The sequence below is a fragment of the Panthera leo genome, chromosome B1, assembly GCF_018350215.1.
Source record: "Panthera leo isolate Ple1 chromosome B1, P.leo_Ple1_pat1.1, whole genome shotgun sequence".
Classification (NCBI taxonomy): domain Eukaryota; kingdom Metazoa; phylum Chordata; class Mammalia; order Carnivora; family Felidae; genus Panthera; species Panthera leo.
Genome location: NC_056682.1, coordinates 117,498,716 through 117,570,804, shown reverse-complemented (window position 1 = coordinate 117,570,804; position 72,089 = coordinate 117,498,716). Strand labels below are relative to the sequence as shown.

Genomic DNA, 72,089 nt, shown 5'->3' with positions numbered 1-72,089 from the left:
ATTTCCCTGATGATTAATGATATGGAGCATCTTTTCTTGTGTCTGTTGGCTATCTGCATGTCTTCTTTGAAAAAATGTCTTTCAGGTTCTCTGCCCATTTTTTAATTGGATTTTTTATTTTTTTCAGTGTGAAGTTGTATAAGTTCTTTTTAAAAAAAATTACAGTTACAGTGAGTTTAAAAGAGGTATCTCATTGCGGTTTTGATTTGAATTTCTGAAATGACTAATAATGTTGAGCATCTCTTTAATTTGCTTGTTGGATGTTCCTATATTTCTTAAAGAAATATCCATATCTTTTGGCCATTTTTTTTTTAATTTTTTTTTCAACGTTTTTTATTTATTTTTGCGACAGAGAGAGACAGAGCATGAACAGGGGAGGGGCAGAGAGAGAGGGAGACACAGAATCTGAAACAGGCTCCAGGCTCCGAGCCATCAGCCCAGAGCCTGACGCGGGGCTCGAACTCACGGACCGCGAGATCGTGACCTGGCTGAAATCGGACGCTTAACCGACTGCGCCACCCAGGCACCCCTCTTTTGGCCATTTTTAATTAGGCTATTTGCCTCTTTATTATTGAGTTTTAGGGGTTCTTCATCTATTGTGGATATAGGTCTCTTAGCACAATAGGATTTGCAAATTTTTTCTCTTTCAAATTATTTGATGTAATTGAAGCATAAAAGTTTGAAATTTTGATTGATGCTAACATCGCTTTTCCCTGTTTTTGATTGTGATTTTGATGTCATGGCTAAAAAATTATTTTATAATCCAAAGTCACAAAGATTTGCTGTATGTTTTTTCCTAAGAATTTTATAGTTTTAGCACTTACATTTAGATTTTTGACCCACTTTGAGTTAATCTTCATGTATCATGTAAATTAAGGGTACAGACTCATTTTTGTGCATGGCAGTATCCAGTTATCCCACCACTATTTGTTTAAAAGCTACTGTTTTCCCCCCATTGAATTGCCTTGGCATCTTTGTCAGGATTGATCAGAAATGTAAGGGTTAGTTTCTAGAGCCACAATTCTATTTGTTTGAGCTATAGGTCTATCTCTACCTCAGTACCACACTTTCTGATTGCTGTACCTTTGTAGTAAATTTTGGAATTAGGAAATGTGAAACCTACAACCTTTTTCTTTGGTTTCAAGATTGTTCTGGCTATTCTTGTTCTCTTCTACTTACACAGGGATTTTAGAATCAGCTGATGTACTCCTTTCAACACAACATATATATGCTAACTCAGATAAATTCAAGTTCAATGTCATGCCTTTTTCAAAATATTTTTGTTCCATTTATTTCAACCTCCATGTTTCCATTGGCCTCTTCTCATTTTCCTAACTTCTATATTTAACTATGCATGGTTATCTCCATTCTGAAAAAATCATTTCTTGACATTGCCTCACCCTTCATGGTCCAAATTCGTAAAAAAGCAGTCTCTGTTTTTACTTTCAACTCTCTCTTAAAGCTACACAGAAAAAAGTTACCAATGACATTCTATTGCCAAACAAAGCAGCACACCTTCAATCCTTACCTAGGCATTTCACACCAAAAACTATCGTTATGTTTTTTCTTTTTTTTAATGTTTATTTATTTTTGACAGAGAGACTGTGAGCAGGGGAGGGGCAGAGAGAGAGGGAGACACAGAATCTGAAGCAGGCTCCAGGCTCTGAGCTGTCAGCACAGAGTCTAATGTGGGGCTTGAACTCACGAACTGCAAGATCATGACCCGAGCCGAAGTCGGACACTTAACCAACTGAGCCACCCAGGTGCCCCTTTCCTTATGGTTTCACCCTTTCCTCATTTGTTTTAGAATGCCACTACAGTCTCCCCTTGTCTTTTGCACTCATCTCTTGCTTCTATTCCTCACATGTTGGCTTTACCCAGGTTTCTTGTCTCAGCTTTTTCCATTTCTCATTTTGCAGACCCTCACCAACCTCTAAACTAAACTCTAATGACAGCCTTCCTCTTGTAGGTTTTATTTGTTTTCAGATGAACATTCAGTATGTATCTCAAAAAAACACAAAGTGAAACTCCATATCATTCTCCTCAAAATTGTTTCTCATTCTTTTTCCATATATCAATAAAAAAACTATCTAATTTTAAAAAGCAAAAGGGTTTGAAGTCATTTTCAACTTTCCCTTTCTCTTTTCTCACAGGTGAATGGTCAGCTTGTCACTTTTATCTCTAAAATGTGTCTTTCATTCGTCCTCTTCTCTTCATTTTTGGGCTCAATTCAATTCCTCCTTATTTTTCCTTTGGATTCCAGTAATACCTCTCCCTCTATCTTTCATAATTCCAAAATTTTCTGTGAAATATAGAATTTATCACATCACTCCTATTCTTTTTAAATTTTTTTTAATGTTTATTCTTGAGAGAGAGGGTGTGTGAGAGTGGGGGAGGGGCACACACACACACACACACACACACACACACACACACAGAATCTGAAACAGGTCCCAGGCTCTGAGTTGTCAGCACAGAGCCTGACGTGGGGTTTGAAGCCATAAACCGGGAGATCATGACCTGAGCTGAAGTGGGGTGCTTGATGTGATCCACAACATCACTCCTATCCTTAAAAATCCATGGGGTGCCTGGGTGGCTCAGTCAGTTAAGTGTCCAACTTTGGTTCAGGTTATGATTCCATGGTTTGTGGGTTTGAGCTGTGTTTCAGGCTCTGTGTTGACAGCTCAGAGCCTGGAGCCTGCTGCAGATTCTGTGTCTCCCTTGATTCCTGACCCCCCCCTTCAAAAATAAATAAATATTTTTTTAAATAAATAACTTTTTAAAAATCCTTCAGTGACTCCCCATTACCTGTAGAGTAATTTAGTTTGCTTAGTTTGGTATTAATGGTGCTGTGAAACTCAGTCCCAGATTATTTTTTCAATCTTAAATCCAATGATACAATTGCTCTTTTCAACAATCTCTATAATCTGTTGCCTGGCTTCCCAAATATGCCGCCAAATATACACCCTGCTGATTTAGCTATAAATGACTTATTCACTCTAAACCTCGCATTCCTGATACATATGTATTTTCAGGAAAAAACTTCCATTCTCTCATCTTCACACAACTCACTCTCATAGACTTAGGAAACTCTTACTTATCCTTCCAGGTCAGGCCAGATGTAATGTCCTCACTGTAAGTCTCTTTAATCAAGTTTGCTCTTCTCAAAGCAGATTTAATCACTATAAAATTTGCCACCATATATTTATTTTACTGTTTTCTTTACTAAAGTTTTCACTCTTTGAAGGTGAACACTAAATCTCATTCATCAGAGCATCTCTAGAAGTTTAACATATACATTGCTACATTGTTGATGATCAGCGCATTAATTAATTTTATTATTAATAAAATTAATAATATAATTAATTAATAATTAATTATATTATTAATATAAATTTTATAAAATTTAAATGGACTGATTGAATTGTACTGCTTCCTGACTATTAGAAGTATTAGCGGCATGTTTGAATTGCATGGGCCAACCCCACAAAGTTGCCAATAATTAAGTAAATGAGACATGCCAACATGAAATTTGGAGAAACACATATGTGGTAGGAATTGTAACAAAAAGAAAAAAGAGAGAGGAACTGACTTCTGTTTCTGAGAAAAGTAGTAGCTCAGAGGCACTGGAAATAGAAACAACTAAAATGTTGGTATAGGGGCACCTGGGTGGGTCAGTAGGTTAAGTGTCTGACTTCTGGTTTTGGCTCAGGTCATGATCTCACGAACCATGAGCGCTGCATCCAGCTCTGTGCTGACAGTACAGAACTGGCTTGGGATTCTCTTTTTTCCTCTCTTTCTCTGTCTCTCTCTCCAAATAAACATCTTTAAAAAATTATAACTATATCCTTGACAAAAAAACTTCTCAAAATCAAAAACTAAATTAAAACTGCTACCTACATAGTTTTTTAAAAACCCTGAAAGCATTGTTACCATGGGGTAGATAATTACTATTGTTTAATCTTAGTTTCCATTTCTTTTCCTGCTTCATGGGACAGAAGGCATGTAAGACAAAGACTAGGACTTACCACAGGTAAGAAATCTAATAGGACATTTCTACCATACTTTGAATGTGGAGTGTACCAGAAATAAACCCACACCATGGCGTGAGATAGCAAAAAATTCTCTGCCATAATTTTGTTGCTTGGTTCAGAAAAAATATCTCCCTCGAGTATTCACAGCCAAACAATGCTCCTCATGCTGATTTGTAGCTGAATCCACACTGCCTTGGTGACCCAAGAAACTTAAATCTAACAATCTGTTTAAAGTACTTAGTAGTGCCTCCAGGCACCTGGAATGAGCTTGGGCAAATTCTGTTTGAGTGAATCACCTTCCATCCAGACTTCAAAGGATTCCTACAGATAAAGTTCCAACAGGAATTTGGATTCACAGTCAAAATTTTATGAAACAATCCCACAAATAATCACTAGAGTTTAACAAAAACAACAGATGATGGAAAGACTTTGTACCCAGAATATAAAAGCATATGTTTAACATGTTTGAATAAATAACATAGTAAAACTAAAAAAGTGTAAAGCAGATTGCAAAGAGCCTAATAGAACTTCTGGAAATAAGAAATGTGAAACAAATAAAAAATTTCAATGGACAGGTTACATTGTCAATTTAGTAAATAGTAAATATCATGGGAATTTAACGGGAAATTTAATAATTGGAAGTTAATGGCAAATTTAATAACTGGAAGACAGAGCTGAAGAAATGATCTGTAACACAACATGGAAACAGAGTTGGAAAATATGAAATACATAGAGAATACCATGAGTTTTTAGTAGGCATTTAATTAGAGTACCATATTTTTTTTTTAATTAGAGAGAATGAGGAAGGGACATTATTAATGAGATGGTATCTTAGGTCAGTTTTCCCAGAAGCAGCCTCTGAAATAAGGATTTATGAACAGGTAACTTAATAAGGCAATATTCTCTGGAGAGACCAGCAAGAGAATGAGGGGAGCAGGAGAGGAAGGAAACAAAGCTAAGCAAAAGTGTGGTCTCAGGCAAACACCTGCAGAACATAATAGCTTCAGCCTGATCCTACAAGGGAACTCTGGAGCAAATTATACTTCACAGTTGTCCAAGGCAAGAAAGCTAAGCTGTCATACTTCATCTGTCAGCCCTTGGTCAAGGGCTATACAAAGAGAACCAAATTTCCAGAGACCTCTACATTCCTACTTATGTGGAAAAGGACCTCAGTACACAAAGTACAGTTCCCACATTTAGGCAGAATTCAAATTTTCCAGATTTTAGTCAAAATAGATTTTGTACTGCTAAGTCCTCTTGGTTCTCATTTTCCCTTCAATTTTAGCCTGGTCTTATCAACTCTTTTATGAATATAAAAATGTTTTTAATACTTTGTCTGTATTTTAGTTGCCTGTGATTAGAGGCTTGCTTCTAATAACCGAATCTGACATTGTTTGTAATTGTAAGCCTCATCTTTTTTCTCAACTTTCACTAGTTTTTTGAGGTGTTTCTTTTGTATTTTTATATATTGTTGGATGATGTTTTTCTGATCCATTCTAAAGGTCTCTATTTTGATAGTGAGTTTAACATATTTGTATTTATTTCAATTGCTGCTAACACTCATTAGTATCTTCACATGTGATTTTTTCTTATATATTTTCTATACTTTAATTCTCCTTTCAAACCTTCCATTGAACATACCAAGTTTCTTCTTATATGAAAGTTAACATTGTATTTTATTTTTTCTGTTGGGCACCAGTAAAATGATATATATCTACATTAGTTTCCTCTTTTCTACTCCTTTCTTTTATGTATCAATATCCATAGTGTGTAAACCCTTCCATCGTTCACTCTCCTCTCTCCTACCACCACGTTTGTATTTTCTACATTTGCAATGCTGAGATTTATGGATCTTTTATAGATTTTAAGTTTACTTTAGCACAAAAGTTATTTCCACAACTCCACATTCCATATACTTCTTAGATTTTCCTAGGTTTATCTGACAACTTTCTAGAGGATTTCTGAAAGAGTATTTTCTAAATTTTTTTTAACATTTATTTATTTTTGGGACAGAGAGAGACAGAGCATGAACGGGGGAGGGGCAGAGAGAGAGGGAGACACAGAATCGAAAGCAGGCTCCAGGCTCTGAGCCATCAGCCCAGAGCCTGACACGGGGCTCGAACTCACAGACCGCGAGATCATGACCCAAGCTGAAGTCGGACGCTTACCCGACTGAGCCACCCAGGTGCCCCTGAAAGAGTATTTTCAAAACAGCCTGTTTACTTGGTGAAGTTCTGAGTTCTTGTTTGCCTAAAAATACATAAGTATATTTTCCTTGCATTTAAATTACTGTTAGCTGAATATAGTATTATAGATTTAAAGTTCTTTCATTCTGACTCTTTGCAACAATGCTATTCCACTTATATGTAAAATACAAGGTCATATGTATTTTGCATAGAAGATTAACTTTGTGAAGTATGTTACTGACCCATATCCTGTTCTTTTTAAAAATAACCTTCTATTAGAAAGCTTTAAGAAAAGTCTTTGATGTTTTAACTCTAGTACGTTTATATTTTTTTTAATTACCTATATGGCTATATCTATATGGCTTGAAGTATGAAAAATGTCAGTGTTTATCTCTCTTTAATTTTTAGAAATTCTAGGTCATTATTTCTTCAAGTGTTTCCTCATTTCCATTTTGTTTTCCTATCAGTTTTCTGGAAAACCCTTAATTTGTAGGTCAACACTTTCACATTCATCATCCATGTCTCTAAACTTTTGTTTCACTGAACTCTCTTTATCCCTTCTGGATAACTTTTCTGAATTCCTCAACTGAATTCTTAAAGTCACTACTTTGTTACCCTGTTGTACTAATTTTCATATTTTAATCCATAAGAGTTCTTTATTTCATTTCTTTAAAACTTACTATTCTGCTGATCTTTCCAATATTCCTCTTTATCTCTTTGAGAATATTGATTATGCTTGCCTTATATTTATTTCAAGTTTTTGTTTTTATTTATTTATTTAAGTACAATCTACCCCCCAACATGGGGCCCGAACTCACAACCCCAAGGTTAAGTGTCTCATGCTGTACTTACTGAGCCAGCCATGTGCCCTTATTTATATTTACTTTAAGTTTCTGGTCCACTAAATTCTCCTTTATTTGGCATAGGTTAGAGAGATTCACCTCAAGTTTGTGAGTTTTTAAAATATTTATTTATATTTGAGAAAGAGAGTGCAAGCAGGGAAGCGGCAGAGGTAGGAGGAAGGTACAGAAGATCCGAAGTGGGCTCTGCACTAACAACAGCAGTGAGCCCGACGCGGGGCTCAAACTCACAAGCTGTGAGATCATGACCTGAGCAAAAGCTGGATGCCCAACTGACTGAGCCACCCAGGGGCCCTATGAGATTTTTTAACTTACACCCTGGGTTGAACCACTCTCTATGTATCCCTACTCACAATAAGCAACTCTACCCTTTGTGGACACTCCTTTCCTCCTCTCTAGTCCTGGAAGGGATGGTGGGCAGGAGGGAATTCTCAGGAGCCAGCTACAATGTCAGAATCTGTGGTTACCCACCTTCCACCCCAGCTTGGCAAGAGTGCCATTCTGCTATTTTCCCACCATCTGTAGCTGGCGCTAGACTGGTGCTAATGATTGTTTCTCCTTACTATAGGCAATAATCCATGTAGGACAATATGAGGAAAATCAGGAATTACATCTGAAATGTTGCTGTCCTAACTTCTGCTGCCCTGTACACAGCTCTTTTCATGTGTAGGTTGTTCTTCTTTCTCTCCATGAATGAAGACCAATCAACTTACATCTTCCTAAGAATTCTGTCTTTTCAGTGTAGTTTCTCAGAATCAACCATAGCATCCATCATCTCTGTCACATCCACAGAACTATACCCAGAGGAAGAAGCCAGCATTGCCTATTAATTTGTCAAAAACTGGGGGAGGTTTTCCAATTATTTTATTTTATCCTATAACAAAGGCCAACTTGACTGCTGCATCTCCCTCTTCAACACTCCATTTTTGGCCATCTGTTACAAACTAATTCAGTTCCACAGGACTCTGTGTAACTAGCATGATGCATTGGACAAAAGTGTAGGCCATTATCCTAAACTTCTAAGAGAATGTTCTCTTTTGCTGGGGAAGTCATTTACTTACATAAATCTCTGAGGAGTAACACAGTTGTCAAAGTTGTAAATTGAAAAGTCTTGAATTTCATATGTTAAACCCCCTCCATATTACACATTTGAAGCAATAATAAGGGCTCAACCAAAGCATCCTGTGAATAAATAGGAGCAGATAAGGAAGAAAGAACATCATGAGTTTTCCAGCTTCTTGACGCAAGCGCTGTTAAGTACTCCAGTTTGGCAGTATTTTCTCTGAGAGTGAAGGACAACCCTAACACTGACCTTGAACTGCTTTCTAGCTCTCTAGAGTACATTATAAAATGATGTATAAAAATGGACAATAGTGTTTCTCTCTGAGTTTTAATTGTAGATAAAGTATTCCTATATAAGAAAACTCTCAAATCAGAGATATATTCATATGTTTACAAATACTTATTTTAAAATCAACCCTGAAACTTATTATCTTGATAGTTCCAATGTCATGGCAGAGTTGTCTGTTGACATTAACTGTCGTTAACATGAAGAACGGTTATAAATTACCTCTCCCATTCAGAAGTCTACATGTCTAAAAAGAGATTTTTTTTCTTTACACATGCAACATTACTTTTTTAGCTCTTCAATACTTTGAAGCCATCTATTTGTCCACTGAAGAAGAAATTCTTCAAGGATTAATTGAATAAACAGTTTGGTAAAAACTGGGGCATTGCCACCAAAGACAGATCATAATAAGTGGTTGCAACAAACAGAAAAGCTCTTAAGAAAAAGCTTTCAGCAGACTCTAAGAGTTAGAATCTCCTACAGGTTTTGCAAATAACAGCCATGGTTGCAAATCAAGGGCCTGACTTTAGGTACACAAAGTTCAGTCCAGGTGGTAACTGGAACAAAGTGTTGGCCCTAAATGAAATTGCAAAGTAAGTGAAATTCATCAGTGCACACACAGTATCTTTCTCTTTCACCTCTTCCTCTGAATGCTCCCACAGGCTTGAAGCTTTCCCCTTCACTGACAACTCAAATTCATTTAATCATGTATTCATTCAATGAACAATTCGTAAGACTTAAGTGCCAGATGCTAGAATTATTAAGACACACAAGGCATAAAGTATACACTTAATAATTCATAGTTTAATGGGGAGAAAGATGCAAAATAAATGCAATCCGATGTGATGAATACAATAATTAGAATTAGATACTATGTATAAACTTGACTCACAGAAGAAAGTTATCAACTTCACTTAGAAAGCTCAGGGAAGGTTTTGAATTAGAAGACACTTGAATTGGGTCTTAAACCACCAGGTATGAGGGATAATGTTAGGGGTAAGTGTTCCATGAGAATTAACTGAGTGTGCAAATGCAGAAAAAGTGACAACAAATTGCTACACATTGAAGTGAAATTGCTAGAATAAAAGATAATATTCTAGGTTGGAGGAATAAATCCCTAAAATGTGAATTTCTATAACTTGAGAAATTAGTAATATTATTTGATGTTACAGAGAAACCTTCCAAGAAACCCAGAAAATGAATTATTCTGCTAACTCTTAAACATTTACTAGTCCTAGTCCTTATTAGGCTTTACAGTTTGATTTCCTTTCTCCCTCCCTCCCTCCCTGTTGATCTATTTTTTCTGTTTCACATCATATTCACACACACACACAATCACACCTGCATAGTAAGCATCACCTAAAATGGACCATAGTACTATAGAATATGGCATTCTTTGAGGCTTAAGGAGTGCTTAGGATTCTCTCTTTCTCTATCTATCTATCTCTCCCTCTCCCTCTCTCCCTCTACCCCTCTTCTCTGCGCACATGCTCTCTCTCAAATAAAATATTAAAAAAAAAAAGAGCTTATCACTCCTAAACCAGCCTTACAAGTAATGTTAAACCACTACTTTAAGTGGGGGTGGGGGAAGCCATAATTAGATGTAAAATTATGAAAAAAAATGTAAAATATGATAGCATATAACATAAAATGTGGAGGAGGGAGTAAAAATAAAAGTCTTTTTAGAATGTGTTTGAACTTAAATGACCATCAGCTTAATATGGACTGCTATATGCTTAGGATGATATATATGAACCTCATGGTAACTACAAACCCAACATCTGTAATAGGTAAAAAAAATAAATAAATAAATAAATAAATAAATAAATAAATAGAAATAAAGTCAAATACAACACTACAGAAACTCACCAATCATGAAGAAAGAGAGCAAGAGAAAAGAAAGGAACAGAGAAGAACTACATCAGAAACAAATTAACAAAATGACAATAAGTATATACTTATTGTCAATTTAAATATAAATGGCCTAAATACTCTAATCAAAAGATGTAGGGTAGTAGAATGGATGAAAAAAAATAAAAAGACCCATATATATATATATATATGATAAATATTTATTATTTATTTATTTATATGTATATATATAAATAAATATTTATAAGATAAATCTCTTGTAGGAAGTGTGTATATATATATATACACACTTCCTACAAGAGATTTATCTCAGACCTAAAGACACATGGAGTGAAAGTGAAGGGATGGAAATAGATTTACCATGCAAATGGAAGAAAAAATGCTGGGGTAGTAATACTTATATCAGACAAAATAGACTTTAAAACAAAGACTGTAGCAAGAGACAAAGAAATACATTACATTATGATAAAAGGATCGATCCAACAAGAGGATGCACCCAACACTGGAGCACCTAAATATATAAAAGCCAATACTAACAAACATAAAGAGAATAATTGATAGTAATACAATAATAGTAGGAGATTTTAACATCCTGCCTATGTCAATAAATAGATCATCCAGGCAGAAAATCAATAAAGAAATAGCATCTTTGAATGATACATTAAAGTAGATATATATAACAGGTATATACTGGACATTTCATCCAAAAGCAAAAGAATACACATTTTTTTCCAAATGTACATGAGACAGCCTCCAGAATAGATCACATGGTAGGCCACAAAACAAGTCTCAATAAATTAAAAAGAAAAAAAAACCTGAAATCATACCATCCGTCTTTTCTGACCACAATGATATAAAAGTAGAAATCAATCACAAGAAAAAAAAACTGGAAAAAACATAACTGGAGGGTAAACAACATGACACTAAACAACTAATCAATCTACAACACACACACACACACACACACACACACACATATACACACAAAGAAGAAATAATACATGGGGATAAATGAAAATTCAACAGTCCTAGATCTTTGGAAGGCAGTGAAAGCTGTTCTGAGAAAGAAAAATACACAGAGATACAGGCTTACTTCAAGAAATAAGAAAAAGCTCAAATAAACCATCTAACTTTAGAGCTAAAGGAACTAGAAAAAGAAGAACAAAGTCCAAAGTGAGTAGAAGGAAGGAAATAATAAAGATCAGAGCATAAATAAATGATAAAAATCAATGAAATCAGGAGCTGGTTCTTTGAAAAGATAAACAAAGTGGTTAACCCTTAGCCATACTTATCAAGAAAAAAAATAGAGAAAGGACACGAATAAATAAAATTAGAAATGAAAGAGAAGTACCGACACCACAAAAATACAAAGGATTATAAGAGATTAGTATGAGAATTGTATAACAACAAATTGGACAACCTAGAAGAAATGGAAACATGCAATCTTCCAAAACTGACTCAGGAAGAAATAGAAACTCTGAACAGACCAATTACTACCAATAAAATTGAATTGGTAATCAAAAAACTACTAAGAAAATAAAAGTGCAGGACCTGAATTCACAGGTAAATTCTACCAAAGAGTTAAGGAAGAGTTAATATGTATTCTCTTCAAACAATTCCAAAAAAATAAAAGAGGAAGAGAAGTTTCCAGATACATTCTATGAGGCAAGCATTAGCCTGATACCAAAACCAAAGACACTACAAAACAAGAAAACTATAGGCCAAGATCCCTGATGAACAAAGATGCAAAAATTCCCAACAACAGATTAGCAAATCAAATCCAACAATACGTTAAAAGGATCATTCACCAAGATCAAGTGAGATTTAATCCTGGGATGCAAGGATGGTTCAATATTTGCAAATCAATCAATATAATACACCATGACAAAATGAAAGATGGTATTCATAGGATCATCTCTACAGAGACAGAAAAAGCACCTGGTAAAATTCAACATCCATTCATGATAAAAACTCTCAGTGAAGTGGGTATAGAGGGAACATATCTCAACATAAGGCCATATATGACAAACCCACCCCTAATATCATACTAAATGGCAAAACACTGAGAATTTTTCCTTTATGATCAGGGATAAGACAAGAATATCCACTCTTACCACTTTTATTCAACCTCATACTGGAAGTTCTAGGCACAGCATTCAGACAAGAAAAATAAATAAGAGGAATTATAGTAAGAAAGAAGTTATACTGTCACTATGATGACATGATATTATACATATAAAACCCTAAAGATACCACCAAAAACTAATAGATGAATTCAGTAAAGTTGCAGGACACAAAATTAATACCCAGAAATTACTAGTGCTTCTATACACTAATAACAAAGTAGTAGAAAGAGAAATTAATATATTTACAAATGGACCAAAAATAATAAAATACCTAGAAATCCGTGTAACCAAGAAGGTTAAAAGACCTGTGCTCTGAAAACTATGAACATTGACAAAAGAAACTGAAGATGACACAAATAGAAAGATAGTAAATGTTCATGGATTGGAAGAATTAAGATTATTAAACTGTCCATACTACCCAAAGCAATCTAGAGATTCAGTACAATCTCTATAAAATACCAATAGCATTTTTCACAGAACTAGTACAAATAATCTGAAATTTGGTACTACAAGAGAACACAAATAGCCAAAGAAATCTTAAGAAAGAAGAACTAAGCTGGATATATCAATTCCAGATTCCAAGACATACTATAACAGTGTAGTAATCCAAACCGTACTACACAAAAATAGACACATAGGTCAATAGAACAGAATAAAGAGCCCAGAAATAAACACATGCTTATCTGGTCAATTAATATATGACAAAGGAGGCAAGAATATACAATGGTAAAAAGACCATTTCTTAAATAAATTGTGCTGGGAAACCTGAGCAATTACATGCAAAGGAATGAAACTGGACCATTCTCTCATACCATATACAAAAATAAGCTTGAAATAGATTAAAGACCCTAATGTGAAACATGAAATCATAAAAATTCTAGAAAAGAGCGTAGACAGAAATGTCTCTGACATTGGCCATAGCAACATTTTTCTAGTTATGTCTCCTAAGGCAAGGGAAACAAAAGCAGAAATAAATACTGAGATTACATCAAAATAAAAAGCATTTGCACAGCAAAGGAAACCATCAACAAAACTAAAAGGCAAACTACTGAATGGGAGAAGATGTTTGCAAATGATATATCTGATAAAGGGTTAATATCCAAAGTATGTAAAGGACTTATCCAACTCAACACCAAAAGAAAAAAGAAATCACTTAAAAATGGGCAGAGGACCTGAATAATCAATTTTCCCAAGAAGACATTCAGAAAGCCAACAGACACATGAAAATATTCTCAACATCACAAATAATCAGGGAAATGCAAATCAAAACCACAATGAGACATTACCTTATACCTATTGGAATGGTGAAAATCAGAAAGACCAGAAAATGACAAGTGTTGGCAAGGATGTAGGGGGAAAAGGAACCCCTGAGTGCCATCAGTGAGAATGTAAACTGGTGCAGCCACTGTGAAAAACAGTGTGGAGTTTCCTCAAAAAATTAAAACTAAAAATACCATGTTATCAGATAATTCCACCTCTGGGTATTTACCCAAAGAAAGCTAAAACCCCATGTTTAGTTCAACTTTATTTTTTATAGCCAAGATATGGAAGCAACTCAAATGTCCATTGATAGATGAATGGATAAAGATGTTATATATATACAAACACACATACACACTCACATAGTAAAATATTACACAGCCATAAACAAGAATGAGGCTTTTGTCATTTGCAACAACACAGATGGACCAAGGATATTATGCTGAAATAAGTCAGACCAAGAAAGACAAATACCATGTTATTTCACTCAGACGTGGAATCGAATAAACAAAAAGCAGCATCATATCTATAAATACACAGAAGAAACTGATGGTTGCCAGAAGGAAGTAGGGTGGGCAGATGGGCGAAATAGATGAAGGGGAATGGGATACAGGCTTCCAGTTGTGGAATGAATAAGTCATGGGAATAAAAGACACAGCTACACTAGGAAATGTAGTCAATGATATTGTAATAGCAATGTATGGTGATGGGACATAGCTACACTGGTGGTGATTACAACATAATGTATACAGAAGCAGAATCACTGTGTTGTACACTCAAAAATAATGTAACATTACTCAAATAATGTAACTATACTCAAATAAATAAATTCCCAATTTGGGTCTGTTTCTGCAGCTGTGATGTTTTTCAGATGCTTCTTTGATATCATTTACAAGGAGATGAAGTTTTTCATGTGAATAATGACCCTCAAGGCTCTTCGGTATCATAAAGACCTGGTGTCTGGAATAGCAACCAAAATAATCTGTCCTTTCTCTGAATTGCCCTTCCGCTTTGCTACAACAGGCATGTTGAGTGTAGAGGCTGCATCCTCAATATTTAGCTCTAAGTCTGACAGAGTAAATATTAAATGAAATTGCTGAATAAACAAATGAATGAATCTGCAGCCCTTTAAAGTATTATACTTATTTATATTCATGCCATTTCTGAGACTAGATTATGTGTTCTAATTACATTTATCATTTCCTCTTATTACAGACATGTGACATGCTTAAAACAGAAGTTATGAAAAGACAGAAAACCACAAAGAAATAATTGCCCATAATACCATCACCCAAAGATAATTATTATAAATGTTTGATGTATATACTTCCAGTATATCTTTAAATCATATTTTTTTAAAAAATTATATGTTTTGCATATTAATTTCAGCTAGCTTGTTTTTCACTTAAAAACATATGGTGTATATTTCCCACATTAGCAAATATCAATCTGCAAAATCATTTAATGGTTAATTAGCATTCCATCATATGGCTGTCCATACTTATTTATACACATTATATAAATATAGTGGGCATGTGTATGTTACTGCCTATTATCTTCCTACAGGCAAAATAAACAATGCCTTGTACTTGGTATTCAGTTAGTGCAGATCAATTGTAAAAATGATTACATTAATTATTTTCAACGTAAGAGTGGAGAAGCTAGTAAACTTTATTGTTATCACAAACTTTGTAAATTTTATACTGATAAGCTCTTTCACTAAAAGTTCAATTCAAAATGACTCCATTAGAACTATATCTGATAGTATTGTTCAGAATTGTGGAACTTAGATTGAAATGCAAATTTCATAACGTTTTTTCCTCATAGGGTCTTAATAAGGTTGAGGGTTAATAAATTTTAGATCTTACGATGATGCACCATTCCCTAATGTAGAATACTTAGCAGTGTCCATAACAACCATGATTTTTTAAAGATATTTTAATTGCAACGTTCTTTGGAATTGTTGATGGCTTATTGTGACAAAATGAAGACACCTTAAGGAAGACTATTTATTGATAAATGCGTTCTAACTAACACGACGCAGAATTAGATTTACATTCTGTTTTTTGACAAGGCAAAGGTTATATCTGAAAGAAAAAAGATGCAAGATGCTGTTTCTATGCTGTCCATTTGAAAAAAAGGATCATGTCAAACATATAAAGTAAAAATAAGCTTACTTTCAGGCCCCAAACAATTGAATCTAGGACACTAAAGGAATTTGAATACATATATTGCTAAATTAGCCAGAAAACAAAACATTATAAAAAATCAAAATCATTTCAAATTAGCAAAATTTTAATACACTTACTTTGTTTCTTAATATGGCATAATGTGACATAACTGAATGTGGCCGAAGCTACTTCTGTATTCAAAACAAGAATATTACTTTTCCTTGCTTGAGAGAACATGTGTGGGTCATCTAGTTAACATTAATTAAAGTTCTATTTTTTAATATATTCTGAGTATTGAGTAAATATAACTGATAGTCAAGTCGCAACAGCACCGGGAACAGAGATACAGCTTAAGGAAAAGACGCTAAGCAGTCTAATAGAAACCTTAAGAAAAAAAATCATAAAGGCAGAATAAAAAGCAGAAACAAGAAAAAACTTTACCCTGTCTAGGAGTATGAATGAAATATGAGTAAAGAGAAGAGGGGGAAAAAATCTACCTTGAAGAATAAATAAGTCATGATATTAAAATCAATGAAGCCAGGAAATTAAAGAAATACTGTTTATTGTTAATTTTCTTTCCTTTTTAAAAATGTTTACTTACTTATTTTGTGTGTGTGTGTGTGTGAGAGAGAGAGAGAGAGAACATGAGCAGGTGAGGGACAGAGACGGAGAGAGGGAGAGAGAATCCCAAGTAGGCTTAGGGCTGTCAGCACAGAGCTCGACCTGGGTGTCCATCTCATGAACTGTGAGATCATGGTCTGAGCCTAAGAGTCAGATGCTTAACCACATAACCAACTGAGATCCCCCAGGCACCCCTTTTTTAGTTTTCTTATGTAAAATTAACAAATCTGTAAAAAGGTGACAGACATCACCTATAATGTGAAAGGTGACAGTACAAAATAATATCATGTGAAAATCTGACTGTCCTACTAAGTCCTTTATTATGACATGTATCTCTACCCTTGTTAAAACACCCTTTCTCCTAGACAGTGCCAATGTCATCAGCAGTCACCTTTCATCAATTTGCCAGAGATCTAAAATTCAATTGTGAAGAATCTATGAAAAAATTTATTTTTGGAAAACTAGTGTCAAAATGTGCTGTAAATGTAATCACTTGATGCAAACTTCATTAACATCTTTTCATGATTCATAAGAATTGCTTAAAACTATCTGAGTAAAAGATTTTTTACTCTACATGAAAATTTATATTCAGTTTCTATGAAGGGCACTTTTTGACAATTTTATTATTATTGGTGTAGCCATGAGCTAGAAACTTATATTTCACATTTTAGCCCATTGTAGCAAAGACTGACTGGATGTTATTAATCCCGCTTCCTGCTCCTGGCACACAGAAAGACTTCATTTCCCAGACTCCCTGGCAATCATGGGAGGGCTCTGTTCCTAGGTTCTGTTGCAACAACATGGGTAGAAGAAATCTATACCTCTTCTAGGACCAATCAAGAGTCCCTCTCACTCTTTGCTCCCTGCAAACTAAGGTAAAAAAACCTTTTTTTTTTTTTTTTAATAAAAAAATTTTTTAATGTGTATCTATTTTTGAGACAGAGAGAGACAGAGCTTGAGCAGGATAGGGGCAGAGAGAGAGGGAGACACAGAATCTGAAACAGGCTCCAGGCTCTGTCAGCACAGAGCCCAACACGGGGGTGGAACCCATGAACCGCAGGATCGTGACCTGAGATGAAGTCGGATGGTTAACCAACTGAGCCACCCAGGCACCCCAGGTAAAGAAACCTTTAGATAAGTTTTAAGAAAGCCTAGAAAACAGCAGTGCCTTAGATGACAAGAGCCATGATCCTTTAATAACCATACAAAAGCCCACACATCAAATATCCAAACTGTATTATGATATAGAAAGAAAAACTTAATTTTGCTAAGTTACTGAGAGGTGGGGGTTGTTTTTAAGACAGTGAGCAGGGGCGCCTGGGTGGCTCAGTCGGTTGGGTGGCCGACTTCGGCTCAGGTCATGATCTCGCGGTCTGTGAGTTCCAGCCCCGCGTGGGGCTCTGTGCTGACAGCTCAGAGCCTGGAGCCTGTCTCGGATTCTGTGTCTCCCTCTCTCTCTGACCTTCCCCCATTCATGCTCTGTCTCTCTCCGTCTCAAAAATGAATAAATGTTAAAAAAAAAAATTAAAAAAAAAAAAAAGACAGTGAGCATTAATCACTCTCCCAGATACCAAACTTGCTCTGCAAAGGTTTTCTGTTGACATTATTGATTGTATATTTAAGTGGTAGGTTTGGTAGTTTGAGGAACATTTTGTGCTATTGTTCCTTTCTGGAGTTTGGTAAGTTTTATTATTGAGACCAAAAGAAATAACCAAAAAAAAAAAAAAATAGATGGGTTGCTCACAATACATTATTAACTGAACTACCTTCTAATCAACCGAGGACTGTCAACTTTGCATACTTGTTCCTCCTGGATATCACTGCTCTGAACTGTATCAGACTTAACTGTTCTCAAATATGTTGCTTCGTTCAGTTCACAACTAAGTGATGATGATTCTCCCTGATTTTTCATCAAAGCTGATAGGTTTACAAAATAGAGAAAACTACTTCACTTCTTTCTTTTTTTTTTTTTTTGGATGGTCAAATACTGCAAAAAAGAAGTATAGATGTTTTTGAATTGAAATGAACTTTAAAGACTCTACAACCATCACACTTTTCAGACAAGTGGACTATGCTTTAAGAAAGGTTAAGGGATTTGTATAAGGACCCAGAGCTGGTTGGCAGCAGAGCTGAAAATCTCTACTATAATCTCCTGAATCACATCAATCACATTCTTACCTGCAACTGTTTCTTAACAGCAATGTCAATCATGGGACTTCCAATACCCACAATCCATTCTAAGGGAGACTGGCCAGCCCACAGACAAACCTTGTTCAACCTGACTCACTGGAACTACCACTCCTTCCTATGTGTCTCAGGTGAGTGGTCTAAGAGTAGTCCCAACACAAGAACAGCCAATCCATATACTGACCTATAATCCAGGTTGAGATTTGGTATAGAAAGATAAACTGGGTCATGCCCTTTGGAAACTGAAAAGGAAAACACAGAGAGCCTCAACCAGTCAGCAAAAGGTTCTGATATTAAAAATACGTATTTAGAGAGACTAATGTAAGTCAGAGCCATATACGATCACCACAAGGCCAAGTTATAAGGGGCAATGTATACAGAGATAATGGGAATTCCACCAGAGGGAGATGCTAGAACCAGGGACTTGCCAGAGCTCCCTTTGATCTGACCTACCTTGAACCATTCCAGAGCCAGCCAGTAAATTCTCTGTATCTTACAGTGATCTAGATGAGAAACTGTTTCTACAACTGAAAAAAAAAAATGTATATGAAAGAGAAACACTTAAATGTATTCTTCAACTTCATGTTTGTGAGAAAATACATTATTCTATGTGGAAATAAGTCACAAAATATCAACATAAGCGTTTAAAATTGTATATATATTTTTATTAATTTTTTGATGTTTATTTTTGAGAGAGAGAAAGAGTATGAGTTAGGGAGGGGCAGAGAGAGGGGGAGACACAGAATCCAAAGCAAACTCCAGGCTCTGAGCTGTTAGCACAGAGCCCGAACATGGGGCTCAAACTCACAGACCATGAGATCATGACCTGAGCCAAAGTCAGGCACCCCTAAAATTTTATATTTAATGTGTATCATAAATGCAAGCAGAATTGAAGGGCATACAAATCGAGACTAAATATTTACTATAATTATATCATAAAATGATAAAAAAAACTTTATAAAAAGAATATACATTTTGATGAGAAAAACACTAATGCTCCAATGGGATAATATGGAAAGATAATGGACTAAAAGTTCAAAAGAGAAGATGTAGAAATAACTGACTAGCATATGACAATATGTTTAACTTCACTAATAAGGAAATAAGAAATGTCAATTATGAAACATTTTAAAATATTAAATTAGCAAATATTTATCAAATGGTAATAATATGCTGATAGTGCTTTAGTGAGTAATGTAATATAACACACTACCAATGTATTTGTAAATTGATAGAATCATTCTGGAGGGCAGTTAGGCAGTACACATCTAAAGACTTCAAAATGTTTATTCACACTGACCCAATAATCCTTATTATATAATATATGTAAATAAATGGTCAGAAATATAAGCATATATTTATGTTAAAATTACATTGGCAATTATCATACTTTATTGTAATTATTTTTATAAACTATCTTCCTCATTTATTTGTTTTGGTACCTCCAAAGCCCAGCAAAGGCATTTGATAAAATGCATAAAGGCATTTTGATAAAAATGTGAATGAACAAATTAATAAAGGAAAAATGATATTCACTATAGTATTATTTGAAACAACAAAGGATTAGAAAAAAAAGGATCTAATGAATAGTCAAATAAATTATAATATATAAAAATAATTGGATTTACTGTATAAACACTAACATTGTGAGGTTCTATTTTTAAAAAAAATATTTATTTACTTATTTTGAGAGAGAGCACATGTGCGCAAGTGGGGGAGGAGCAGAGAAAGAGGGAGAGAAAGAGAATACCAAGCAGGCTCCACACTGGCAGCACAGAGCCCTACACAGGGCTTGATCTCATGAACTGTGAGATCATGACCTGATCCAAAACCAAGAGTCAGATACTTAACCAATGGAGCCACCCAGGCACCCCAAAATTATAAGGTTCTTAATAATGTAAGAAATTGTTTAAAAGTGTAGTAAAAAATAGAACATAGCACTGTATATATCATGTGTTCTCAACTATGCTAAAATATGCATGTATACATGAAGATGAAAAGAAATGCACTAATACATACATATTGGTCAAATTTGGTCAGATATTATATGTGGTCAAATTTGAGAGGTTTCTGACTTTTGCTTTCTTTATGCTTGTCAATATTTTCCACTTTTTAATGCTACTCTGTATTACTTTCTTAATTATAACATAGCATTAAAATGTATAAATTAAATGTATTCATTTATTCATTCATTTATTTATTTTTGTAGTTTCAAGTTTTTTATTTAAATTCCAGTTAGTTAATATATAGTGTAATATTAGTTTCAGGTGTCAAATTTAGTGATTCATCACTTACATACAACACCCAGAGCTCATCACAACAAGTATACTCCTTAATACCCAACACCTATTTAACGCATTCACACACCCATCTCCCCTCTAGCAACACTCAGTTTGTTCTCTATAGTTAATAGTCTCTTTTATTGTTTGCTCTCTCTCCCTCCCCTTCATGTTCATTTGTTTTGTTTCGTAAATTCCACATAGGAGTGAAATCATATGGTATTTGTCTGTCTCTGACTTATTTTATTTAGCATAATAATCTCTAGCTCCATCCACATCATTGCAAATAGCAAGATTTCATTCTTTTTTATGGCTGGGTAATATTCCAGTGTGTGTGTGTGTGTGTGTGTGTGTGTGTGTGTGTGTGTGTGTGTGTATGCATATGCACAACTTTTTTATCCATTCATTAGTCAATGAACTTTTGGCTATTGTTGATAAAATCAGGTGTATGTATCCTTTTGTATCAGTATTTTTGTATCTTTTGGATAAATATCTAGTAGTGCAATTGCTGAATCGTAGGGTAGTTCTATTTTTAACTTTTGAGGAATCTCCATACTATTTTCCAGAGAGGCTGCACCAGTTTGCATTCCCACCATCAGTGCAAGAGGGTTCCACTTCCTCACATGATCACCAATATCTTTTGTTTCCTGTGTTAATTTTAGCCATTCTTACTGGTATGAGGTAGTTTGTCACTGTAGTTTTGATTTTATTTCCCTGATAACAAGCAATGTTGAGCATCTTTTCATGTGTCTGTTAGCCATCTGAATGTCTTCTTTGGAAAAATGTCTATTCATTTCTTCTACCTATTTTTTAACTGGGTTATTTGTCTTTTGGGTGTTGAGTTTGCTAAGTTCTTTATATATTTTGGATACTAATCCTTTATCCAATATGTTATTTACAAATATCTTCTCCCATTCCAAAGGTTGCCTTTTAGTTTTGTTGATTGCTTCCTTCATTGTACAGAAGCTTTAAATTCTAACGAAGCCCCAATAGTTCATTTTTGCTTTTGTTTCCCTCATCTCAGGAGACGTATCTAGTAAGAAGTTGCCACAACCGTTGTCAAAGAGGTTACTGCCTGTGTTCTCCTCTATGATTTTGATGGTTTCCTGTTTCACATTTAAGCCTTTCATCAATTTTGAATTATTTTTGTGTATAGTGTAAGGATGTGGTCCAGTTTCATTCTTCTGCATGTTTCTGTCCAGTTTTCCCAACACCAGCCTTTTTTCCATTGGATATTCTTTCCTGCTGTGTCAAAGATTAGTTGACCATATAGTTATGGATCTATTTCTAAGTTTTCTATTCTGTTACACTGATCTATGTGTCTATTTATGTACCAGTACCATACTGTCTTGATCACTACAGCTTTGTAACATAACTTGAAGTCCAAAATTGTAATCCCTCCAGCTTTGCTTTTCTTTTTCAGTATTTCTTTGGCTATTTAGGGTCTTTTATAGTTCCATACAAATTTTAATATTGGTTTGTTCTGGCTCTGTGAAAAATGCTGGTGGTATTTTGATAGGCATTGCATTAAATGTATAGATTGCTTTGGATAGTATCGACATTTTAACAGCATTTGTTCTTCCAATCTACAAGCATAGAATGTTTTTCCATTTCTTTCTGTCATCTTCAATTTCTTTCATAAGTATTTTACAGTTTTCAGGGTACAAGTCTTTTACCTTTTTGGTTAGGTTTATTCCAAAGTGTCTTATGGTTTTTCATGCAGTTGTGAATGGGATCGAGTCCTTGATTTCTCTTTCTCACCATCGGTGAATAGAAGTACACAGATTTCTGTAGGTTGATTTTGTAACTAGAATCCAACAGCACATTAAAAGAATCATTCAGCATGATCAAGTGGGATTTATTCCTGGGTTGCAGGGTGGTTCAGTATTCAAAAATCAATTAATATTGATACACCACATTTATTTAATAAAAGAAAGAATAAGAACCACATGATCCTTTCAATAGATGTAGAAAAAGCAATTGATGAAGTATAGCATCCATTCTTGATAAAAACCCTCAACAAAGTAGTGATAGAGGGAACATACCTCAACATCATAAAGGCCCTTTACAAAAACAAAACAAAACAAAACAAATCAACAACAACAACAACAAAACACAGCTAATATCATCCTCAATGGGGAAAAACTGAGAGCTTCTCCTCTAGTCAGGAACAAGATAGGGATGTCCACTCTCACATAATCCTAGCCTCAGAAATCAGACAACAAAAAGAAATAAAAGGCAGCGAGATCACCAAGGAACAAGTCAAACTTTCACTATTTGCAGATGACATGATAATCTACATAGAAAACCCAAAAGACTCTAACCAAAAAATTGCTAGAGTTCATATAATAATTCAGTAAAGGCACAGCATTAAAATTTATAAGAAGACTGCCTGTAGGGCTGTGCCAGGTCTATTCAACCAATTTAACAGAATGATCAGAATTGGATTCTGAATATCTGATAAGGGATAATTGATGATGATGGTCATTAAAATCTTTTTTTTTTTTTTTTTACATGCTCAAAATGACAGGCAAAAAAAATCCAGGGACTTTCAGCATAGAGGAAAAAATGACATTATCAGGTGATACTTGAAAATAGCTTTTTGAGTAGTGTTAAAGGGTTGAATGATAAAGGGTAAGAATGGTGGTATTATCATCATCATTATCATCATCATCATCATCATCATTACTATTTAGAGAAAGAGAACATGAGTGAGTGAGAGAGGCAGAGGAAGAGAGAGAAAGAATCCCAAACAGGACTCACACTCACCACGGAGCCCCATGTGGGGCTCAATCCCACAACCCTGGGAACATGACCCAAGCTGAAATCAAGAGCCAGATGCTCAACCAACTGAGCCACCCAGGCATCCCATGATGGCTTTCTTATTTAATGAGATATAATATATAAAGCACATGAACAAGTGTCTAGTACATAACATGCATTCAATATATATCAATTATCTTTTCTTATTTTGCTCTTGCTAATCAATTCAGTTCCAGTCTAACCCAGAACTCTCACTGGTTTCATTGACCCCTTCCCAATGTCTCCCACCCTTCCACCCTCAGACACTGAGTCCTGTAGCAAGATATATAGAAGGCAGTGACAGATCTATTCAAACAATTTGACAGAATGTTCAGAATTGCACTCTCTATGAATATTTGATGATTCTAATTGATAATGATAATCACTAAAAGGGCCCCCCCTTTTTTTGGTATGTGTATTAATATGCTCAAAACAACAGACAGAAATACTCCAGAAACTTTCATCACAAAGTGATACACAAATACCCTTCCAGAACCACGCACCAGAAATCCTAGAAGAGGATTGGTTAGCATCATGGAGCTCAGATTTGGATCCTGGACATTATCCTTCAATGCAGTACCTCTGTGGGCACCAGTGTGTCCCTTACCATTATGTGCGCATCCTTTTGTAAATCAGCTGCTGCCCACAGTGGTTACTACTGCTTGCTACCCAGCTTTTTAGTAATGCCGGTATGACATGTCATTCCAATTACTCCACCCCTACATTTGACTGCGCTATTTCGGCATGATCTGTTTTTGTGTTTCCAAGGTGTCATATTCTGTGCTTACACATCTACTCACAGATTTACAGTTAGTTGAATGTACCATTACTTTTCTTCTGTTGTGCATCAGACATTCTATGTGACTGTCCATAGATAATTATAATCTCCATTTGGATAGCTGTCTTTTAGAAATAAAATAAGCCTTATTTCTAATAACACACTGGTGGAGAAGGGAGTCATGATTAATCACACAGATGTCTCAAATATTATTCAACATGCCAGTGGTATTTGATGCCATCTGGGTCTATTCACCCAATTTGGAGCATGTAACTACGGCCAGTTGCCTTACCTTGCTTCATCATTCTAAGCTGCACCTCTTTACTGAAATTCAGTAGCAAATGACAAATGTTTAACTGAATGACAACAAAAAGTACTTTTTTATATATTTTTTATCACGGATGACATTGTCATAATGCCACTTCTATCTACTTTCCATTTTATCTGCCTGTCCCCCATGAATTTGACTGTTGATGCTGTTACTTGTATACCTTTGTATTGATCAACATACAAATTTATGTCTTTCTTACAATATTTTAGGCACAGTAAGTTGTCTTTTTGGCAAACAGTAAATGTTATTGTTTTAAAATCAAGATAAAAGTCTCAAAGTTTCTCCTGAGGGCTTAGCATCCACTGTAGTGCTTATCCTTTTGTTTCTCTCTGTGGGTTCCTCTATTCTCTTCCAATCCCACAGCTCTTATTACCTGGCTTGAGAAGTTGAAGTGACATTACTGAGATCGTAGGGTTGGAAGAAATGCCAGTGCCCAATTGCATACTTCTTTCTTAGTATAAGAGACCAGGGTATATATCCCCTATGGACCCACTTCATCAACTCACAGAATACTTCAGTTTCTTATCCCTAAGCCTGTAACCCCAAGTTAACTGTATCCTAAATTCTTGCCAGTTTTCCAAATAAAGATACTCCAAAGGGAGTCTACAGACAAAGGAGCAATGCCTCTGAAGCCAAGAAGAAGAAAGGAGCACTCTCCTAGCAGTCATATCATCAAGAGCTTCCAATCTATTAAGAGTGGTAGGTGTCACTGTCAAATTCCCTCACGTACACGGAAAACTTTCAGATGTGGCTGGATCATGATACATACAATATCCTCTACTAGGAGAATCATTCCCTGGCAATATATCTTTAGGGTGGGTATTATTTTGTATGTAAAGCATGATTCGTGAGTATCCTCAACATAAAACTTTTACTAAGTCAAAGCTTAAACAACTAATATGTAGGCATATTCTGCTCTCCCTGTCACATTTTTCAGATGTTGTTATAACTCCCTGAGCATAAGAATTGCTTCCCCTAGGGTGAGTTCTGGGAGGGGTATCTATTTACTGATACACTGTAGCTTGTGTCAGAAAATTGGACTTTTGGTAGATTATATTTAAATAGCCACTGCCTGCTGAAAATTTAACATCCAAGCAATTGAGTGGTCTGTGGTCAAGGCTTTAGAAAAGTGAATGGGGGCCTTGAAGAGACACAAGCCACTCAGTCAATAAATAAAGCCCCCAAAAGCTGAACAGGAGACAGCTGGCACTTTGTCATTCTGTTTTGATGGTGGTTTCATTAGATTTAGGAAAATGCCTACTTGACTTAAGCTTTTGTTGCTGAGAACTGAACGAAAGCGGTGGACACGGTATATTTACTTTGTGCTAAATGAGTACGTTTGGTGGCATACCTGATTCTGTACCAATAACCACTATGTGTACCCAGATGCGAAAATGAGTAGCTAGGTTCATAGATTAATGATAAATATGTGTAGAGAAATTAGTACCCTAGTTAGACAATCAATCCATACATGGTTTTCTTCTAACAGTTGGAATTCCTGCAAGCATGTTTCCTTGAGTTTCTATTGAAAATAATTTAGCTTTCCAATTTGCTTTTCTCACAAGTCAGAGAAAATTTACCTTGCTAAGAAAATCATACTTAAGATGATAAAGAAATACAGTATACAGAGTAATTGAATAATCATTTATTCCTAAAAGGAGAGGGCATTTCTAAATAGGATCAGATCAATACACCTTTTAACCAAGCATTATATTTATAATATTAAGGATATGAATATGCATGAAAACTATAGGTACCCAAAGATTGTCCACAGTTGCTAATATGTTTTGACAGGACTGCAATTTTGTCATTCCTTGACAAGAGTTGGGGGCGGTCATGAAATACAAATTGTGGGCTGGCTATTTTATATGCTGTAAAAAGATAAATTGAAAGAAAAACAGTCTCATTGAATCATGATCAAAAAGCATAGATCAAGGGTATTTAGTCCTTAGAAATGTGCTAGTTCTCAAAAATTCTTAAAAAAACTTAAAGTAAAGCTATTCTAAAAAAAAACTAATTCTAATTATTCATATGAATTATTCATATGAAAGGAGAAGAATTAATACTTAAGGTGAATTGTAACAGCTAGTAGATATGCATAATTATGTGTCTATCATATTGACTTCTATATGCTCTTACAAATGCAGATAAGAACATGTAGAGTTTGTTTCTTTTGCTGAATAATGTTGATTACATACTGATATTTTAAAATCATTTTACTTTCATATTGAACATCAATGTAATTTCTTTTTACCTTTTCTATCATAAAACACATAAAAGTGAAACAGCCTACAATGCATATAATATATATACAATATGAGTACAGTTGAGAACATTCCTGAGTTATGTAATGGTTAAAAGATGGAAATACTCTTTTATCAAATCTCTTTTTTCCCTCTCCCTCTGAAGTAATCAGAAAGCTTATCACTTGTCAAAATAAACATGTAAGGTTGGAAAGGGCAACAATGAAAAATGGTATACATTTCGTTTTCTGGACTAAACAACTTTAAAGGCATACTTAAATTCTTGGCCATTATTCAATTCACCTTGGTATTGACTTATCCTCGTATAAAAGGACATGATTGACAGTTGCACAATTGTGTAAAAACATTAAAACCACTACTATTCCTAATGGCTAATTTAGAGCCTCGCATTTGTCAGGCACTGTGTTAAATACTATGCACACATGTCCTCAGTTATTCAACTAAACACATGACGAGGGGTTACTGTTATTATCCCCAGTTTGTAAATACAGATATTTAAAATAAAAAGTCTAAAAAACTAGCACAATGCTGCTTGACAGAATCTAGTTAGAAATTCACAGTCTGAGGATCATATTAACTACTGTTCCATCATATGGTAGATATAATGTGCTGTAGATACAATATTTAAATGTAAATAAGTATTCACCTAAGAAATAAGCCACATTGAACTTGTTTCTGGACATAATGAAATTAAGAATACTGAGATCTAGAATCATAGAATTTTAGAATATAAGGGGCTGGAGAGGTAACCAAATCTAACAAAGTTTTAGTGATTCTGTCATGGGTCAGACATTGCCCTACACATGGTGGATATACCCTTTGAACCACACAAGGTTGAAATGCATAGGTCCATTTATATGTGGGGTTTTTTTCGACAGCTACAGTATAGGACCATACATTTTTTTCTCTTACTTTTGATTTTCTTAATAACATTTTCTTTAGCTTACTTTAGTATAAGAATATAGTGTATAATACATATAATATAGAAAAAAAATGTTCACGATGTATGTTATTGGTAAGGCTTCTGGTCAACAATAAGCTATTAGTAGTTAAGTTTTGAGGGAGTCAAAAGTTATACATGAATTTTTGACTTCATGGGGGGGGGGGTGGTGGGTGTCCCTAACCTCTATGTTGTTCGAGCATCAACTGTAGTAGTGATTTAAACAAAGTTCTGCTATCATGAATCTAATGCTACAGTTAGAAAACACAAAAATAAATAGCATGGATGATTTCAAAGAGTGATAAGGGTTATAGGGAAAAAAAAAGATATATTACAAAGACAAGAGAAATTTCCCTTAGTGTGAGTAGCAAGGTACAGTCTCTCTTAGAATGCGGCATTTGGGTTGATGCTGAATAGCAAGAAGGAGTCAGTGATGGGGAGTCTGAGGGGGCTGAGTGTTCCTTCAGGGGCAATAGCCAATGCAAAGTTCTGAAGCTGGGAAGGAGTGTTGGCAGGCTCCTAGAGAAGATTGATGGCCAGTATGACTGGAACACACGGAGCAGCAGGAAAGAGGATAGATAGGCAGGGACTGGATCATTCAGGGCCTTGTAGGCAATGAAAAGGAACTTGGATTTTATGCTAAGTAAGAGAACACTAGAGAGAGGCAGGGTATGCACAACCTGATTTAGGTTTTAAAAATGATCTCTCTGGCTGCTCTGTAGAGGATGGATTGGAGAGGCATAAAAAAAAAAAAAAAAAAAAAAGTGGAAGCAGGGAGACCAGATGGTGGATTAGTGAAGCACTTGGTGTGAGGGATGATGGTGCCTTGGACCAGAAAAGAGAAGTGGAAAGATCAGAATATGATGTAGAAGTAGAGTCAATAAGATTTGCTTCTTTACATTGAGTTACAGTAATCTCCACGTAATCTTTACCTACTGACTTGGCCTGGCCCTCTAAGGAAATGCAGATTAAATTTAATCCCTTCCGGCATTGAAAAGCAGCACATGTGACTTCTCTGAAATCTCATTTCCGTACTGAAGAGCCCTACTTCCCTCCAACTGTCCTCTGCTATCTTTTTAACACTCCTGAATATCCTGGACATTTGTACTGGTTACCTTTTTTGTTTGACAATGTCCCCTTTAAAAAGTGGTGCCAGCACTGACTGAAGCACTTCATTGTTCCCCGACCCCTGCAAAGGACAGTGGGGCTACTGGGTCCTGGTGTACTGCATTTCTTTTAACAGAGGCTAATGCACGTGAATTACACGTTTAGTGGAGAAAAGAGGTGGGGGATATAGTTTGAAGGGTCAGAACCAGGATTATCACTTGTCATCCTATTGTTGCAGAATATCTGTGAAAGTGATTCCCTCTGGTAAAGGGAAGCAGAGCTGGGGAGATGATGGCTTTCTCAGCAGATGACCATCTTAAGAGAAGGTGCTAAACTGATAATTAAATAAAGCTGCTTCTAAAAAGATGTGCTGGGTGGGGGGGTGCAGTGAGGAGAGCAGATAGCGAAGCAGGACAGGAGGGAGAGAAAGCAAATCAAGATTAATAATGAGGAAGCACTCTGAGGTTTTCTGTTCAAGGAATAGGGTGAGTGAAGTGGAAAATTCAGGTGAACAGAAAACAATTACTTTCAGTTGAAAGCAAACGCAAACATGATTTTTGGAGTAAAGTTCTCTGGGCTCTTTAATGACCTTAATTGGTTTGACTCCTTGTTTTGCGTCAGTCACAAATAATACTCCGTGAACCAAATTTTAATCAATCACTACAAAAGCAGTGTCTTAACTATGATTTAGCTAATTTGTTTCCTTATCAGTTATTTCTGTACCATGGTTCCACAGGACATACAATAAGTCTATTAACTCTGCAACGGTCTTAGGATGTGAGAATTTGTGGCATATTAAAACTGTCTCCTAAATGCCAGATCTGATTTTCCATCTTTGTTACATTTCGTTTTTATTACTCCATGCAGAATATCACCCTATTCTGTGAATGAGCATCTGAAATTCGGAAAAGACCATGAGATGGTGCAGAGGGACATTTTGAAGAAGAAATTAACTTAATCCCTAAGAGGAAATGTGCCATTATGAATGGCATTCCATTTATCCTCCTCATTCAAGAAAGGGGTCATTATGCACACTATTCTCTTTTCAATAAGAAAACAATAAAATCATAATAGTTGGTATTTAACTCTCATCTTTCTGATAATTTTTGCTGCAAATGTTGAGTTGCTGTTAGAAATAAATAGGAAAGCCCTGAGCAGGACCTCCACAACAGTCTTTTTGAGACCAAATAATTCTTTGATATTAAAGAACATAATCCAGGAACCAAAACAAATATATCATTAACAAGAACAATAACTGCAAAATCTCATTTTTCTATTTTCTAGGATTAGTAAGAATTTTATAGCAATTAATGCATTCATTTTTACAGCTTCCTGAAGAATAAATTTGAACAAAAAATAATTATAAAGGCTTGCATCTTTGCATCTATTAAGACTTTACTATGTGCTAATGCCCATGCTTACTTAATGGGTTGCCTTGATGCTTTACAAACCACCATAATTCATCCTTGCCAACAGACCTAAAGAGGCAGTATTTCAAAACTTTTATAGCACAAAATCATCATCTAAAAATTTTTTTTAAAGTTTTTAACGTTTATTCATTTTTGAGACAGGACAGACAGAACAGGAGCAGGGGAGGGGTAGAGAGAAAGGTAGGGGCAGCGAAAGAGGGAGACACAGAATAGGAAGCAGGCTTCAGGCTCTGAACTGTCAGTACAGAGCCTGACGCGGGGCTTGAACTCACAAGTTGTGAGATCATGACCTGAGCTGAAGTCGGATGCTTAAGCAACTGAGCTACCCAGGTGCCCCTCATCATCTAAATTTCTTAACAGGATACCCAAGTACCACACTTCATTGTACTTTTTAAGCAATCTATGGCATCTATGTGTTAATACCAACAGCTTCACCATGCCACATCAATTCAATGTCTATATGGCAATTTGCATTTTGGCTAATGCCTTAAAGATGTGTGAGGCTGAAAATATGCTTATACAAGGAAAAAACACTGAATTTAATGTAGCTAAATATTCAAAATATTTTTGGCAAAGCTTAGCACTGAAGATTTGGAGTATTATTGTACAGATTAGAAATTAGTTGAGATTGGGGCGCCTGGGTGGCTCAGTCAGTTAAGTGTCCTACTTCAGCTCAGGTCATGATCTCACAGTTCATGAGTTCAAGCCCCGCATCAGGCTCTGTGTTGATAGCTCAGAGCCTGGAGCCTGCTTCCATTTCTGTATCTCCCTCTTTCTCTGGCCCTCCCTTACTCCTCTCTCAAAAATGAATAAAGATTTTTAAAAAATTAAAAAAAAAATACATTTAGTTAAGATTTACAAAATAAAGAATATTTTGTAATACTCAAAGAATTTTGTTATTTAACTGAGACTGGGACCGTTTTTATTTAACCTTTTATGAATTAACTGGAGGGAGTTCATGAGTTATGGATAACACTAAGCTCTGCCAGTTAGAGAAAAGAGAAACTGATGAGAGTGTGGTGTAGCAAGATAACGTGATACCATGAGATGGCATAAAAGTGGCAATCAAGTTCCTGTGGGAGCAAGTGAAAAGCATGCATTTAGCTATCAGTTACATCCTTTAAAAATACTAGAACTGATTATCTTTGTGGAATATTTATCTAAGACATTGTAACAGTTGCTTCCATAACCAAAAATGTAAAAAAAAAAAAAAAGTAAAGTCAAAGAGCAAACATTGTTTTACTCATTTAAATAAGACCTGTCCTTTACTGAAATGGCACATAAGGCAGTAGGTAACTATTGTTCTGCTAACATACATACATACATACATACATACATACATACATACATAAAATAGCAGTGTGTTAGAAGTAGAATACAGTTTCCAGTCTGGCCTCAATAGCTTCTTCTTTCATTCAATAAATCATTCATTTAGCCATTCATTCAAAACAAGATTTATTAAGTATTTATTATAAGTCAGACACTCCACTGGGTACAGGAAGGGATTGTGTAGATGATGAAATTACATTTCCTACCCTAAAAGATCTCATAATCTAATAGGGGAAATATACAAATAGCAAATGATTATAATGTGATACATTAACTGATTAAACATAAATTTCTGGAGCAAATGTAATGCATAAGAGATGAAAAGATTTCAGAGAAGGACAGGAGATATTTTGCTAACAGTTCAGTGTGGTCAAATGTAAGGTGCAGGAAGAATGGAAGAGTGGCAGTAAAATGAGATACAGCAGAGAGGAGTTAGATTACAAGCAACCAGCTGGACCAGGCTAAGGTATGTGCATGTTTGTTATAATATCTTTAAGGCAATTAAAAGTCATAGAAAAATTTAAGGAAAAATTGGCAAGTGGCAATTGTTAAATTCATATTTCAAACAGATCAATACAGTTATGGGGACTAAAGTAGATGATATTCAAATCAGGAGAAAAAAGGACAAATTAGGATACTACTGGAAAGATTAGGGTAAAAAATAAGGATGTTTTATGAAAATGAGAAGAAAATTGACAAGATTTGATTATTATTATTATTTGATTATTATTTGATTATTATTATTTGATTTGATTATTGGAATGGGAGATAAAGAAGAAGTCAAGAATGAGCCACATGTCTCAGTTGGGCAACTGGGTAGATTATGAAAATAATACTCACCCAATTAGGAAGAATGGGTTTATTTTAAATTATTTGAGGGCCTATTGATTTCAGAGTCTTTGTAGCCTCCAAAAGTACAATAAATATTTGAGTGCATACAAAAGCCTAGACATAAAAATAGGTATCTATGCTGCAGACAGAATTCTTAAAATGTATATCACAGTTATAGTCAGGAGTTTGAATAAGAATAAGACTTGGGCGCCTAGGTGGCTCAGTCCATTGAGTGTCCAACTTTGACTCAAGTCATGATCTCGCACTTTGTCGGTCTGAGCCCTGCATCTGGCTGTGTGCTGACAGCTCAGAGCCTGAAGACTGCTTTGGATTCTGCATCTCCCTCTCTCTCTCTGCCCCTCCCCAACTCACTCTCTGTCTCTGTCTCTCAAAAATGAATAAACATTAATGTTTTTTTAAATAAAAATGAGACTAGAAGATTGTCTAGTGATGGAATTTTGAGTGTCCTCAGCACTCTACCAACAATAACACTATATTACAGATACAAATGTGAATATGAACATATTTTTTCAATTTCACATTGAAATTTCATACAAAGTACTTCTCAGGTAATAGAATTAAAGTGATCAAAAACAGAAAGACCTATAGAAAATTCTCAAGTCTTTGAAAATTAAACAATACACTTCTACATAACTCATGTTATGTCAAAGAGGAAATCTCTACGGAAATTGGAAAATATTTTGAACTAGGGCACCTGGGTGGCTCAGTCAGTTGAACGGTCAACTCTTGGGTTTCAGCTCAGTTCATAATCCCACAGTTTATGAGATCAAGCCCCATGTCAGTGCCTGCACTGATGCCACACAAAGCCTGCTTAGGATTCTCTCTCTTCCCCTCCCCCACTCATGTGCACGCACACGCACACTCTCTCTCTCTCTCTCTCAAAATAAATAAATGAAGTTTTTAAAAATAAAATATTTCAAACTGACTGAAAATGAAAATACAACATAGCAAAATGTGTAGGATACAGCTAAAGCAATATTTACAGAGAAATTTATAGTGTTAAATGCTATATTAGTTAAGTAGAATGTTCTCCATCAATAACTTAGGTTTCCCCTTTAAGAAATTAGAAAAAGAAGAGCAAGATGAACACAAATTAAGCAGAAGCAAGTAAATAATAAAAATAGTGGAAATCAATGAAATTAAAAACCAAAAATAGAAAAAAAGATAAAAATAGAAATTGGTACTTTGAAAAATCACTAAAATTGATAAACCTCTAACTAGACTAATAAATAAAGAGAGAGACGAAGAAAGAGAGGAAGGGAGGGAAGGAGAGAGAAAATACAAATTATAAATATCAGGAATAAAAGAGGTGATATCATTACAGACTCTAGAGACTGAACAGTATAATAAGAGAATACTAGAAACAATCTGTATGTATACATTCAAAAACATAGATGAAATGGGCCAATTTCTTTAAAGACACAAACTACCAAATCTCACTTAAGAAGAATAAATAACCTGTATCTATTAAATTGAATTGGTAGTTAAAAATCTTCCAAAACAAGCAAGGCTCAGAATGTGTTTTCACTGTTGAATTCTATTACATATTTGGGGAACAAATTGAAACAATTCTGTACAATCTCTTCCAGAAAATAAAACAGGAGATAACAAGTCACAACTCATTTTATGAGGCAAGCATACCCTAATTCTAAAATTGGGCAGGCATTACAGGAAAAGAAAACTATAGATCAATATACCTTCTGAATGAAGACTCAAACATCATCAGCAAAATATTAGCAAATTAAATCCAATAAATATAAAAAAAAAATAATAAATCAAGACCAAGTGGGTATGCTTTTCCAGAAATGCAAGCCTGGTACAATATTCAAAAATCAAACAACATAATTCACCGTATTAACAGACTAAATAAGAAAAACCATATGATCATCTTAATAGAGAAAAACTTGTTGATAAATTCCAAAATTCATTTGTGATAAAAGTCTCAGCAAACTAGGAATCAGAAAATTCCTCAACCTGTAAAAGGGTGTCTTGAAAAAAACAGAAGCTACCACGATAGATAAGGATGAAAAACTTAATGTATTCTCCTTAAGATCTAGAACACGGCAAGGAATGTCTTCACTTATCACTTCTATTCAATATCAGACTAGAAGTCTTACCTAATGCAATAAGGCAAGGACAAAAATGAACAACATACAGCCTGAAAAGATGAAATAAAATCTGTCTTTCTCAAAAATCTATACAAAACATACTAGCAAATGAGCTTAGTGAAGTTGCAGGATACAAGGTCAATATACAAAAATCAATTTTATTTTTGTAAGCTTGCAATGAGTTTGAAATTTTTAATTCCATTTACAATAGCACTGAAAAATAAAATATTTAGATATAAATCTAAAAACATAATCTGAATGTCTGTATGTTAAAAATTATATAATACTGATGAAATAAATAAATACAAATAAATGTATAGATATGCTATATTCATGTGTTAGAAGACTGAAAATTATTAATTCTCTCCAATTTAATCCATGGATTAAACACAGTATAAATTAAAATTCTAGCAGACTTTTTTTAGATGCCATGTTGATTCTAAAGGAACTAGAACAGCTGAACTATTCCGAAAAAGAACTAAACTCTAGGAATCACACTACCTAATTTCAGGACTTACCATAAAGTTACATTAATCAAAGAAGTGTGCTGTTGGTGAAAGATAGACATATAGATCAATGGAACAAAATAGCTTGGAAACAGGCCCTTACAAATACAATTGGTTTGTGACAAATATGTAAAGGCAATTCAGTGAAGTAAGTAAGTAAGTTTAGTCTTCTCAACAAATTGGTGCTAGAATAATTGAAAATCAACAGGCAATCTTGTATCTCATACCTTACATGAAAATTAATGCAAAACAGATCATTGACCCAGATGCAAATACAAAATAATAAAACGTCTAGAAGAAAATATAAGAAAAGATCTGAATGATTTTGGGTTTGTTGATGAGTTTTTAGATTCAACACCAAAAGCGCAATGTGTAAAAGAAATATTGATAAATTAAACTTTGTCTATATTGAAATTTTTTGCTCTGGTAAATACACAGTTAAAAGAATGAAAAGAAGAACCACTGACAAGGAGAAAACACTTGCAAATCACATTTCTGACGAAGAACTTGTATTCAGACTATAAAACAAATTCTCCAAACACAACAGTAATAAAACAAACAACCCAATAAAACAAATTGGCAAAAGATTCGAACAGGCACTTCACCAAAAAGAATATATGAATGGCAAATAAGCACATTAAGAGATAGTTAATTAGGTAAATGCAAATTAAAACTATGTGATACTACCCATTCTTCTTAAAAGGTGGGGGGGGGGGGCGGAATAGCACTACCAAGTTCTGACAAAGATGCAAAACATCTGGAGCTCTCATACATTGCTGATGGGAATTAAAAACAGTACAGCACTCCAGAAGATAGCTCGGCAGTTTCTCATAAACTTAAACATATATGTACCATATGACCCAGCAATCTCACTTCTAGTTATTAGCTCAAAAGAAATGGAAACTGAGTTTCATGCCAAAACCTGTACATAGATATTTAGAGCAATTTCTTTTTTCATAATTATCCATATGTCTTTCAAATGGTAAATAAAAAAACAGAACGTGGTACATCCATACAATGGAATACCGATCAGCAATAAAAAAGGAAAAAACATGTAGCATAAGTGGATCTTACATTTTACTAAATGAAAGAAACCAGATCCCAAAGACTATAAACAGCATGATGACGCTTATATAATACTCCGGAAAAGCAAAAATATACACATAGTAAATAGGTAAGTTGGGAATAGGAAGGTACAGCACATTAATTATGAAGAAGCAACATGAGAGAATCTTGGGGGTGATGGAACTCTTCTGTAAGAAAATCTGTTGATGGATGTCTGACTCTATGTCTTTGTCCAAAACTCATGGAACTGTATACCAAAAAGAGTGAGTTTTATTATATGCGAATTTTAAAGATCAACTAGGATGTTGGGGAAACTCAAGAAGGAATGCCAACTGTAACAATGACATGAACTTTATTAAACATAAATTACATAGCCGCACTGAAAGATGTGGGAAAGAAAGTCGTCCTAAGAAACTTGGACAAAAAGTATTTTGAGCAATACCATAAAGGCTAAAATAAAAGATCTGTGCAAAAACTATGGTGTAGTTGTTAAATATACCATTCACAAGAGTATGTTTAGAATTTATGTAATTAGAGTACTTGTATATTAGGCTTGAACAAATAAGTACATATTTTGAAGATGAGAGCCAGGTTGCTAATTGCCAAAGAAATAAATTACAAATAAAGAAAAAGAGAAGGATAGCATGAACACTGGAGTGCGGAAGTCACATCTATCAGTATGGAATCATGGATTTAAGACAGATCCATAGAGAGGCACAAAATACAGAGGTAGATGCTAGACAGTTAACAAAGATGTATGTCTACACCTGAGTTAGTATACATACATGTACTAGAAATAGCTCTATCCACTGAAAGGTATTAGAAGCAGTGGCAGCCCCATGGCATTGAGCACAACTGGTATCTGATTTCTTGGTTTCTAAATACTATTCTTCAACAAAAGCAACCAGAGGTCCTTGGAGAAGTGGTTGTTTCCAAGGATAGGGCAGGAAATATACAAGATGAACCTGAAGCATCTGTGGTATTAGGAAGGTAAAAATTATTAGCAAATTAATGCAAAAAAATGTTTAAGAATGAGGGTGTATCCTCCCATTGGCTACTATTGCTATAATCAGAACAACATTAGGGACAAAATAAATAATAATAGTATTGGATTATATCTCAGAAATAAAATGAATATCCGTGAGTCCATGCTGATATAAATAAAAATGTGAATAAATGAGTTAAAATGTATAATGTTTCCTTACAGAAGAACTATAATTAATAACTGAGGAGAATAGAAAAGTCACCATTGGAACTGCATGGTAATAATTGATGCAGGCAGGATTCACCTGTGGATCCTAAAAGTAGTGATAAAAATTTAATCAGAAACAGGATATTTACAGATTCTCAAAGTATATTCCTCCAAATATTTATTAATCACACAGGGGGAAAATAACAAGCTTACAGTAGAAATACTGGCATACACCACTTTAACCAAATGGTCACGATCAGCATCACAAGTCATGGATATCAACATCATTTACTTCCTGACTTGATGCACTGAGAAGGATATATCACCCCTGTAGCATTCTTTCCAAAAATGCATAATCTTGATCTAATCATGAGAGCACATCTGACAAACATAAATAAAAGGATATTCTACATATATATCCACCAGTATCTTTTAAATATGTTAAAGTCATGAAAGACGAAGTCATCAGGTAGAAGAGACTAAGGAGACATGATAACTAATCACATTGTGGGATCCTGGATTGGATCCTGAAACAAAGGAGGACGTTTAAAGGACTAGTGAAATCTGAGTAAGATGTGTAGTCTGATTACTAGTATTATTCCAATGTTCATTTCTTAGCTTTGACAAACATATGAGGATTCGGCATGATGTTACCCAGACTCTCCTTTAGTTATTAGATACAGGCATCCTCTGTCACACTTTTGCAACTCCTGTGTAAATCTAAAATTATCGCAAAATTAAAAATTAGGAGGAAGTACTATTGAGGATGTGGAACGATGGGAATCCATACACTGATAGTCATCAGCAGCATAAAATTAAATTGTTACAAATACTTTGAAAAATGATTTAACAGCTTCTTCTTAAAATAACCCTATAGATGCTGTATTTTGCAATAATTCCACTTCTAGGGATATACCATGTCATACAGATTTGTATACATATGTGCTCCAAAAGATTTATACAATAATGTGCTTGGTAACATTATTAAATACAGCAAAAAGCTGGAAACAAGCCCAGTGTCCATCAATAGTAGAATGGTTATGGGGTGCCTGGGTGGCTCAGTTGGTTGAGTGTCTGACTTCAGCTCAGGTCATGATCTCATGGTTTGTGAATTTGAGCCCTGCGTCAGGCTCACTGCTGTCAGTGCAGAGCCTGCTTCAGATCTTCTGTCCCCTCCCGTCACTCTGTCTCTCTATCTCTCTGTCTCTCTGTCTCTCTCTCTCTCAAAAAAAAAAAAGAATGAACATTTATTTTTTCAAAAAATGAGTAGAAAGGATACATTTTGGTATGTTCATACAGTGAAATACTACTACACAGCAATGGAAATGAATGTGTGGCTGTTACATGAGACAACATGGCTGAGTCTCATAAGGATAATGTTGAGTGGAAACAGCTAGACACAAAATAATATGCATTGCATGTTTTCATTTACATGAAATTCAAAATGAAGCAAACTATGGTGTTACACATCAGTCTAGTGGCTCTCATAAAGGAGAAGGAAAGATCTCATGATTGGAAGAGGACACAACAGATGCTTCTGGGATACTGGTTATTTTTCACTTCTTGAGGTGGATAGTGGTACGCATGTATTCATTTTGCAAATTCATCAACCTGTACACATAAGGTCTGGTCTATATGCATGCATATTATACATTTTAATAAAAGTGAAGTTTTTTGTTTGTGTTTGTTTTTGTTTTAAGACAAAGGATTCTTTGGCTGCTCTGTTGTGAATAGAACCTTAGGGATGGTAGAGTGGGAGTAGGGTGATCAGTTAGGAGAGAATTACACCTTACAAAAAATAAAAATATTTCATTTACAAGTCTTTTTAAGGGAAAGATGAGATACTGGACCACAATAGCATCTAAACAATGAAAGGTGATCTCAAAGTGTTCTGAAGTCCTAATGTTCTTCAGGCGTGGGTTAAGATAGATGAATCCTTGTTAAGCATAAATGTTAAAATATCAAGAATAACTAATAAGGAAATAAAAATATATTTTATTCAGGCACCTGGGTGGCTCAGTTGGTTGAGTGTCTCACTTCGGCTCAGGTCATGATCTCACAGTCTGTGAGTTCAAACCCTGCATCAGGCTCACTCCTGTCAGTGCAGAGGCCTCTTCAGATCCTCTCCTCCCTCCTCTGCCCCTCTCCCACTCACATGCTTGCACTCACTCTCTCCTCCTCTCTCTCAAAAATAAATAAACATTTTTTTAAAATATATATTATTATTCTAAAGAGGTAGAGGAGAAAAATGGAATGAGAAAACAAACCTTAATAAACCAAGGGGGAAAAAAAGCATTGAAAAGCAAGACAACAAGAAAACACAGAATAAGATAGTAGAAACATATCCAAATATCAGCAAACATAAAACTGGTTGAACTGACTTCCTTTCAAAGGAGAGAAGGATTTTCAGCGTGGGGAATAAATCTAGTCTTATGCTGTTTCCAAAGAGACACACCTAAAATGTAAGCTGTTAAAAGGTTGAAAGTAAAAGGATGCAAAAGAGATACTAAGGAAATATCAGCCCAAATAACACTATGGGATCTATTCCAATTTTATGCCAAAGAAAGAATTAGTAGAGATTAAAAAGGCGAGGGTTACACCTTGATAAAAGATTGAACATTAAGAAGACCAATGTATTCAAAACTTGGGGCTTATAAAATAGCTTAAAAATTGCGCACGTACACACACACACACACACACACACACACACACACACACACACAACCAGAACCACAGAAAGAAGCAGATGCCTCACCACCATCGGGAGAGGTTTCAACACACCTCTCCATATTATTCTTAGGTAAAGCAACACAAAAACTTGTCGACAAAGAATACAACAAACTTGATTTGAGGACATATATAGAATCCTGGGTCTGTAACTGGAACATTCCCATTCTTTTCAGGCACACATGAACCATATTTTAAAGGTACAGGAGAGGCAAATACTAGATAATCCTCCACTAATTTCAAAGAATATAGATCATGTAGGATGTGGACTCTGCCTACGGTCGAATTGTTACAAACCAGAGCAAAGATATATTTTAAAATAAAAATAATACTTCTAAAAATTCATTGATCAAAGAAGAAATTATAACAAATAATAATTTTGAACTGAACAATGAAAATACTTTATATCAAACTTTGAGATGCAGTGCAAAGTAGAAACTTAAGGGAAATTTTAGTCTTAAATGTTCTGAATGCATGAGGCTAAAATAACTAGCAAAAAAACGATTTGAAATAGTAAGTACAGTGTGATACAACTAAATCAGTTATGAGCAGAAGTCAGTGGGGAGGAAGCAGTAGGAGAAAAGGAAAGAGACTCGGGAGAGAAGGATTTTGCCATTATTTTTATTATTTGTGGAAAATACTGACTTTCTATAGAACAGCTGATTGCTGAAGAGAAGTTGCAGGTATGAAAGTGTCCCTGCCTTTAAAGGAGACTACACAAATAAAAATAAAACAGTGACGATTAGTCAGTAGGAGCAGAGAATTGTAAATAAAGCCTGAAGGGTCCTAGCTGAGTTGTAGTGTTTGGAACTTATAAGACAAGGCAGCCCTCACCTGCAGCCATCCAGACAGAAAACAATCAACTGCTTGCCCCCATGGATGAGTGCAGGGGGAAAAAAATGTGTGTCTTTAAGGGAGATTCCACTTTCAGATAAAATAGAAGATAGGAGGAACCTTCTATGAAGAAGCTGGACAGGTGGGAAGTTGTGTTTACCATGATTCAGAGGTATCAGAGGAAGGAAAGAAAATGGTTGGGAGGAGATAAGAAGTGGGATAATGAATCTGCGAAGAATTGGATGATAGTCCTAGACTGAGTGTACCTTAAGGGAACAATCAGCAAAGACTTTCATATGGACCTTGGCCAAAGAAAGGAGAATGTAAGGCATGAGGCATTTTTCCTCTGTAAGCTTCTAAATAAAACTCAGGAAACTTGTATTAATGCTCCTGTAGGCTAAAGCTCCAAAACTGCTGCAAGCTTGGTTATTCTGGCAAAATGTAGCATTTGGCCAAGGTCTAATGAAGCACTGTCAAAAAATGATTAAGGACTTTCTGAAATTCTTCTGGCAAAAAGGTAGCAAATCATAGGAGTCCAGCAACTCAGAATCAACTGGAGCCTTACTTGATCATACATCAGAGGAATCCACCCCTGTTGCATAGGTAATGATTTAATTGGTTTCTACAAACTTTTCCTGGGGTGGATCTCTGGCAAAAGTTGATTCTGGCTTCAACTGATGGAGCCAGGTTGGGCTGTTCTAACACTTAAAAGTTGTGTGGTCTAGATAGAAGTACTAAAAAGTTTATAGCTTCTTTTTCTTCATATTAAAATTGTGAAAATGATACAAGGTTCATGAGATCCTTATCTGTAATATAGAAAAATGCCTAGCACAATAGACATATACCACATTGTAGGTACTTTATATATTGGAACTCATCATTGTTATTATTGCTTATTGCAGATTACTACCATGTCTATAAATTACAAGCACACTTAAGTGATTTTAAAATCACTAGTCCTTTATCACACAGGTACATGACAACAACTTCCTCCTAGCTGAATCCACCAGATCATGACTTTACTTGCTTTAGTGCATCCTGTTGACCAGTTTTAGCTACCTCTTCAAAGTCGACTCCTGTTATCCACATTGATACTGCCCAATGTCTTCCCCAGGGGATGTGGGGACAGGGAGTAGGACAGCAGACAGCCTTTAATGCCATCCTTTATATGCTTGCTTTAATTCTTTCATGTTGCTCTCTGCTTTCCTCTCTTCTTTCCTACTCTTGATTCATACATTGATCAAACATTTGTTGAGTGGCAAGGTACTAGGTTGGACAATAGGGATACAGAGTTGACAAAGGCACAGTCATGCCCTGAGGGATATCACAGTCCAGTGGGAGAAATAGATGTGAGCAGATAACCACAGTGCAATCAGATAGGTGGTAATGGAAGGGTTTCCAAGGTACTTTGAAAGCACAAATGATGAGGCAGCTAACTCTTCTGGGACAGGCAGAGAAGGTTTCACAGAACTATCAGAGCAACTTTTAAAAGGACAATTACAGGGCCACCAGTCCATGAAGTGGCAATGTTGATGGGGAAGAAAGAGAGAGTTACTACAGTTTAAGGGGTTGGGTAGATGGAGGAGGGATTCCAACAGAGAAAAGCACGGACATTGGCTTAGCTATAAGATTTTAAGGGAGGCTTAGGGGAAAAAATGGAATGAAATTCAGGGAAAAATAAAATAATATTTCTCAAATACTTTATGGGATTAAAGCAAAAACAGTTTCTTTTCCACAAATGCCTGAGATTGCTCAAGGCAAGAGCATATGTGTTCACTGTAATTCCTACTGAAAAGATGAAATCTTTGAGATTCATGTCATATTTTATAGAGATGCTGTGGTAAACAAAAATTATCAAGGCACATCTAAGCATCATCCAAGAAAGAAGGTTCAGTTTAGTTTGAAGTAAACACATTTTCTCTTACCTTTTTTTTCTGCCTTCTCCTTGTGAAGCAGTTCAGTAGGTGACAGCACTCTCCTCTCCTTCCAAAAGTGTCCTTGTATTGTAAAGAAAGGACAAGAACTATGGCAATCCAGTGTCTCTATTTGCATCTATAATGTCCTTATATACATTTCAAGACTAGGGAAAACACTTTTTTTTAGTTCTCAAGTTCGTTACCATCCAGTGTATTCTTAACTTCAGGAGTAGAACCCAGTGATTCATCTCTTACATGACATCCAGTGCTCATCCCAAAAAGTGCCCTTCTTAATGCCTCTCACCCATTTAACCCACCCCCTACTCCCATCAACCCTCAGTTTGTTCTCTGTATTTAAGAGTCTCTTATGGTTTGCCTCCCTCTCTGTTTTTATCTTATTTTTCCTTCCCTTCCTCTATGTTCATCTGTTACGTAATTTCTCAAATTCCATATATGATTGAAATCATACAATATCTGGGAAAACATTTTAAAAAATCTCTCACCACCTCATTTGCCTCAACAAAAAGTAACATCATGGCAAACTAAGCCCAACCAAGTGAGGGCAATCTCCTGACTTCTTCCTTTAACTCACCATTGCAAGACCAGTGGATTACCTAGGAGTTGCTGCTGGGAAAAGCTTCCCTCAATAATTATTAGGGACACAACCATATTTGAGGATAACAGAGAAAAAAATGTTCTGAGGGTGTTGAAGTGCAAGAGGAGTATATTAACTGAGGTGAAAAATGGAGAAATTATTTTTTGATATACTACAAAATAATCACCATAATAAGTTTAGTTAACATATGGTTAGGTCACACACACATCTCCCTGTCCTGCAGAGTTTTATTTTAACCTTCATATTGAGACAGTCACCAAGGATGGACTCCATTTAGATTTTAAAACATTAGACCAGGAAAGTGCCAAAGGTAATCATCTAATGAACAAAACTTCTCACTTTGATGTTGAGATTGAAATTGAGACACTGAAGTAGTTAGTTACTTTAACTTGGTATCTCATATTAAGGAACAGTAAATGGTTTAATGTTAATGCAGTGTGAATTACAAGAGTTTTAGTATATTTAAAGAGAAGCGGAGAGGACATTTTAATTACTGTGAAGCCACTCATGATCACAAATATTTTCTTACTATTTTGTAAATAACACTAAACCCTTTTTATCTCCATCAGCCCCAGCCACTGTGGTACCATTTTGCATGCAGACCACTCAGGCTGAGGAGCATTAAATTTAATTTGCGCAAAAGTTGAAGGTGGAAAAGCGTGAAATTAACTTGACGCATTTTTACGGCATTCTCTCTCTCTTAGCTTCTCTGAGCCTTTCCAATCCAGAATGATTTGATTGACTGTGTCAGGATCTCCCCATCCCTGGAGCTTCTCTCTACTCTGTTCAGTGAGATTTGAAGGCTTCTGTTAATGTGTAGCCCATTCTTCCTTAGTCTACAGGCAACCCAGCTAAAGGAAACACTGATTTATTTGGTTTGATATTTAACTTGGCAGAGCTTCAGTCTGTGCTCAAGGTTCACTCTTCTTGGTGACTCATCTCTTTCAGGAGTGTGTGTATGTGTGTGTGTGTGTGTGTGTGTGTGTGTGTGTGTGTGTGTGTGTGAAACAGCCAGAGATGACTCAACTCATTCAAGAAATCATTCAGCCTGATCCAAACAGTTTGCAAAGATTTTGAAAGAAAGCTGAATCTTTTATAAAGTTACTCAAGACGAAACAAACCATCAGCAATTGGTTGCTAGTATAATACCTATAATTTGCAAGGTTATTACAGAGACATTTCAACCTGTATGAGGGCTAAAGCTGAGATACTCCATATTATATCAATAAAGGAAGCTATTCTACACAATTTTAAAAGCCCATAAAACAAGAACTGATTGAAGACAATTATGTTTAGAAAGAAAGAGAGATGGAAATAAGACTATAGGCTGCCTACTGTAGATTTCATAGAGTGACCAATCGTTAAGCATTATAAGGACCAGGTAGCATAAGCACTCTGATTATTAAAACGACAGAAGCCATTGCTATCAATTCAGTTCATCATCTCATATGACCATTCAAATAGTATTATTCAAATCACATGGTTGTGCATAGATTTTAAAGTTTTATCAGGAGAGGTTTACAAAGGAATGTATTTATAATGTTAAAGAAGGATAACAGAAAGAAAAAATGTATAAACATCAGAGATTGCAAATTTCACAGTATTCCATTATGATCATTATTATTCAGAAGGTAACGATCAATATATATTTTATGCACTTTAGAGAAATAACCATGTAGTAATTTTTTAAAGGTGCCTATTTAAAATTTCTTCTGCTCAAGACCATGGGTCTTTTCTAGTGCTGGCTTATTTTCCTGTAAAGGATCTCTTCTACCACACGAAATAACTTCTCTCTTTTTTGAGAAAATGAAGTGTTTCTCACCCCAAACAGGACCTACACCTCATTTACCATTACCGAACACAAAATCAGACCACATGATTTTGTCTGCTATACATGGTTATTTCCATGGATGGTGGACTCCTTAAGGTGCAGGTTTTATGTAGCATCATGCATTTATACTTGAAAAATATAAACAAATAAATGCACATGATTCATGCTCTGATTCTACCAATAAATAAAGGTCTTCCTGTTTCTGAAAGGAATACAGAAAGAAATAATTAAAATAATTCAGGCTCATTGGCAATGGCTTTGAAAGAAAGTTTAAAGAGACAAATAATAAACCTATAATTTCGAAAAATAGGACCAGTTTTCCATTAATATTGAAAATGATAAAAACACCAAAGAGATGGAGAAAAAACAAACAAACAAAAAACGTGAGCATGAGAGAACATTTGTGCACTGGGAAAGAAGGAGCAGATTTATTTGTCTTTTCAAAAATAATACTCATAGAAACTCACAAGATAGGGATTTCATCCTCATTGCACCAATGAGAAAACTGAAGATCTGAGAAACTGCTACTTGCTGAAAGTTATACATATTGAATATAATGGAACTAAGATTGAACCCAGTTCCAACAAACTCAAGAACTTTATTCTTGTAAGTTTACGGAAAGTGTCTTAGAGAAGGTTATGTCTGTGCTGAATCATGAAAAAAGAATTAAAGCCTGTTTTATGAACAGGTAAACATTAGAGAATGAATATTTTAGACAGAGAGGAATTTTAATAATAGCTATCATTTAAAGCATTTACTACGTGTTAGGGTTCATAACTATCAAATTAACAATCAGTATCTTATGTGGTCCCCATAGCAATCTATTAAAGTAGGCAATATCATATTTATTTAAGACAAAACTAAACATAAGAAAGCTTTGAGTAATCCACTGTATGTCAGCCTGGCTTGGAGCCAAGTCCAAACGGTCCATAAAGTCTATCTTCTTTCCCAAGTCATAGGATCACTAGTGCATCTGGATCAGAGTGGATGAGAAGGAAAGTGGTGGAACTGAGCCTGGTGAGTTTGAACAGAAGCCAGGTCACAAAAAGCTGTGTAAGCCAAGGGAGGCTGTTTACACCTTACTTTTGGTTAACAAGATGCCTCTGAATGCTATTAAATGAGGAAATGACATGATCATACTGAAGTTTTAAGGTATAACCTTAAAACCTTAAGGTTTAAGTTTTAAGGTTTTGAGGTAAGACTCACTCAAACTGGAAGGCAGAGAGACAAGTTAGTAGACAATTTAAATAATTGAAAGCAATAAATAATGCCATTTAGTTAAGTAACCATGGAGTTGGAGTAGATGAGGAAGATTCTAGATATGTTAAAGAGGTAAAAATGAGAAATGGCATCATGTAGACCAATAGATTTCCTTGCTAGGGAGTGTACAATGATTCCCAGTTCTCTGATTTGCTTACTGCATAAATCAAGAGCATACTACAGGTTAACGCTACAGTTACTAGGACACAAATAAGCAACATCTAACAAAGATCCAACTATCAGGCTAGGTTCCAAATTCGTTGGAAAATTTTGGTATAGTGATGTTTAGAAAATGGCCCCATTAGAATTTAGAGAACGCATGAAAAGGCAATTTGCATTTAAAATTACAAGAGGGGTGCCTGGGTAGTTCAGTCAGTCAAATGTCAGACTCTTGATTTCAACTCAGGTCATGATCTCAGGGTTGTGAGATGGAGCCCTGTGTCAGGGAGCCTGCTTAAGATTTTCTCTCTTTCCCTCTTTCTCTGCCCCTCCCCTGTTCGCATGCATGTGTGCAAGCACTCTCTCAAAAAACAAGATAAAATATAAATAAATAAATAAATAAATAAATAAATAAATAAATAAATAAAAATTACAAGATAGATGATTTCTGTGTTTGCAAACATGTTATTTGTTCTCATGTTTAACTTAGTCTACCCCACATCACTAAAATGTAAACTCCTTGAGGACAAGGGTTTTATACTCTTGTTACCACTCTAAATTGAGCATGTGGACTAGCCCACAAAACAGTGTAAGACTCAATAAGTATGTGTGCACTGGATGACTGTGCATTGTGTATGATTGAGATCATGATTACAGGAATCCTCATAGTTTACGTCACATCTTCAGTCAAGTGTTCATGCAATATTTTACTTCTGAGCCTGTCAGATCAATAAAATTGAAGTCATTTCTAACATTCTGAGAAGACAGAAATGAGAAATATGATGACAAACTCTCTGAACTCTGGCTCTACCTTCTTCCTCTAAACAATGAGCACAAAATTAATTTTCATATTGGCCACTCTTAAAATTCCCTGGCAAATCAATACTACAGAGTGAGAAGACTAAGGTTAGATGATTGATTTATCAACTTACTTTAATTTTTCTGGCAAGAAATGGTCTTTTTCAAGGCCAGTGATGACTACCTAATCTCTAACTCCTTTCCTTAATCTTTATTCTCCCTCTTGCTGCATTTAACCTCAAGGACCACCCAGTATTGCTGGATAAAAAGTCTTGAGCCAACTGAACTCCATCAGTTCTAATGAGATAGAAGTGAGGGCAGAGATGATACTGGGAGCACTGAGTCTAGGACCTTTGAGGAACAGAGGTAGTAAACAAGAACAAGTTCAGAGACATAGAAAATCCAAACATGGTTATAAACCCAAAGTCAGAATACTATAGAGAGAATCAGAAGTTTGGTTCAGAGGCCAGAAATGTAAGGGAGAAGATCATGGAAGGAGAGAGAGGATGTTCCAGGTTCATGTTCACCTGACTCAGAGCCTCACCCTTTCTTTTCCTCAGGTCCATCTCAGAGGGATCATCTAGAAAGGTGTTTCTATGCACACCCTTTCTCTCTGCCTCCAGGTTTTCTTATTCTGTTCCTGATCTTTCATAGTTCTCTAAGGTTTATCTTCATCCCCTGTACTGCACCCCACTGAAAAACCTTATATCCTAACAGTTGCAGGTATTCCCATAATGCTAATTATAGCAAAGTGCCTCTTTCTATCCATGCTGATTGTTTCTTCAATCTGTTTCATTGCATTAACTGGATATAAAACATCTCCAGTTAGAAATACTATTGAATTTCAAATACAATAATATTACAAAATATATTTGCACTGTTTGTTGTTGTTGTTATTTTACCTATTTCCAGTGTTGTTACCTGCATCTGAGTTATCCTCACCTTGTGTTCAGATTATTGCAAAGCATCCTCATCTGCTAATTCCTCTTTCAATCTCTTCCACTTCAAATCCAATTTATACCTAACTTTGAATCAAAGAGAACTCAAGTTCCATTTTTATTATATTATTCTGCTGACTTAAAAGAAAAAAAAAACCTAATTAGCCTTCCATTACAGTGAAGTTTCTTAACCTATTTTGTATAGGAACTCTCGCTTTTTTGAGTTTTCAAAAGCACTAATCAGAGACTGTGTGATAACTAGACCCTATTAACAGAAGCCCGATCATGGATTCTGCACTTGGAGGACCCACTGAGTCCTCATCTGACCATGACTCCCTCCAACCCCCCATCTTCTACCTCTGACAAGCAATCGATAGGCCAGGGTAGTTACCCACTGAGAGCTTTTTGTTCCCTAAGTGGAACTATGCTCTAGATATCTGCCTGGGGTCTGCCTGTGTGAGCCTCTTTCCTGACTCCGTCCTTCTAATAATGAGTCATGAGGCAAATCTGTGCATATCTAGGTCCAAAGAGTGGCCAATAAATAGCTGTTTTCAGAAGGTGTAGATAAAGTTGGAATGTGTATGGTTAAGTCTCTCAGACTATATGAAGAATGGGGTTAAGTGTAGGACGAAAAGGCGTATGGTTTGTAAGTCCCTTACTATCTTTTCCTGAGATAAACTCTAAGGGCATTGCAGTAGATTTCTATGGCTGCATAAACAAATTACCACAAACTTACTAACTTAAAACAGCACCAATTTATCATCTCATTTCTGTAGGTCAGAAATCCAAATGGGCTCAGACAGGTTCTCTGCTTGGGGTCTCATATGGCTAAAGTTATGGTGTCAGCTGGGCTATGGTCTTATGGAGGATCTGGGGAAGAATCTGCTTCCAAGCTCAGTTATGTTTTGGCAGAATTCAGTCAGACTGAGTTCCCTTTCCCTTCTCGCCATCATCCACTGGCTTTTCTCTCATTTTCTGAAGACCACTTGCATTTCTTCTCACAAGGCCCCTCCCTCTTCAGAATGGCAACAGTTCATGGACTCTTCATCGTTCTGACTTTCTCTTCAGCTAGCAGAGAAAGCTCTGTGCTTTTAATGGCTCATATGATTACTTTGGTCTACCAAGAAAATCTAGGATGAAAGCTGTGCCATGCAAAATTACCTAATGAGCAGCATCTCCTCACATTTACAGGTTCTGGGGATTAGGGCCGGATGTGTTTGGGAGCTGTATTAATTAGTTTGCTAGGGCTGCCAGAGCAAAGTACCACAGATTGAGTGGCTTCAGCAACAGAAAATTTATTTGCTCACAGTTCTGGAGGATGAAAGTTTGAGGTCAAGGTGCCAGAAGGATTGTTTTTTCAGGAGTCCTCTTCATGACTTCTAGATGATCAACCTCTCCCTATGTCTTCACATCTTCTTCCCTTTGTATATGCCTGTGCCCTATTTTTTTTCCTTATAAGGATGCCAATCATATTGCATTAGGCCCTGCTCTAAGGACATAATTTTAAACTTAATTATCTCTTTAAAGACTCAATCTCTAAATAGAGTCACATTCTGAGGTACTGGGAATTAGGATTTCAACATATGAATTTGGGAGAAACGTAATTCAGTGCATAATAAAGGCTACTTTTAGAAGTCTGCCTACCATAAGAATTCTAAATGTGAACCTGGCCTTGCAGCTTTGGCCTATGAAGGCATACTTGTCAATGTAGAAGGATAGAACATATTCAATAGTTAATTTTCCAAATTTGCTACTTTAAGTATTTAGATATATGGTATGTAGGTCTCCAATTGTATTCCTGTCCCAATGTTGCAAATCTGGCAGATGACCCTGGACAGAGAAGTGAGGAGTCTGATAGGAAATGAACAGAGCCTGAGGCTATCTTTCTATTGTAAGCAATTTTGGTGGCAGCAGCCGCACTGGAGTCTCTGAGGTGAAGTCTACTGATCTACTGATACATCTAACCCTAGTGATTGAGGAATAAAGCCTGTTTTCCTTAAACTGTAATTGCTAAGCATGAATACAGTCAATCAGACATTCTTGGCTTATCCTTGGAAGATGGAATATCATGCTTAGCTTCCTTCCCTTCTCCCATTCTCCAATCCACACAATTTGACCATGCCCCATACAATTTGACTGTTTTGCCCCTTTCCGCATCACTTGAGACTACCCAATTGTCTTAGTCCATCTGGGCTGCTATAATGGGTAGCTTATAAACAAACCACCAAGACTGGGTGGCTTACAAATAATGAAATACTCTCTCTCTCTCTCATGATTCTGGAGACCAGACATTCTAAGATCAAAATGCTGGTAGATTCAGTGTCTGACAAGAGCCTGTTTCCTGGTTCATAGATAGCTGTCTTTTCTCTGTGTCCTCACATGGTGGAAGAGTCCAGGGTGCTCTCTGGGGTCTTTTATAAGGGTAATAGTTACATTCATGAGTGTCTACCCATATGATCTAGTCACCACCCAAAGTCCCCACCTCCAAGTACCATTGTATTGGGGATCAGCTTTCAACATACACATTTAGGGGAACACAAACATTCAGTCAATGGCACCAACCTTTCATAAAATCCTTCTCCCTGTATTACACCTCTTGGCTTACACATCTCCCCTCATCCCTCATATAGAAGGAATGTGCTGAACTTGTTAAATATTCAGATGAAATGAATTAAGGTTATTTTCTCAGTGTTTTTTATTTTCCCAATGCTACATGAAAAATGTTTTGGCATTAAAATAAGTTCAGGCAATTTTTACAAGATTAAAACATGTTTCTTTAAGATGTCTCAGAGTCTTTAGAATAGGACTATATATGGTTAATATCTAAAAGGGAATAATAATGAAAAGTTTATCAAATTTATTGGCCTTTTATTTCAAGAGTATCTTATGCAACTAGTGTTCCAGAATATATACTTCTTAAAAGCCTGGCTTAAGAGCTAGTATTCACCCAACTCTCTTTTAATATAAATATGTATTATTTATATGAAGCATATAAAGTAATCCCACATATCCATATGTATTTAAAAGGCTAGTCTTTGTCATGACGATCCCCACTGCAACTATGGGCAAATGATCAGGCTATATTAAAACTCCTTTCTGATATGCCAATTTCCCACTCACCTACAGCCTTCAGAAAAAAACAAAAACAAAAACTTTAAGTCCTTTTCACAAAGTTTTATGATGGGCTGAACTCCATGTCTATTAAGAAAAGATCTGGAGTAAGCAGCTTTATATCAAAACATAAAGTATTAAGATTTCAATTATTAACTGAAATCTACTGAGGGAGAACACAGACTCTTTTTGGCTCTGGAGGGCATTTAATTCTTCATTGCTATAAATGGTTTTGATATCTGTGATGTTGATCTTATCAGGTCTTCCTAGTTTGTAACCTCCATGCAGATGGACACAACAGCTTTCTTAAGTCTTACAGAGTATCTTAAGTATATAATATCTAAAAATGTTGATGATAACAATGAACAGAATGATTTTTGCTCCATCACAAAGATGCTGTGAAAATTAATGACAGGAAGTTTGATAAATGCTTTTGAGTTCCTTTGGGGACGACCATATAAAAAATACTTTAGATAGATAGATAGATAGATAGATAGATAGAGATAGAGATATAGAAATACTTTATATATATAAAAGCATTTGTCTTAGTACCTAAGCACTTGTATATTAGATGATCTTAAAATAGTCAGTGAGGCATTTACCTCTGAGATGTAGGCAGATAAAGTTTCTGATAGGTCTGAGCAGCTGAACATTAAGCTATCAGCCTGGGTCCAGTGGGTAAATCCTTGACTTAGTTTTTTCATTGTTTACAAATGTCAAAGTGATCTAAGTTCCAAGATGTAACCTATAGAAAGATGATGAGAATTGAGAGTCCCAGAACCCACTCCTCTTATTATTTTAGCTGACCTGCAGGTAACTATGTTGCAGAAAACTTTATCTAATTTGTAATAATGCCATGGAACTGAATTTTCCATTAGTACTCTCATACATTGTATTGTCCTCAAATACTTTTGCTTTTTTTTCTAATTGAATTTCTCACTTCTGAAGCCAGAGTTTCTTTTATCAATACGGTTATTAGCATTTGCATTCCTATTTTTAACTCCCATTTCAAGGCATGCCTTGAAAACATTTTGTTGAAAGCAGTTATTTGCCATGTTAAGAGTGTTGTAGTTCAGCAAAATTGAAAAATACATCTACTGCATTAGTAACATAAGAACAAAAATGTATTTTATCACTTTGAGTATGTAAACACACAGGGAACAGAAAATCAAATAATAGAACTAAGAGGAGACACAGTCTAATGGACTCGGCAGAGAATTAGAAGCCAAAAATATCTGAGCTTCAACCCCGGCTCCAATACAGGGTTCTATGTCCTTGAGTATGTTCCTGTCTCTTGGGGTGGGGGGGCAGAAAAACAGAAAAAAAACAAAAGCCTCATTGTAGTAGAAACAGGGGAGGGTTGTCAGAAATAAGGCAGATATTTCAGTATTACCTAAAGCAAGATTTCCACTTCAGCTATGACTGGTTTTTTTTTTCCCATGTTTTTGTCACAAACTTGATACTGTCTCCATTTATGCTTCTGTAATTCAAATTGTTTGTCTCCATACCTTTTGAACTTGAATGCTTCCCTGGGCATAAGTAAGTCATTTGAAAGCCCTGAATCAAACAGCCTTACTCTTCATTCTTGCACTATACCAGCATGCAGTGTATATATTCTTTAAAGAGACAAGGAGTTCGGTAACCAGAATACGTGTGCCTTGTGGTCTCAAGTTTCTCTAAGGGTTTAACCAGTTGAATATATTCTATTACATGAAATCACCTTCTGTGATGTTTGGACAGGAAACAAAATGCATGGCCCCTCATCAGCAACTTGTATAAACTTGTCATTTTAACTAGTTAGGGACCATTTGTGTGAGGGCTTATACATCACCTCACGAAAAACAATGATCTCCTCACATGAGCAAAACATCCTAAAATATATCTTGAAGGCAGAATTGTGTACTATGCCTCTGTATTTCCAGAATCTAGCAAAGTGTTTGATATGTAGAGAGGGCCAAATAAGTACTTGTTAAATTGACCTGAATATGTTTCTCTTCATAACTATGCAAATAATAATATTTCCCCAGGAACCAGTAAGGGGAAAATGAATGGGTAAAGACCATAATTCTGCTTCTTTACCATCCTCTTTCATAGATGTGGCAGCTGCAGCAATATTAGCCACCATCCCATGCAGGGACTGCCACCATAGCCTAGACTCTATCGAAGGGAATCCTTGTCCAGATGCTATATCTTGGGATCCCAGACAGACCGCTGTGTGTATCACCTCCTCTTCGGTCCCTTTCTATTCTTCCTATAGGCTCGTCTTACATAGGAAGGTCTCCTCTTCTCATCCCACAATGGGCTTCTTAGAATTTCTTTGGGCGGTAGTGGAAAACTTCCCTCAACTATGCCAACCTCTCTCTACCTTGTGAGTTAACACTACCAACTCTTCACTGTCCCCTTTGTTAAATGGACAGATTGCTAACTCTGCCAGAGTCCTCCTGTGGCCACTTCAACCCTTTTTGTTGTGGAGGCTGCTGCAGCATGGAAGATACAATTTCAGTAAATCACTACAGCTACTGCCCTACAAGTATCCTCTTATTTGAGTTTTTGCATAAAGACGCCACCACATCTCTAGAAGATAAAATATGTACATACTTCTAAATTAAATCCTTTTTAAAATTCATGATGTTCTTGAGGTTCTATATATAAACTGGAACTATTAGGGAATAGACTTTCTTCCCAGAATATTCCTTTGTTGGACCTCTTTCCTTCCCTGTCTCACCCAAATGAGACAAAGGCAAAATGGTACTGTCTCCCAGGGAGTTCGGTTTTATCAAATGTGAAAATGGAAAAGCCCCACATAAAACTTCCTTTCCTAGACAGAAAGGTGAGTGTGATACATGTTACTTGTAACAGGAAGTAAGTCTGTTTGGGGAGTCAACTGCTGTGTACAGGCAATGAAAATATGGAGGTTCTGCTCCAGCCAGGTCAATTCCTTAGCCTTTAGTCAAGTCTAAGTCTCTCAGCGTATGGTAAGCTCAGTGGGATGGAGGGACAGAAGAACTCCAGAGAATTCTAACTATGCCAGGTTGCCATCTGGTACAGTTAGAGCTCTGCTCCCTCCCCCCAATCTAGCTCTGCAGCTAGGTGTTGGCTTGGGTGATAATAAGTTATGGGTATAAGAAATAAGAGTAGACAGTGTCTCTAAGCTTGGTAGGCAAAAAGGAATAGATTAAAAGAGACAGCATTTCACTTTGAAAAACATTGATATAATGGACTCTAGCCACAAATTCTCTTTAGAAGAGCTTTGACATTTTCCCTTACATTCTATACTTTGATAAGGGAAGTCCTTTTTTATTTACAGGCTGGGACCTAAGATAGGGAGATAGCTATGTAAGAAAAAAAAAAAAAACAAACAAACAAACAAATGGAATACATATGGCATATTGGTTTTTTCCTGAGTCTGGGACAATTGATTGCTCAAGCATTCTACAAGTAAGGATATGAATGATTTAGGTATGGGTCCAGCCTAAGACTGTGTTAATACAGATAGAGAAGTAAATGCGTGTAAAAGCTACAGAGAGTAAAACCCCAAACGCTCACAAGCTGTGAAGCATATTCTGGATTAACGTGTGGCCCCAAAATTCATACGTTGAAATCTTACCCCTCAATGTGATGGTATTAGGTGGGGCCTATGGAGCATGATTAGATCATTAGGGTGGAGCTCTCATGATTGGGATTAGTGGCCTAATAAAAGAGACCCCACAGAGCTGCCTTGCCCCTTCTGCCATATGAAGACACAGCCAAAAGACTATGAACAGGAAGCCAGCTCTGAGCAGATATAGACTCTGCCAGCACCTTGTTCTTGGACTTCTTAGCCTCCAGAGCTATGAGAAATAAATATTTACTGTTTAAGCTACTTAGTCTATGCTATTTTTGTTATAGAAGCCCCAATAGACTAAGACAGTTTATATGGACTAAGGGAGAGGTCTAGAGCCAAAAGGAAGCAGAAATTCAAAACCAATGCTTCAATGTCATCTAAAACATTCTAAACAAAGAGTGACATAAAACTAGTACAAATCTGACAAAAATTAGCAAAGGACACTAATCACAGTACAATGGGCCACTGAAATACTGTGCAAGGCTTCAAGTATATTATTGCCAGAAAAAGTATCAAAGACTTGAAGAAATACAGAAACAGTAACAAAATGATAAGTGGTACCTGGGTTCATAACTGCAAAGAAAGGGGAGAAAAATTAGCTTTATGTTCATTAGAAAGGAAGAGATTAGGAGGGATAATTATTGAGGTGTCTAAAATTCTGATGAGTATTGAGAAGGGAGAAGCAGGAAATGGCTCACAAACTAAAGAGGACGTCAACAGAAAGGAACAAAGAACTGTGCATTAAAGGGAATTCAGAAGCAACGTATTTACAGAGTAATTGGTCTGCAGAAAAGGCTACGGATATCAGAAGGGCAACATCTAAGCCCTGAGTGTATTTTTACAATGAGTCAGATGAGTGCTTTTGGGGGATAAGTTGGGGGTGGGGGACGCTCTACAGACACAGGACCTGCATGAAGGGATTGGTGTATTTGTCAGGACAATGTGGCTGTTTTCCATCCTGAAAAAGAGAGCTGCTTTCCCTCATTAAGTTAACACACTGATCTGGCAGAGTCACATACTGGAATCCCAAAGACATCAGCTTCCATCTACACTTTTCATTCCTAATATGCTTAATTTGGCTTAGTCCACTTCATGGCAAGTTTATAATATCATCAATATGTGGATGGCCTGGTGTCTGTATGTCAGATCCCGAGTCACTTGCCTATCAGAAAAAGCATAAACCAGATAGGATGTCAGCTGGACAAACCTCCAGGTCTGAAATTCAGGTTCAGTCCTGATAAACACCATATAGTACTGAGAATTTATCTCAGCTGGTCAGTCCCATAGAGCCGCTGACTTTTTTCCAATCACCTGACTAGCTCTTATCCTCTAGAAGCAGGGTAAAAATTCAAAACGCAATCCATACAAACGAATTTTTCCATAATTTGATTTATTATTGTTACAAAATATTTTGATAAAATGTCTGCGTTCAGGGCAAACCAGTACTTGTTCTTCTCTAGGAGGATGTATGCCCTAGATTCCACTTTCCCTGAACATCGAAAGGTGTCCAATCCCAGAGAACATGCCGACCATGGTGACTGCTCAAGTCACCTCCATCCCTTTGTAGGGTGGAAGGTCAGCCTCACTGAACATCATTCTCCTTTCAAACTAATACAACATTCCTGCATCCAGGAGATCTTACTGTGTTAAATTTCTCTTCTAAAATGTCAGTCGTGGGGCACCTGGTTGGCTCAGCTGGTTAAGCACCTGACTTGATTTCAGCTCAGATCATGATCTCAGGGGTCTTATGAGTTTGAGCCCCACTGACAGTGCAGAGCCTGTTTGGGATTCTCTCTCTCCCTCGCTCTCTGCCCCTCCCCCACTTGCACTCGCTTGCTCTCTCTCAAAGTAAATAAACTTTAAAAAAGAAAGTAAAAGAAAAAAGAAAAGAAGATTTTCTTAAAAAAGAAAATAGTCTCATTCTTTCCCTTCAACGCATAAATATGTCTGAATACCTCCCCCCAAAGTGCCCCCTCTAGCTACAACTGTGGTCCAGCTCTTTATAAAGAAAATTCTCTCTGGGAAAAAAAAGAAAGACACAAACTCATGGGCCCTGCTTCTGCATGGTCCCCAGCACCCACTAATTCCCCAGCCTCTACAATTTGGCTGCTGGCCTCAACACTAAACCTGTTTTGGTAAAGGCCACTCATGCCCACCTAATAACAAAATCAATGAACATTTTGTAGTCTGGGGTGTTCTTGGAGAGTTTACATTCTCCTTCACACTCTTGCTTTCTTTGGCGTCGAAAACATCAATGCAGGGTGCCTGGGCGGCTATAGGTAGGGCATTCAACTCTTGATCTCAGGGGCCTGAGTTCAAGCCCCATATTGGGTGTGGAGCCTACTTTTAAAAAAACAAAACAACATCAAAAATAACCATCAATGCCTCTCACTGTCTTTCTGCCTTTCTGTTTGTTCCTCCTTGTTTTTTCCCATGATTCCTCTTACTCTATGTACTCCTTCAAGTTGGTGTTTTGCAAGATTATCTCACTAGTCTTTGTCTTCACTCTCCTATTTCCTCTAATCTTCCTTATCTGATATCTAAATATCATCCACATTCCAAACATCCCAAGTCTCTTATTTCCATTCCAAACCTTCCTTGGGTTCTAAACCTCAAGTGAAACTGTCCACAAGACATTTTCTGACTGTCCTTCACATACCCCAAGCCTATTACTTGTAACCCTGTAACTCATTGACCATCATTCCCTTTGCTAACCTTCCCCTCGTCCTTCTACTTGCCTCTGTTAATGAAAACTCATAAATGGAGAGAGAATTCTAGGTTATTCTTTTTTATTCAACATCCTTACCCAAGTGGCCAAAAGTTCTATGCATTTTATTTTAAACATTTTTTTAGATTCAGTTTCTATTTTGGCATCCCAGCCTTAGTTCCTATTTCAGTTGGATTTCACTTGACCCATTGAAACAGCTTCCTCACTGGTATCTTAGACTCCAGTCCTGCTCCTCTCCAGTCTGTCCATTAGAAAAGTTTTGCATAAATCAAATCTGATCACATAGTGTCCTGCTTAGACCAGGCTGCTTACTGCATCAACACTGGAAAAAAAAAGTTCTCTAAACTCAGCTTACATATTCAGTCTCATCCCTCGTGTGCTCCATCCAACCTTCTCTGAGCCTTTAAGTGTCCTTGAGAACAAAACACTCTCTTGTGCCTTGATGACACTGCAAAAGTCCTCTTCTACTGGAATACCTTTCTCTCACTCCAATTATTTACCTGGGAAAACTTTTGCTTAGGCTTGAAGGCTTAGTTTAAACATCATTTGTGGCATTCTCTTTGATATTCGTCACCCAACACCAGTCAGAGTTAGGCATCCTTTGATCCTCCCAAAGCACTTTGTGGAAGTCTGTAAGCTTATGACATGTGGTCTCTGCATGGTTTGCAACACCCTATTCCCCATTGGATTCTGAGTTCCATGAGGTCAGGGATGTTGTCTTATCTTTTTGGCCTACCCCAGTGGAGTAACTGGTTCAGACAGATACCCAGGAATTACTTAGTGAAATCAATAAATGGCTTTGTTAACTTTGGTTGTGGGATGTTCGAGTTCCCATGGTAACAATGGTTGGGAAAGCATTCCAGGTGGTTTCTTCTACCATAGAAAGTCAAGAAGGTGGGACTGGACACCTTTTTCTAAGCTAGCCGGAAAACTCCCCATGAATTTAAGCCACTAGGAAAAAGTTTTTAAATCTACACTCACCCTTCCCCCAGAAAAGTGCAAAGAATTCAAGTTTTTGAGCAAATGCTTACTAACCAACCCCAGAAGGTATTTTAGAGGTGTCTAGATCTGAATTTTCTTAGAGAAGTTTAATAGTAGCAACACATGTGGTATATGTAGCATTTTTTCCTAAATGTTTCCATCTTTATCTTGGCATATATTTTCACAGATCTAGCCAGCAGATATGAGAATATACTGAGATTTCATTTAGCATATGAAGAAACCAAGGACTCAAGATGTTAGGCAATTTTCTCAGAATTACACAATGTGTCACCAACTGATTGGTATCCAGTCTCCTAAATCCATGTTTCATGTTCTAGCAACCTGAATTTGTTGTCTCCTGTCTAAAGGGTCCTCCTCTCTCATGTCATTTCTTTTATTAATGCATAAATCCACATATCTTACAAAGATTTTAAGGGCCATGATAAGAGAAAATTAACCACTTTAGAGTGAGGGAGCCTGACCATGAGTTCTTCTCAGACACATGCAAATAGTCACATGCAGGAACACATAATAACACGAGTACTGGGGCCTGGAAGATCTGGGCTGAGTCCCAGCACCACTGCTTTCCAGCTTGGTCACTTTACTTCTCTGAACCTCAACCCCCTTGTTTACAAAAATGGGAATAACAACAATTACACAATTTACTATGTAAGTCTTGTGAGACAACGGAGCACGTGGAACCATTTTGCCAAGTATAAACATCATACGATGATGCTGAAAACTTAGTGAGTGTTCACGGTGTGCAAGGTGGTGCTCTAAGTGTATTTTACCGATATGGACTCATTTTAATCTTCACAATGATTCTACAAAGTAGATACTATTATTTTTCACGCTTTATGAAGAGAAATTCAAAGCATGCAAGACTTAAGTTACTTCTCCCAAATGACACAAGAAATGGAGCTGGAATTGGACACAGACAGTAACATGGCCAAGCTCATCTCTGGCTCCCAAGCTAACACACTGAAGACTCCCAAGTTCTGGGATCCTCAGGTGTATGAACTCACTTCATTGCTTTTTCTGTGTATCATCTCACTCAATCCCTCTACATCCTTCTAAGTTTATCCAGGCAGGAAATAAGCATAACAGAGCTCCATGCTTGGTCTTCCACTCTATTCTGAACACAGCAGTCAGAGCAAGCTCTATTCGCTCAAAACCCACTAATGCTTCCCATTTCATTCAAAGTAGAATCTCAAATCTTGGCCATGGCCTACAAGGCCCTATATATAGGGTCCTTGACTGCTTGTTTTACCATGTCCTCCTTCCTCTCTTCCAGCCACAGTGGCCTCTCTGCTGTTGCTGAAAAGTGCCACACATGCTCCTACTCCAGAGCCACTGTCTCTGCTTTTCCCTCTGCTGGGAATGTTCTTACTCAGATGACAACAGGGCTCATCCCTTCACTTCATTCTGGTGTTTGCTCAAAACATAAACTCTCAGAATCTTCTTGGACTATTCAGTATAAGATAGGAAGTACCATTCTCCTCAGCCACTCTCTAACTTCTTACCCTGGTTTTATTTTTCTTTGTGGCACCTAGCATCACTGGCCTCCGTTTATGGCACCTGAAACATTTATCTTTTTTATTATCAGTTTCCTTCCATACACACACACACACACACACACACACACACACACACACATAAACACCCTCTCAACACCCCCCATACACACACACACACACACACACACACACACACACACACACACATTAGAATACTAGCTACTTATCAAAAGTCCTTGGTTTTGTTTCCTGCCATTATCCCCCTAGTACCTAGAACAATGCCTGAAATATAGCAAAAGCCTTAAAACAGACAAGTTGTGAGAATAAATTACTCTTTGCCCTCACGGAGTTTAAAATCTGGTAAAGAGGCAAAGGAAGATTATTAAAGAAATAGCTGACAGTGACAGGAAAATCTTGGATGGTATATTTTTTACTGCATTTCCTTAGAAAATTTTTGAAGCCCCAAACACAGTTCTAAGGCTGAGTAAATATTACCAAATAAATATATAAATTAGCTCTCTCCTACAGAAGTGCCTACCTTTTGCTTCCAGCCAGATAATGGTTTACTTTATTGCCAGTGGCAAATAAGGATTAAAATTCATTTGACTCAAGCCAACTGTGGACCATGAAGTAGAGTTGAGGCAAGGGCAAAATGATTCTTTTCATTCCTGATCTATTTGTTTAATTAGAAGTTACAATGCACTCATATTATCATACTTCCTCACTCATCATTTTTAATCCAGGAGAATGTATGATTGACCAACTGACCTATTATTCTTTCCTTTTTCTCTGAAACCTTTTATCTACTTCACTATTTCAAACTCCCATGAGGCAAATAAGGTAGGAAAATAGGTGTTTTGATAAGGAAATGCTAACACAGAGCAACACAGGTGTGGAAGGTCGGATAAATCTCTTCAGAGAGAGTGCATACAGAAGTTTCAGGTTTGTGAATAGACAAGAGGGGGAGATATTAAGTTTTGTACTGGTCCTAATTAAAAATTTACCAGTATTCACTATTTTTGACAATGCTGAAATGTAATATGGTGGTGCTATCACCATTTCATGGAGAAATTGCTCAGAAACCAGGGAACTGAAACATACTGCCTTGCAGTTCGCTGGCTAGGTCAGGTACCTCAATTTCTTTCCTTTCTATGAGGCTTTAGGAGTCAGTAGAAAAAGCATGGGTTTTGGAATCAGACAAAATTGATTTTAAATTTGGGATCTACTACGTATTAAACACTGTGTGATTTCAACATGTCACCTAACCTCCCTGGGCAAGTTCCTGCCCATCTAAAATTGCATTTATAATACCTAATCACTAGGACTTTGGGAGAAATTCGGTTAAATTATGTAGCAACATATCCAAGTGGTTTGGGGACACAACAAGCTATTACCTTTCTGTCTGTCTTAATAGGAAAAACAACAACAAAATACTTCCAGCTAATTCTTGATAAAGAATGCAACAAGGAAAATCTCACTTGATCATTTGCTTTTTAAATGACAATTTCAAATGCTTCTTCTGAAATGTCTAGGGATTTGGGGATCTCGGGACTCTAATAAAAAGGGGTTCCAATTCCTACCCCCAAATGGCAGTGTACCGAAGCCACACTTAGCCTTCATGCAAGATTCATGACAATCTGGGGACTGGCTGGGCTCTGACACCGTATTAGATATGTGAAGATCCAAGCTGCTCTCTACATAACTCAGGGCAGAATAGGGATTGCTTTGTAGGTACCCTGGCTGTTTTAAAGTTTTCTTTTAACCCAGTGACTTTGAAATTTCTCAGTATTTTTTTTTTTGTGTGTGTGTGTGAGTGAAAAGAGAGTCAGACAGAGGAGAGCTGACATTCCCTAGGGACAAATCGTGTTTTCGGCTCCTCTTTATACCAAAGTTCTTCTTGCATTTTATCTTATATCTCCTCCTACAAGCTAAAGATATGAGCAGTTCTTCTTTTCTTACCAAATTTAAGGGATGGATGCTGCAAGGACACCCATCGTCCATTGGATCTTAAATGCTTTACTCGATATATAGAAGGTAAGTGCAGGAGTTTTCATTAACCCCTAACCCTGAATTTAGCCCTGTGTTCTGCTCATGTCTCAAGAGGGTGGGAGCCCCTGAATGAGCTCCTTTGATTGCCCAGGATAATACTCCCAGAATTCAGTTGTGAAATCTATACCAGGAACTAGCAAAAATTGAGACTGTGATTCTAAGAGGAAAAAATAAAATGGATGTAATTCTACAAGGAAGGAGAACACCACCACCTGTAAGGATGGGCCCAGTACCCAACCCAAATTATTCGGGGTTTTTCTGAAACCACTGTGTCCCACGTCTATGGATCTCTTATATGAGCAATTGTCTTTCTTGCTTTCTACTATAAAAATAACATACTTCCCAAATTTATGATTTTATGATTCAAAGACAAAAGTAAAAATGTTTACTGGAAGGGAATTCAATAAGATTGTTTTAAAATAATTATGTAAACATCTTATAGCTTCTAATATTTTTAGTTTTATTGGATTTTATGTTTAAAAAAGAAACTATTTTAGGCGATACTTTTAAAATATACATTTAGTATATTTCTTCACAGAAGACGTTAAGTTTCGTTTTTTGAAAGTTACCTCTGAATCCATATGACAATTTCTATAATTTTTCTCAGTGCCATTTGTATTGCTAGAAAGTTAATTTTTTTAATTTCATTACAAATAATCAGAATAACAAAATGTAAGAAACTCAATTTTTCAATTTATGTTATGTGGGGAAGGGGGCATCTGGTTGTCTTACAGACTTGTGCTCTGGAAATTAAAATTATAAACTCACAGAACATTTTTTTCAAAATATGAGTTTATTTCATATTAAGCAGGAGCCTACTCATAGAAAGAAAATAAAATCAGAGGTTGTCTACCTAGAAAATCAAGCATTCCATGAAGGATCAGGTAAAAGTAGGATCCAGACTTCTTTTATTTTTAAATTTTTGGTAACTAGGAACCAAGGGGGTTTCAAAAAGAAACATTTGCTTTCAGTTATTCAATTTTGGGGGGTAACCATTTAGCTGACCCCCATCACTTGCACACAGAATCCACACAAGGTGATTTGTACAAATGTTAACCTGCTTTCCCCAACCTGCCCTTTATAGAAGGTTAGAGAGATCAGAGGTGACAAGTCAGCTCCAGCGCTGCTATGAAGAGGGAAAACTCTAATAGAAGTGAGGAAGAAGAAAAAGTCATTAGAAAACTTTGTGAAGATCTATTTCAAAATACTGTACTTGCTACTGATCAGGACTCAAAATATGGAAGAGGTATCCTCAAAACTGCCACTCGAGAACTTTTTAATAAAAGTTGTCTTGATCATTAGTAAACCTCCCAGATTTTTATCTACTCTTTCAGTGTCTACTATGGTTAGCCAGGTGCTAACCACACAGAAGTGAAGTTGGCTCATTGGCCTTCCTCGAGAAGCTCACAGTCCACATATAACGCAGTACTCTGAAAAAAGTACTGTGCTAGACATTAGATGGAAGAAGGGCTCTTAATCCAGCCTCAGGAGAGAGGGAAGATTTATAACTAGATTACTAGCTCTCTATAAACATAGACCATGCCTCCATACTTCAACAACTTCAGTACCAAGCTTTCTATACGACCTCTAAAAGCTTCTCAAAGACTTTGGTGACAATCTCAGCTGAGTCTCACAGAATGAGCAGGAGTTATACAGGTGATGACAACAGCAATTTCTTTTCCAGCATGTCCAAGAGTAGAGGCTGCAGGGTAAGGTAAACTCTTAGAACAGTAAAGCAAGTTATAGATGTGGGTGAAATGCTGAGTGTTGGTGGGAAGAGTGATGAGGCTAGATGGATACGTGGGATAATATCTTGAAAGACTTTTTGGTAGACCATGATAAGAAATACAGATACCTTATAGAAAAATATCAAACTTCTCATATTAAGAGGTTGAATGCAGCAATAACACAGTACAATGTGTGCCTAGATTATTGCTATAAGAGCACAGTGGAGAGTCAATGTAATCAAAGCTGGCTGTCCAAGAGACCTTATCAAAAATGCGATCCTCGAGTTTTGGATGAGCAAAGTGAAGAGAGATCATATTGTAGGAAGAGCAAAATGCACATCTTAAGATGTGGAGGCATAAAGTAGCACAGTATTTAAACAGTGCAATATACCTGCAGTCATTAGTGATGAAACCAGAGAAATGAGAATAAGCAGACAACGGTGGTTTCTGTAGGCTAAACTAACACATTGCCCTTTACCCTGAAGGGAATGGGGAAACATTGAAAGATTTCAAGCAAGGGAATTACATGAGAAAGTTTCCATTTCAGAAAGACCTGCATATGATATGGCTGAGAAGTAAGAAAACCAGTGAAAACGGTTCTCAAAATGCCTACCACCCTAGAAGACGTTTTGGAAATTTGAGAAGTTTTTGTTATCATGGCAGTTCAGAGGCATTATGGCATGTAGAAGATGAAAGTACAGGGATGCTAGAGACTTTGCAGTGCCTATTGTCCTGAATAAGGGAGATGGTTCCTGTACCTGACACTACTTTCTAATAACCTATTAAACATTTAAGTGTGTGAAAAACCTTTTACTGATTATCTGAATTAGAATCTAACATCATTTCTCATATTAAAATAAGTTGATTTTTACTGTTTTAATATACACTGAATTTTACATGGCAGCAGAAGCCATCCAAATAGAGGTAAAATTTTATTCTATTTTCTTTGGAACTTTGTCAATATTTGTTCACCATTTCAGAAACAACAACAGCGACAATAACAACTGCCTGTCACCAATGTGACACACCGGAATCAGTCAGTTATTACAGCTGCTGTATTCCCTGGGCTTCCATGGGCACAAGCTTCCAGGCTTGGACTTCAGCATCTTTTCTTCCCCAACAGCCTTCGTATGACCCAGCCCTAATTCCAGCCATAAGTCCAACTAATGACACCTCACCAGGTCACGACCCTGCTTCAAGAAGATGTCTTAGAGAAGAGCTAGAAGTCACGAGAGACAATGTAGTAGACAGTTCTGAATTGGAAAGGAAATTAGATTTGAACGGTGGCTTCCAAACTAGACAGTACTGCAGGATCAGAACTACCCAGAAAGTTGAATTCAAAATGATGATTCTCAAGTTCTACCCTCTGACAATCTGGGTTGACTTGTCTGGAGTAAGGCTAAGGAGTGAAAATCTATGTTTTTCAATTAATTTATTTATTTGGAGAGAGAGAGAGAGAGCACGCATAAGTGAGCATGAGTGGGGGAAGGATAGAGAGAGAAGGAGAGAGAGAGAATCTCAAGCAGGCTCAGCACTGCCAGCACAGAGCCCAAATGCTGGGCTCAAACTCACACAAATGGTGACATCATGACCTAAGCCAAGATCAAGAGTTGGATGCTTAATCAACCAAACTACCCAGGATCCCCAAGGAGTATAAATTTTTAACAAGTTCCCCAGGGGACTCTGTTGTAAATGTTGAGACTTTGGAACACCCTTGAAAGACCACTGTACAGGATACCATCTAAAGCCTCCTCTAATATTCTATGACTTTCTGAAAGCTATGACAATGGGGGTGAAAGTCTTCTCTCCATTCCCTGACTAGGACCACCAAAACTCTAAGCACCACTATCCTGACCTTGACACCAGCATAACTGACCACATGAATCACATGTGTTAGTGACCACACAACGTATGCTCTCAGCAACCAACAAAGTAACCACATTATTGTTACGTACACAAAGTACATCTTTAGTATTCACACGTCTATAAGAAGGTAAATGGTCAAAAAAAAAACACCTCAAAATGTGTAATGTACACATAGCAGGTGTATAAGAAATAAAGTTTTGCCAAACTGCACTAAAATTTACTCCATGACAAGAGCAGTGCATTTTCTCCATGGCTGTCATAGATTTCATGGATCCTGAGAAATCCAGCCATTTTTAGAAATCCCATGAAATTTACCTTTTCACTCGAATCCACATGAAATCAAAATTTTTCCCTATGAGTCCCCATAAAATTGGCACATTTCCTCAGAAGACCCCATGAAATTATAAAGAATATTGCAGATTCTTTGCTCCTGGCCCTTGCTGCACATCTTAAAGAGACAGGTTAGATTGCAGAATTATTCCATTTTTCTGTTGATATTTACCTAAAATCATGATAAAGAACAAGGCATCAGTTGTTAAATAGATCATTTCCAAATGAAAAGAGAACTCGAACATAATTTGGATAACCAGAAAACATATAAGAGAAAATCTCTTCAAATTAAAAATAAGTAATATCCCAAGAAACTGATAAAAATATGAACTTGCCCCAATTTTCCCCTAAATAAAATTATCATTGTAACTCATTTTTAAAACACCCTTTAAAAATACCTAAAATTTCCCTAGAATCCATCTAAACTTTGACAGTATAAACATTTCTGGAAAACCACCTGAAGTTAGGAAGTTACGAATGAAAGAACTATTCCAGTTTTTCTCACGTTCACAAATGATGTAATACTCAAGCCAAAAATAAAATTTTCCCCAAAGCAAAAAAGCCAGATTTTCATATATGGGTTTGCAATGGCAAACAGTGTCTTTTATAAAGTTCTACTTCATAAGATGTTGCAAAAATCAAATGAGGTCGTGGATGTGCAAGAGCAGACTGGTGCTTTAGAAACAGAATAGTAAGGTGGGATGGTTTCAGATTTAATGAGAAAATATTGATTATAATGAAAAATATAGGTATTTATGCTAAAAGTAGCACATGCATTCAAATTAACACAAAATGAATACTCAGCCTTTTCTCTTTACAGAGAAAAATGGAACATGAAAAAAAAATTAAAACAGCATTACAGCAACACAAAATTGCAACAGATATATGCGTTTAAAATATGACTACTTATTTGTTATGAAAATGAAAATAACACACATATTTCATATTTGTACAGAGGTCATAAAATCTGACCCTCTTGGTTTTAACTGGATCTTGATTCCCTCGGGGTTGTTAAAACAAAACAAGCTCTCCATGCAAGTAGAAGGCCACACTCAAAACGCTGTTTCTTGAATGTGAGCCAGTAGTCCACTCAAAGGAGGAAGTTTTGCTTCAGAAATATCCTCCTGAGTGGTAATTGACCTAACAGAAATTCTAAGCTGCCTTCACACTTTTATTCTGAATCACGTGAATATTTATTCTTTTCTGAGATTAATCATCCACAACCACAAATCCAGAAAGATGCTGGGGAGGACCACAAAGACTAGTATAACAGAGTTAACTCCAAGCTGCCCGCTAAATTTTTAACAATATAAATTACAAGTACCACCCCAAAACAGACAGAGAGGAAAGAGTGATTTAACTTGTTCTGATATTTGGAATTCTGATTTTGATCCAGATGGGAGAGATTATACTGTCCTGGTAAAAACACCAGCGTAGAAAGAAAAGTGCTTCTTCTGGCTCTTCACCAACACTGAAAGGATTCCCCTTCAGGTTAATCAATCTGCTGAATTAACTTTCGTTCTGTTGTCATGAGATAACCTTTCCAGCTCCCTGCCAACTCACAGCAGATAGAACACGGGGTTGAAAATCAGGAACAGGGTTCTAATCCTAACTTTGCTATTAAATAGGTATGTGGACCTTACACACTTCAGTTAACCTCTGGGAGCTTCATTTTCCTTATCTGTAAAATGGGGACAGTAATCCCTGTTCTGACAATTTTTCAGAGTTTTAGTAAAGTTCATAGCACATCTTCAAGGGAAAAGTGCTGTACAACTGTAAAAGCCCTTCTCAGAAGGAAACTCAGCAAGCAGAGGACCTCCAGGAGTACCCTTCGAAGCCACCCCCAGAGCATGACTCTCAAGCACTTCCTGCATTCACGATGTTTGGACTGAGCAGAGGAGGCACAAATATTTGTCAGCAAATCACTCTTTATGCCGCAGGTTTCTAATCTAGAGACAACCTGGGTCATGAAATTAAAACTGATCTTTCTCATGTTATAAGAGGTTTTGAGCAATCAGTGCTTAAACCAAACACACATCTTTGGTAAAATGTCAACGTTTTATCTATTGATAAATGAGTTTCGTTCTTGGCTCTGTTTAATGGTAGGTTGTATTATTTTCTTCACTTTGTTGATGAGGAAGCCAAGATACAAAGAGTTTTAGCTACTGTCCTAGGGTCCCCAGTTATGAAACCGGGACTTGATTCCACATCATCTTAATTACCAGGTCACAGGTCCAATGAGGCCTTTGTCTTTGTTTCCACTGATATTTGAGAGTGGCTTCTAGAAAGCTTTGTTAACAAACAGGATTGTCTGGAATTTTTTTTGTGAGAGAATGTGGGGATGGAGAGTCAAATGTAGGGATTGTTAAGGAAAAGTTATAGAAAGGTAAACAAAAATGCTTAGTTAGGAAATGCAGTTTTACATTTTTCATGTTCATTAAAAATCAGAATAAACAAATATGGTTAAAATTACGTAATAAAAAATTGTTGTCACTGATCAAAAATGAAACTGCTACTACTATATGTTTTCTGTATGGCCTTGCCTAGACAAAACAAACACACACAGGAAAACCCCACAGTCTGACCTGAAGGCCCAGATGCTCACTATGAAACCATGTTCACAGAAGTAAGGAGGTGAGATGGAGTGTGGAGGAACTGACCCACAGAAATGCTACTCATCTTGATGCCAAGGACAGTTTGCTTCTCCCAAGCTGTGGGGCTACTTCTGACTCGAGACATTTAAATGAAGTGATTACTTGGCTGAGTTGTCCCAAAGTCTGTCTATCACACAGACTCCACAATGCAACTTTTCCCAAAATGTGCTGAGTATTAGAAAAAATGAGTGTAAATATGTCACAAATGATGATTAATTCATCTGAAGTATCATAGGATGTGTGGAATTTTAAAAATAAAGAGTAGGAAAAGAGTCGGTTAATATACTTCAATAAACGATTATATTTTATGTTTTCTTTATAATATCAATATCCTGTGATTTTTTTATTATAAAAAATGCATTTGTTAATTCCTCTGTTCACTAATTTCAGTTACTTAACGAACTCATACTTTGTGCCAGGCACAAATTCACAAATGACCATGATCCTCTCCATCTCTTGTCCTCAAGGTCGTTTCAGGGCAATGAAGTAGAAGTCAGCCGTCAGCAACTGAAATAGGGTTTGTAATTAGAATGTTGCATGGTGCTATACTAGTTGCCTCAGAAGTGGATTAGCAAGAATTGATGCCTTTCCTATGGTCGAAGCAGCAGCTAGGCTTAAATCAGTATGTTGATATCACACCTAAGAAGGCTAGCAACTGGGCAGAGATATCCAGGCATCTGGAGGCTGTGGAGTGAGGGTGGGAGGTTCATCAAGGAGGAGCTGAGGAGCGTTCAGAAGATTTCAAGCAAGAATAGATTCTCACGTCAGAACACTGTGTAACGAGGCTCCTGAAGAGTCCACATGTGAACCTCAAATAAGTGCTCTCATTTGGGTACTTTGCCACCCAGATAGTACCTATGACCAGTTGAAGATCGCCAGGGAAGAGCAATGACTGACAGGAGTCTGCAGCAGCATCCACAAAAGACACACAACTAAAACCCTATGACAGATCCCTCCTGCTTATTTCAACACAAAACCAAATTGTGAGAGGAGGAGTTAAGTAGCAGATAAGCTCCGCCCCAAACTTCAATTATTGGTCAAACCTGGGCTGGAGAGAAGGGGGCATTACACTGGATATAAGATTGTAATTTTAAGTTTCACTGGATTGATCTTCTTTATAATACCTGAAAGTGATCAGGCAGCCATGAATTCACTTGTTATTAGATGGGAAAACCATTTGAAGGTGGTCATTTGAGAAATAAAAAAACTGTATCTTCTTTGTAAGTGGGGTGGAGTTGAGACTATTCAAAATTATAGTTACGGATGTTATAAATAAGATATAGGTGTAAGCAAAGGTATGGTGAGAACACACAGAAGAGACAAGAGACAAAATATTAGGATGCCAAAGAAGTCTCAGCAATAGTTATAGTTATGAGCAGACGATCACCTCTGTTAACCTCTTAAACCTCCTCTTTTCTTTTGTAAAATTACTTGCCAGTCGCTGAGCCATGTTTATTTCCACCTTAATTCTGGATCACTGGCTTTAAAAATAGCCAAGGACTAGCTTTACATAATGTATAGACTAGTCCATTATTTTTTTTTAAATAAGTGAGTTCCACTTTGAACAGTGGTGATTTCATTGCTTTAACTGGCTGACTCACTTTACAGCATTTTAAGGATGGAGAACTTTGTTCTCTGGTTGTAAAGAGAAACATGAGTGTCTCATGGAAGCACAGATTTCAAAAACCCTATCATTTGTGTTACTTATATTTCTCAGGAAGACAACAAGACAAGGAGAACACAAGCATAAATAAAAGACATTCTCAGGAACACCAGTGCCAGGATTTTGGCCAAGTCAGTGCAGAGATGCTGTGTAGTCTCATACACATCAAGTTGGAAGCTGGGACCCAGGAGGGTGATGTTAAACCAGGTGGCCTCATCCTTAGGAACCACTGGGGTGACTCCACCCTACCTGCCACCTGCCTCTCCCTTTCCCGTTGTAGAGAGTGCTTTAAAGAGCCAAGTCCAGGAACTAAAACAAAGAAGCCATTTCCTTTTCTTCGTTTTCGTTTCTTGTGCCTGATGTTTATCTTCAACCCCTTTTGTCTCATACCATGTGTACTATGACTATAAGAAATGAAATGCAAACCCTGTGCAACTAGAGTGATTTAAGAGAATAGATTCTCAAGCCAAAGCAGCAATTTTATTCAGGAAGCTTTTAACGTGCCTTTCTCTGACAATGCTTTTCCTTTCATGTAATTAAGAGATTTCAAAACCTGGAAAACATGAATGGTTCTTGCTCATATGTATGCTCATATATATGCCCAGATATATACAGGGCTGATAAGGAATCATGCACTATTTTGTGTAACTAACCAAAAAGTATTCTTTTGCAGTTTGGAGTTAATCATGGTCATCTTCACTTGTGGCTGAGCCTGGCCCAAGTTGTATAATGAATGTTCAAAAGTGACTTTATGCTACAATGTTTAAAACTGAAAAGAGAGACTTTTTAAGTGGGAATAATAAAATTGTCTAGTTTCACAAACTGAAACTTATTCTACCAATAAAATGCTGTTGTTTTTCAGCATTTCCTATACATTATTACTTGCAATATAGGAAAGTGATAGTATTTAGCACTTGGTTATATGGACTAGCAGTAATGATTTTTCTCCATCACAGACATTTAGAATTTATTATGAATTAGATTATATAATCACATATCCCCTTTATCAAAAATTATGACAATTCAAGTGTATAATTTAAATGTACAGTGTGAATAACATAAATATTTGAAATTTTATATATATATGGAAGGATATATGAGATATATATACAAACAAGGTATATTTTGTATC

General features: G+C 36.4%; 1 long non-coding RNA gene across 1 annotated transcript; it reads left to right on the top strand.

Annotated features, from left to right (window-relative positions):
* Positions 1-17,279: 17,279 nt before the first annotated feature.
* Positions 17,280-65,158, top strand: LOC122217991. The gene is made up of 4 exons (XR_006201792.1): positions 17,280-17,353; positions 18,677-18,796; positions 62,638-62,702; positions 64,992-65,158. It is a non-coding gene; the product is annotated as an uncharacterized LOC122217991 (long non-coding RNA).
* The last annotated feature ends 6,931 nt before the right edge of the window (positions 65,159-72,089 follow it).